A 72,089-nucleotide genomic window follows, 5' to 3' on the forward strand; every position below is an offset into this window, starting at 1 on the left:
GAAAAGAGATGTGCTGATAGCCAATTTGCAAGCAGGAGGAAAAAGAACAGTCTGGCAATGCAGTAATTGAAGGTTTACAAAAGAAAACTTCATCTCAGCACAGTTGGTTGAAACTGAGGTTCTACAAAATGGATCAAATCAGCAATGTGACCTTCACCTTGTTAAATCTTCTGTCAGTATAATGATGATGCTCAGTAACAGCTCAGAAAAAAAAATGAGATTAAGGATTTAGTTAACTCTGGAAAGTTGAGAACTTCAAGTTATACACAATTATGTTGAGAGAGAGAGAGGTATCTAAAAGAATTGTGGATTTAGTTATAGCATATGGAGTTGACAAGAATTAAGAAGATAAGAATACAACAAGTTTTTCAAAGAGTTAAACAAACCACATATTGACAAAAAAATCAATGGTTTGAACTAAAGAAGTTTATGATTATTTGTGACTTGAACCCCAGTCCTCTTGTGCAGGAAACAGATGGAGAAAGCTGCCCAGTCCCAAGGCTGCACCCAAGGGGTCAAGAAAAAAAAAGACCACGCCATTGCCTGAAGAAGCACCCACAGGAAGTGAAACTGGAGCCTTATAAAGGACAATTCCCCTCTTGCCTTGTGTTCAGGTTGTGGGTTCCTCACAACGTCTGTAAGGTAGGATTTCAGAATAGCTGACCGTCTGTGGAATTTGAATGGAAGTGTTTAACAGTGTTTTCTTTTTCCTGATTCACAATTTTAAATAGTATTTATTGAGGGTGGGTAGATTTTCTTTTTAGTTCACTGGGTAGCTTTTCTTTTTAGTTCACTGATTTTTAAATGAAGAGAAACAAAGTTGGATTAAATACAAATTATCGCAAAATTTGGGATTATGAAACCGATGCAGAAATTGGATGGGACTTTTGGGTTTTCATCCTTCTGAGGGAAATAAGTACGTATTTTATTGGAAAAGATAGTGACCTGAATATTTATTACTTGAAGGGTAGGCTGTCTCAGTCATTAGGGCTACTCACAGATGTTGAACGCTCTCAATCTAGACATGCTTCAGTATTGCACTTGAAGTCACACGTCTCCTTGTGGCTTGCTTTAACTAATAAACATACATGAAAGTGCTGTGTGTTACTTCCAGGCTGAGGTATTAAGTACCGTAAGATGATTTGTTACCTTCTCTTGCCCCTAGTTCTCTGACCATGCAAACATGTGTCTAAACGGTGCCTCCGTCAATCTTGCCGATCAAGAGCATTTAGCATTGAATTTTGCCATTTTAAATCACCCAGAGTTTTCTGAATGTTGGTTTTTACAGCTTGTCCTAGTTTGGCTTGATTGATATCCCTATGAATCTTTTTTTAAGATTCATAAAAAGCCTTTGAATATTCAAAAAAATTTAAAAAAAACACTGTTTGCAATGTAATAAGTGTTGGTGAGGATGTATAAAAACTGCATTTTAATTTCACATTTTCAGTTATTTCCTTTCAGATTCACTTTCAGAATTATTTCCAATAATATGATTACTGGTATAAATATTGTTGCCAATATTTTAAAGTAATGTGAAAATTTGCAGCAACGTAGAATCCAACTTTTTTCCAAGTCCCATAGAGTAAAATTCCATATGTATTAATCATATTAAGGAAAATGATTGTAGACTACTATGATAATTTTTCACATTGTCTCTTTTTTCCTTCTTAGGCATAGTCAATCTTTCTTTTACAGTGTAATTGGAGAATCAACCCCATTTTATTTCCTATTTCCAAACATATACCCTATCAGTAGAAACATATCAGTTAGTTCCTTTCTTCTTTTTTTCCACCAGTACTGAAATAACTGTCTCAAAACCATGTGGGCAAATTGCCTTGCCCAAGAGTCCTAGCTTTCAGGGTATTATAACATTAGGTTAATTAGAGCTTTTAAGACATGAAATCCTAGTAGTTTTATTATTCTATTGTTTTCAGTAAAATAATAGAAAATGGTACTTTTCCAACTATGGTTGACAATTGACATTGATTCCTCTCTAAAAAGAAATTGTCATGATTCAAGAACATGCTACCATTAATTATATAATTAATTATATATAATTCATTATTTATAACCCCCCAAAAAACAAAATCAATTCAGCAAAAAAGGGTTGAGTGAAATCCATCAGAAAAATGATTATTTAACAGAAAAAAATCAATGACCAAGGTGAATTCAATCGGGATTTGCCACCATCCAGTATTTTAGAGATTTTGGTACTTCAAAAAAATATATAAAGTTGTCTATCTCAGAATCAGTATTCGTCTTCTCAAACACGTCTAATCACAGAGTTATTTCCTCTCATTAGGCTTATGGGAGACTATTTTCTTTAAGTATCTGTATAGTATCAATATAACCGAATCCCAGAAATAAGTCAGAAATATATATAACATATACATAATAAAATGCAATACATAACACTTTCATTAAATTAATGGAGAATGGGGGCCGCATAATGACCCTAATTTTATGAAATAGGTCAGACTTAAGCAAAGGCTATCTTTATATCTATGTACTATTACTTCAGAAAATATTTTGCAAGAGGATGTTAAGACAGTGATGTCTAAGGCACAGTGAATGAAGAGTGAGCTAAGGTAGCAGCATCTAGAAACTTTTCAGATGACAATACCTTGTTTGATTCTCTCACCCACATTTAAAATTCAGATGGTTATACTTCATGACTAAAATTTTAAGTGACTTTTGAATTAATTTCATAAATCATATACATGATTTATTAATTCTACATTAAGAAATTTCTTTTATAATTTTATGATGCCCTTTTTAAAAAAATCATATCTTCCTCCACAATTCTGTGAGCTGAAGTTTCTTGGCCTCCAGTTTCCCTGGGTTTTATAAGAAGTTTAATCAATCTCGGATATGTCATGGATGTCAAGAGACTTGCTATGCTTCTAATGCCTTTCCTTTTCTGTCTGGTGAATGCCTGTTTATTCTTCAAGACTCTATTTACATTTCAACTCAATAAAATCTTCCATAACCTCCTCAACCAGACTTATTTAATTCTCCTGTGTTCCTATGATATTTTGTTCCCAACACTTTAATAATTCACACGTTATTACACTCAATATAGTTAGAAATATTTAGATAGGAGAACTTTGAGGGTAATTTTGAATTCTTTTCTTCTATGATCCAAGTATCTAAAATACTATCAGTCACATGTTAGGTTTGATGTCATATTTGTTAAATGAATGGATGACTCTCAATAGTGATTTTTGGTGTGACAAAGACTGCTTAATCTTTCCTCTTATGTTAAGCAATAGACATCATTCTCTGAGTTTCAGCTGGGTACATCAACTGTTAGGAATAAATTTCCCAATATGCCTAGATGACTTGTGTGACTAACTGCTTACTAACACAATGGGATGTGAGCAAAACTGAAATGTGCAACTTCTGTTTCACTTTCATAAAAGGAAATTATTTATCTTCTACTTATTCTTGTTACTTCATCCACAAACTTGGAAGTTAGATGTGATACTGGTGCAAGAGCTTTTATATGTAAAGACAGCATCCCAAGGGATGAAGGAGAAATAAGTAAAGAATAATCTTGGTACCTAGAAAACCTCATAAAGCAAATCCACCTGCTTAACTCCTCTTGTTCTGTTATGTGAGAATTTTGAAGGTCCTTACTTTGTCATTTGAGAAATATTACAAACCTATAAGTCTTGCATTAATTTTTATGCATCAGTAATAACTGAAACAAGCCTCAAGTGGCAGCAGTACAGTCTAAAAGTATGTTGTATTGAAATAACTTTGTAAGAAATGCCATCTTTCAATATGTATTTAGAAATATAAAACATATGATGTAAAAAGAGTCCATGTTGTATACACTAACTTTTTTCTTTCAGAGACTTCATGATAATTTTCCCAACTGAATTTTTAATATTGATATGGAGACTAAATTTATAGGGACCTCTCAAATATAATTCCTATTTCTATTATTATTTAGCTTATGCTGCATAATAGTTCTTATGAAATTTTCTTAGGCTCCTGAGACTTTGGTAATAAATTACCATAAACAGAGTAGCTTGAAAAGCAGAAATACATTCTCTCACTATTCTGGGGACTGTAAATCCAAAAGTGAAGTTTCAGCAATGTTGGTGCATTCTGGAGGGCCTAATGGAATATCTATTCCATGTCTCCCTCCTAGCTTTTAGTGTCTATTGACAATCCCTTGGCATTGTTTATCTTTTAGCTGCATAGTTCACATCTCTGTCTCTGTCTTTACATGGTCTCTACCCTCTATGTCTGTTTCTTCTCTTTTTCTGTCTCTCTCTCTCTTTTTTTTTTTGTATGCTGTATGGCAGGGTCACACTTCATTGTATTTCCATGTGAGTATCCTGTTATTGCAGCACCATTTGTTGAACTTTTATTTGTTTGTTTTTGGGGAGCACATGGGCCAGAATTGAGCCAGGGTTTCCCTCATGGCAGGTGAGAATTCTACCACTGAACAACCCTTGCACTGTTCTTTTTCTGTCTCTTATAAGGGCACTGACATTGATTTAGGGTCCTCCTTAATACAGGATTAATCCATCTCGAGATTTTACCTTAACTCTACAAAGACTTTATTGCACATATGGTCATATTCTGAGATTTTGGGTAAGACATAGCTTTTGGGGACCACAATTCAATCCACCACAGAAATTTATAAAGCTAATTTATAATATGAGAAGCTTTTGAATTTTACTAAAAATGAAAGTCTTATGAAGTTATATCAAAAATAAATCTGTATAAACAATATCAAATGCAATTATAGGGCTAGCTGACCTGTGGTTTCAGTCAGATATCTCTCAGGTGTTCCCAGAAATTAGGATTTTCCATCATATTCATGACCTGTTTATGAAAATCGAGGTCAGGGTAGAAATTTAGAAATTTTATTTTATTTTCAATGTTCCATACTGATCAATGAGACTATGTCTAATCTGTAGACTAGTGGTTCTAGTTTGCTAGCTGCTGGAATGCAAGATACCAGAAATGGAATGGCTTTTAAAAAGGGGAATTTAATAAGTTGGTAGTTTACAGTTCTAAGCCCGAAAAAATGTCGCAATTAAAACAAGTCTATAGAAAATGTCCAATCTAAGGCATCCAGGGAAAGATACTTTGCTTCAAGAAGGGTTTCTTTCTCAAGTGATAAGGCACATGGTGAACACAGTCAGTTTCGCGCTCATCTGGAAAGGCTCATGGCGAGTACAGCGTCATCTGTTCTTTCTCTCCTGGCTTTCTGTTTCATGAAACTCCCCGGGAGGCATTTTCCTTCTTCATTTCCAAAGGTCGCTGGCTGGTGGACTCTGCTTTGTGGTGCTGCAGCATTCTCTGCTCTCTCTGAATCTCTCTCTGAAATGTTTCCTCTTTTATAGGACTCCAGCAAACCAATCAAGACCCACCCAAATGGGTGGAGACATGTCGTCACCTAGTCCAGTTTAACAACCACTCTTAACTAAATCACATCATCCAGGGAGATGATCTGATTACAGTTTCAAACATAGAGTAGTGAATAAGGATTATTCTACCTTTATGAAATGGGATTTTGATTAAAACATGGCTTTTTTAGGGGGCATACTTCCTTTTAAACCAGCACACTAGTATTTTGAATATTTTAAAATAATTATTAACGAATACATTGAAATACATGAATCAAGATTTTCTCTTTCTCTTTCTCCCTTTCTCTTTTTCGTTATTTCTCCCTCAAGGTGGATTTGTTTTCCTTCTCTAAGAACTTCACCTTCTCATTCTTTATGGTCCACTAACTCCAGTCCACATGAAAACCCTTACTACAGAACTCCGTATGTGTAGCTCCTCCTTCACCCTGCTTAGGAAAATCCCTAATTGTCTTTTATCAATCCAATATTTCTGTCCTGTGGGCTGGGCTGCAGGTGACAGTTTCCTACTTATTTACTGAGTCAGGCTGATGTGTTAATGGATTCCTGGAATTTCTTCCATCTGGCTTGTTGGTCTTCCAGATAAAAATACCTATAGGACTGAAGGAAACCTAATGTAGGTAATTTTATAATCTATATTTGCAAAGATATTGTTGACTCCTCAAATTATGTATCATGAGTAGAATCCTAATTTAGGGTGAGTTTAAAAAGCGGTATTTGTTGGTATGATTTTATACTTCTTAGGTGTTTATACATGTTTCCCCCAGTTAAACAGTTTATTTTTCATCTCAGTGCAAGGTTGAATATATTGATATTTCATCTTAATGTGTTGATAAACATACTGCTAGTGGGCCATATGGTCAGAGAAATAATTAGATTAACAAAAGTAATGTTGATATTAAATTACTTCCCAGGAGGAGATGATTCCCCAAATAGCTAAAGTTCTAGCCTCATCAACACTACATTTCATCTATTGGCTTTGATAAATTAAGGAGAAATATGAAATTCTGAAACTTTTCCTTTTCTGTCTTCTAAAAACTCCAACTCCAAAATGAGGATTTGGGATAAATATATTTTCTCTAATGAATTATAAACTTGTATGTATTCCATAATAATGCAGTGTGAAATATTACATTATAAAATAAGGTTTTAGAAAATATTTTAGGATAAAAGGTTCCATCCCAGGGCAAAAAAAGAACGTGAGGTAATATTTGACTTTCTTCTCTCATCTTTTTATTGTAAGTGGCATATAATGAGCAGCTCTATCAGTACAAATGAGTTTTTCATATCAGGAAAGATGATACTCAAATAAAGAAATTGGGCACTCCATAAGAGTTAGGTCTGTAGAATATATTGCTGCCTCATGAAGGATAAATGAAATAACATGATTTCTATTGCTATAAATTAATTTGAATATTCACAAAAATTAGAAGATTGCATCTCTGGTCAAAAATTCAAATTTACCCTGATGAGAAGCCACCACCTATCTCTTATGTTGTTTTCTAATCTATCTACATTTGGCTTTATATTTGCATTAAAATTTAACAACTCTTACTTTTACTGGTACCTCAGTCTGGCTCAGAGAACCTAAAATGAGATTATAACATTATAAAGTGTTATAATCCTAATGCAACTCTGGTTTTATCTATTAGTATTTTATTATCAAATAATAATGCTAATTCAAGTGGAACAGTGAACTTTAAAGTATTCCAATATGCTACAGGAATCTAGGACATTGAAAAATTCTAATGAGGTTAATTGCTGAGAGTAGAGAGTATCATTAATGAAAGAGGTGCTTTGAATTCTATCCTTGTAACAATATATAGTAACTGTTTGCAGGATGGATTAATAACCTGCATGAAGTCTAACTAGGGCCACAACACACCTTTGGGGGATGTTGCAGCTGTTTTGCTGACAGATTCAGAGAGTTTAGTAATGCTTTTTGAGCAACAGTTCCATAATACTTCCTGTCATGTGGAATGTAAAAGCAATAGTGACAATCAATAATTCTGATAACCTAACAGAAAATTCTGTTCTTCAAGAATTCTATTAGGAATACATTTTTCTTTACTCTAATGATGAGTCTGATATTAGATAGAATTTTATTTATCTTGACTGGGATAAACAGAAGCAGTTCAATTAGATGTTATCTTCAAACTAAAATTCTAATATAATGTTTTCACTAATTTATTAAGCAAGCTATATTATTAAGTCAAATGGACAATATTAAAGCTGGTATAATATAAGAAAATCTTCCTTTCATACCAAGTATAGGGTATTTGTGAATTGGTTTCATAATCTATATTCAAAACAGGCAAATTAAAATATAAAGTCAAGGATGCAGGTTTTCTAAGTGCTAACCTAGTTATGTGTTAGGTAGCTAAAATAGCTTTTTATTCAGTAGGGTTTTCATTACTCACTCTACTGTGTGACATTGTCTGTTTGAATTTGGTGATGTTTTCTCTTGAGAATTTGGATGAAGACATATGCCACAACCAATCTATTACAAATATGCATTCAGCATGTTTTTAAACAAAAACTATAATCTCTGAATGAAATAATTAGGATAATTTGAAATACAATGCAAATAATGCATATTTTCCTTAGATGACCTCATTTAAATGTCAAACAGTAGACAGTGCCTCTTTGGGCTCACTGAGGTTGTCAGGTAAGATTCTGTATTTCTTGCTTAAGAAGCATTTTCATTTTTTAAATTTAAAATACATCTCTTTTTCTCTCTCTGTCCTGTCAAACAATCAAGACTACTTGGTTGTTTCACTATTATTTCCATAAGGGTAACTCTCTTGAGGTTCCTATGGTTGTTTTATATTCTCCCATTCCTTGGCTGCTGCCCGGCTCTTATAACTGCATTGTAAAAATACATGCAAATGGTGAATTCAATAACACCATAATAAGTTCATAAATAAATAAAAAGACTATAAGATTAGTAGTTCAGCATACATAGGACTTAGTAGCAAATGGTAGTATATATTAAGAAAACATTTTGAATTTATGAGACTGTTCTCAATTGATGGGTATTTAATCTTTGAGAATCAGAATGCATAACAAAGTTTAAATTATTAGAGAGTGCTTTAAAGTGAAATGGGTCTTAGATAAGATTTAGCTCAAAAGATAGATTCTAGGTGAATGAAATGAAATGGTATGGGCAAGAAAGCAGAGAGAGGGATTCTCTGCACATATGGAGAATGGTTTCTTAATCAATGTAGGTGGGATAGAGCTGGGAATCTCAACCATGGCTGCACACTGGATGCATCTGGAGAACTTTTCAGACATCAGTGTCTACTTATAGAGATTCTTGTTTGATGGGGCTAGAATGAATTCCAGTCATATAACCCATAATATGCATTTGCTTTTGAGATTATCCAAATCTATTTGATAAATGTGTAGTTTGTAAAACATAGCCAAAATCTTTTACAATGTTTTAAATATAGGTTAGTGTAGAGTAAAAGATCACTTGTCAGACAGACAATTCATGATATGTGTTAAGCGTAAGTTAGGCAGAAACATCAGATGTGTTAAATATAAGTAGTTAGCAAATAGAATCTTTTGTTCAACAAAGATATAGAAAAATGAAAGTTCTAAGAATTGTCTCGTAGTCATTTGGCACTTAGATACTAAATATGTACAACTCAATATACAAGAAACACTTGATAGTCTCAGGGTCTTAATTTGACCACATTGATGACACACATTCTACCCCATGTGTCCTCTGCCCCCAAAAAACATAAAGGAAATCCATGGCAGTTTGTTAGACTTATTGAAAAGCTGCAGCTGTGGGCAGGAGTAATTGCCCCTTGTGTCTCTGATGGAGCAAGGATGTGATAATAGGACCAAGGTGCCTTCCATGTGTAAGCCCCTTCCCTCAAACTTTAATTCTGGCCCTTTTAATCACACCAACAGTGGGTGAGATTGATGTAGCAGAGAGAGATACAAAATATATAAATACTGCTTACTCCTGTCTTCAGGTAGTGATTCCTTCCATCCTGCTTGCATGCTATCTTAAATCTATTAGCCACCCCCCGCTGTGTCTTTCCCCTTGCTTCTCACTCCATATTTAAAAAATGATTTTGTAGCCATGTGATTTTATTCATTTAGTATGGTCTATGAGCTTTTCTATTCCCTGACCTCCGATACATCCTACCTGGCAGCAAACTTGAAGGTCACCATTGCAACAAGGTGATTTCCCACACAACAGATCAAAATCCTTCATTAACTCAAATTTTAAAAATCTTTAATATAATGCTTAGCAAAATATTAGCAAATATAATTCAGAAATATGCAAAAGAACTATACCATAAACAAGTGTGATTTATCTCAGGAAGGCAGGGTTGATTTAACTCTTGAGACTTTCTCAGTGCTCCAGCTCCACTCTTAGCTTTCAACAGCCCCTGCAACAAGTGATAGGGTCAGCAACTGTCCCAGTTTGCCTGGGAGTGTCCTAGTTTTAGCACTAAAACTCTTTGGCTCCAGGAAACCCTTCCCCAGGATGCAAAAAGTCCTGGTTTTTGGAAGTTCTGAGAAACACAAAAATTCCATACTGCAGTCCAACAAACAGTGGCTGAAAGTAATGTTCTTTTTGGTGTTAAGTGGTTACTAGATTACCCACCTTCTGGAGTTACTGTTATTATGTTTTCTCTTGATTTCTGATATTGGCAACCATGGCTAGCAGTTTACAATAACAGTTATCCTTTACTGCATCACTCTGATTCATGCTATTTAAGTGTGCAATTTAATAATCATTATTATTAGCAGTTCATCTTTGACTTTGCCTATTAATTGTTATGCGTTTTTGTTTAATTTTTCACAATGTGAATATTGCGATTGTGTTTCTAAGAGTTCAGGTTATGAAAATGAGAACAATAACAATACCAATATCAGCATGGCCCAGGTATCATAGAAAAATAAGACCAGATAGCGATGAGAGATGGAAGGACACATACAGCCAAAACAGGGAGAAAATAACCATAACTGAGCATACTGCACAACATGCAGAAAAGAATTTGGGCTTAAGCATAGTGGAAAAGGGAATGTAAAAGCACATATGAAGACTGAAGCTCATGAGTTCAGAATGAGCCAGGCAAGCACTTCTAAATAAATCAAAATATTTTTTCACCCCAAAAAAGATACCAATGCTCAGTTGGAAATAGTGGCCATCAAATTTGCTTGGATATACCACACAAACAAATAATTATCAAGGTTTTCTCTTCATTGCACTATTAAAAAAAGTAAAGCTACAGCACCTGATTCAGAGGTTGTAACTAAACTATCTTCCAAGAGGATAAAAGGAAAAATACTTGATGGCAGATGAATTGGTCCCTTTTAGTGTAGTGCTGGTTCTGTCAGATCTTACCAATGGCCATGCTTTCCAGAGTACACCAACTCATGCATTGAAAAGTGCCAACAACAACAAAAATGTTTCTTCTAATTCTTCAGAGAAATTTCTTTTCTTTGTAAAAGATAGAGTTTCAAATCTTCTTTATTTCTATGAAGATTTAAATGGAACCTAAGAAAATACAAAACAAAAGATTGTTGATATCTCTTCCAAATACAAACTAGACTTTGCTTTTCTATCTGCATATTTGGCATAAAATGCAAATGTAAATTTTGGCAGATCCAATTCAATCTATAACAATTTTACCAAAGAAAATGAAAAGCTCTTATGTACTAAATATATACACAACACTACCAAAAAGAGGGATGATTTGCTCACCTGTGATATCAAGGATTTCACATTGAAATTTTTAATTTAGTTTTTAGTATCCTCAAAGTAGTACTTAATGAAATTTTTTACTTTATTGAAATGAAAGAAGCTAGCCTTCTTAGTCAAAATGCCTACAAAATTGCTATCACTGCTGTTGGCCAAAGAAAAGATGTTAAAATGTTGAACTGCCATAAAGTAATATTTTCAAAGTCTGAGATAAGAATAATTCCTTATAATTTGAAAATACAGGAGAGATTAGAATGGAGAAAAAATATCATAGTAAAACATAAATTTGTATTATATTTTCCCAAAACAGTTTGATGATCTCTGAAGAGGCCACAAGGTGCCAAGAAAAGGGTAAATTTCTTATGTTATATATAGATTGTAATAAAAACTTATAAACATAAAAAGACTAATTTTTTTCATAGGTAAGACTGATTCAAAAGTAAAAAATATATCAGAAAAAGGAAGCCAAGTTAAGGAGGATTTTCTCAATTTCATTATTAAAACTGACTAATTTTGAATCCCACTTTGATTTCACAGGTTCAAACTACCTAAAACAATTTCTCAGACTTTCATTGTTCTGGATGAACCTTGACAGTTTTGAGATGTAATATGGCTAAGTATTTTGTAAAATGCTCTACAATTTGGGTCTCCTAATATTTTTCCTGTGGCTGAACAGAGGTTATGGTTTGGGGAAGGAAGACCACAGAAGTGAAGAGCCATTTCATTACATCATATCAAGGGTAGATACATAATTTCAACATGATATACCACTGATGATGTTGACCTTAATCAACCTGACTGAAGTAGTGTTTGTCAGATTTCTCCTCTATAAAGTTACTTTCTTTTACCCTTTTTCATACTGAACTCTTTGGAAGTAAGTCACTATATATAGGTCACATATAGGGGATGGGAGTTATTCTCTACCACCTTGAAAAAGAAATATTTACATAAATGATTTAATATCCTGCACAGAAGATTTGTCTATTCTCCCTAATGTATTTATTTATTCTATCACTTATATCCATGTGAACTCATTGGAATTTATTTTATACTTTAGGTTATAACTCAATAATACTATGTTTTTTATTGCTCAAATTGTTTTAGCTTTGGCCATTTGGTTAGTTGGCTAGCCAAATTAGTTGGCTCCTGTGTGCCTTAACATAACCCCAATATTGTGAGATTTCTTTTCTTTTACTACATTTTTACTTTTATAGCTTGTCTTGTATATTTCCTTTCCGTATCTTAGAATCAGCCATTTTTCTAAGGATCCCTGGTTCTTTTTATTGGAGAATTGTATTAGAAACCAAGAATGGGTGCTGGGTTTGTTCATTGCTATGGGGTGCTGTGGCTTCTCCATCCTCTTCGCTTTCAGAGAAGGGAAATATACTCATGTATAATAACATATATATACACACACATATATCTATCAGTATTTTTTTTTATTAATTAAAAAAAGAATTAACAAAACAATTAGAAATCATTCCAATCTACCTGTACAATCAGTAATTCTTAATAACATCACATAGTTGCATATTCATCATTTCTTAGTACATTTGCATCGATTTAGAAAAAGAAATAAAAAGACAACAGAATAAGAATTAAAACAATAATAGAAAGAAAAAGAAAAAAAAAACACAAAAAAAAACAAAAAACCTATACCTCACATGCAGCTTCATTCAGTGTTTTAACATAATTGCATTACAATTGGGTAGTATTGTGCTGTCCATTTCTGAGTTTTTATATCCAGTCCCGTTGTACAGTCTGTATCCCTTCAGCTCCAATTATCCCTTCTCTTTTTTTTTTTTAATTACCAACATTTAGAGATCATACCATTCTACATATGCAATCATTAATTCTTAACATCATCACATAGATGCATGATCATCATTTCTTAGTACATATGCATTGGTTTAGAAGAACTAGCAACATAACCGAAAAAGATATAGAATGTTAATATAGAGAAAAAAATAAAAGTAACAATAGTAAAATCAAAACAAAACAAAACAAAACAAAACAAAAACCTATAGCTCAGATGCAGCTTCATTCAGTGTTTTAACATGATTACTTTACAATTAGGTATTATTGTGCTGTCCATTTCTGAGTTTTTGTATCTAGTCCTGTTGCACAGTCTGTATCCCTTCAACTCCAATTGGCCATTATCTTACCCTGTTTCTACCTCCTGCTGGACTCTGTTATCAAGGACATATTCCAAATTTATTCTCGAATGTCTGTTCACATCAGTGGGACCATACAGTATTTGTCCTTTAGTTTTTGGCTAGACTCACTCAGCATAATGTTCTCTAGGTCCATCCATGTTATTACATGCTTCATAAGTTTATCCTGTCTTAAAGCTGCATAGTATTCCATCGTATGTATATACCACAGTTTGTTTAGCCACTCTTCTGTTGATGGAGATTTCGGCTGTTTCCATCTCTTTGCAATTGTAAATAACGCTGCTATAAACATTGGTGTGCAAATGTCCGTTTGTGTCTTTGCCCTTAAGTCCTTTGAGTAGATTCCCAGCAATGGTATTGCTGGGTCATATGGCAATTCTATATTCAGCTTTTTGAGGAACCGCCCAACTGCCTTCCACAGTGGTTGCACCATTTGACATTCCCACCAACAGTGGATAAGTGTGCCTCTTTCTCCGCATCCTCTCCAGCACTTGTCATTTTCTGTTTTGTTGATAATGGCCATTCTGGTGGGTGTGAGATGATATCTCATTGTGGTTTTGATTTGCATTTCTCTAATGGCCAGGGACATTGAGCATCTCTTCATGTGCCTTTTGGCCATTTGTATTTCCTCTTCTGATAGGTGTCTGTTCAAGTCTTTTTCCCATTTTGTAATTGGGTCGGCTGTCTTTTTGTTGTTGAGATGAACAATCTCTTTATAAACTCTGGATACTAGACCTTTATCTGATATATCATTTCCAAATATTGTCTCCCATTGTGAAGGCTGTCTTTCTACTTTCTTGATGAAGTTCTTTGATGCACAAAAGTGTTTAATTTTGAGGAGCTCCCATTTATTTATTTCCTTCTTCAGTGCTCTTGCTATAGGTTTAGGGTCCATAAAACCGCCTCCAGTTGTAAGATCCATAAGATATCTCCCAACATTTTCCTCTAACTGTTTTATGGTCTTAGACCTAATGTTTAGATCTTTGATCCATTTTGAGTTAACTTTTGTATAGGGTGTGAGAGATGGGTCTTCTTTCATTCTTTTGCATGTGGATATCCAGTTCTCTAGGCACCATTTATTGAAGAGACTGCTCTGTCCCAGGTGAGTTGGCTTGACTGCCTTATCAAAGATCAAATGTCCATAGATGAGAGGGTCTATATCTGAGCACTCTATTCGATTCCATTGGTCGATATATCTATCTTTATGCCAATACCATGCTGTTTTGACCACTGTGGCTTCATAATATGCCTTAAAGTCAGGCAGCGCGAGACCTCCAGCTTCGTTTTTTTTCCTCAACATGCTTTTAGCAATTCGGGGCACCCTGCCCTTCCAGATAAATTTGCTTATTGGTTTTTCTATTTCTGAAAAATAAGTTGTTGGGATTTTGATTGGTATTGCATTGAATCTGTAGATCAATTTAGGTAGGATTGACATCTTAACTATATTTAGTCTTCCAATCCATGAACACGGTATGCCCTTCCATCTATTTAGGTCTTCTGTGATTTCTTTTAGCAGTTTTTTGTAGTTTTCTTTATATAGGTTTTTTGTCTCTTTAGTTAAATTTATTCCTAGGTATTTTATTCTTTTAGTTGCAATTGTAAATGGGATTCGTTTCTTGATTTCCCCCTCAGCTTGTTCATTACTAGTGTATAGAAATGCTACAGATTTTTGAATGTTGATCTTGTAACCTGCTACTTTGCTGTACTCATTTATTAGCTCTAGTAGTTTTGTTGTGGATTTTTCCGGGTTTTCGACGTATAGTATCATATCGTCTGCAAACAGTGATAGTTTTACTTCTTCCTTTCCAATTTTGATGCCTTGTATTTCTTTTTCTTGTCTAATTGCTCTGGCTAGAACCTCCAACACAATGTTGAATAATAGTGGTGATAGTGGACATCCTTGTCTTGTTCCTGATCTTAGGGGGAAAGTTTTCAATTTTTCCCCATTGAGGATGATATTAGCTGTGGGTTTTTCATATATTCCCTCTATCATTTTAAGGAAGTTCCCTTGTATTCCTATCTTTTGAAGTGTTTTCAACAGGAAAGGATGTTGAATCTTGTCAAATGCCTTCTCTGCATCAATTGAGATGATCATGTGATTTTTCTGCTTTGATTTGTTGATATGGTGTATTACATTAATTGATTTTCTTATGTTGAACCATCCTTGCATACCTGGGATGAATCCTACTTGGTCATGATGTATAATTCTTTTAATGTGCTGTTGGATACGATTTGCTAGAATTTTATTGAGGATTTTTGCATCTGTATTCATGAGAGAGATTGGTCTGTAGTTTTCTTTTTTTGTAATATCTTTGCCTGGTTTTGGTATGAGGGTGATGTTGGCTTCATAGAATGAATTAGGCAGTTTTCCCTCCACTTCGATTTTTTTGAAGAGTTTGAGGAGAATTGGTACTAATTCTTTCTGGAACGTTTGGTAGAATTCACATGTGAAGCCATCTGGTCCTGGACTTTTCTTTTTGGGAAGCTTTTGAATGACTAATTCAATTTCTTTACTTGTGATTGGTTTGTTGAGGTCATCTATGTCTTCTTGAGTCAAAGTTGGTTGTTCATGTCTTTTCAGGAACCCGTCCATTTCATCTAAATTGTTGTATTTATTAGCATAAAGTTGTTCATAGTATCCTGTTATTAGCTCCTTTATTTCTGTGAGGTCAGTAGTTATGTCTCCTCTTCCATTTCTGATCTCATTTATTTGCATCCTCTCTCTTCTTCTTTTTGTCAATCTTGATAGGGGCCCATCAATCTTATTGATTTTCTCATAGAACCAACTTCTGGTCTTATTGATTTTCTCTACTGTTTTCATATTTTCAATTTCATTTATTTCTGCTCTGATCTTTGTTATTTCTTTCCTTTTGCTTGCTTTGGGGTTAGTTTGCTGTTCTTTCTCCAGTTCTTCCAATTGAACAGTTAATTCCTGCATTTTTGCCTTTTCTTCTTTTCTGATATAGGCATTTAGGGCAATAAATTTCCCTCTTAGCACTGCCTTTGCTGCATCCCATAAGTTTTGATATGTTGTGTTTTCATTTTCATTTGCCTCGAGGTATTTACTAATTTCTCTTGCAATTTCTTCTTTGACCCACTCATTGTTTAAGAGTGTGTTGTTGAGCCTCCAGGTATTTGTGAATTTTCTGGCATTCTGCCTATTATTGATTTCCAACTTCATTCCTTTATGATCCGAGAAAGTGTTGTGTATGATTTCAATCTTTTTAAATTTGTTAAGACTTGCTTTGTGACCCAGCATATGGTCTATCCTTGAGAATGATCCATGAGCACTTGAAAAAAAGGTGTATCCTGCTGTTGTGGGATGTAATGTCCTATAAATGTCTGTTAAGTCTAGCTCCTTTATAGTAATATTCAGATTCTCTATTTCTTTATTGATCCTCTGTCTAGATGTTCTGTCCATTGATGAGAGTGGGGAATTGAAGTCTCCAACTATTATGGTATTTGTGTCTATTTCCCTTTTCAGTGTTTGCAGTGTATTCCTCACGTATTTTGGGGCATTCTGGTTCGGTGCATAAATATTTATGATTGTTATTTCTTCTTGTTTAATTGTTCCTTTTATTAGTATATAGTGTCCTTCTTTGTCTCTTTTAACTGTTTTACATTTGAAGTCTAACTTGTTGGATATTAGTATAGCCACTCCTGCTATTTTCTGGTTGTTATTTGCATGAAATATCTTTTCCCAACCTTTCACTTTCAACCTATGTTTATCTTTGGGTCTAAGATGTGTTTCCTGTAGACAGCATATAGAAGGATCCTGTTTTTTAATCCATTCTGCCAATCTATGTCTTTTGATTGGGGAATTCAGTCCATTAACATTTAGTGTTATTACTGTTTGGATAATATTTTCCTCTGCCATTTTGCCTTTTGTATTATATATATCATATCTGACTTTCCTTCTTTCTACACTCTTCTCCATACCTCTCTCTTCTGTCTTTTCGGTTCTGACTCTAGTGCTCCCTTTAGTATTTCTTGCAGAGCTGGTCTCTTGGTCACAAATTCTCTCAGTGACTTTTTGTCTGAGAATGTTTTAATTTCTCCCTCATTTTTGAAGGACAATTTTGCTGGATATAGGAGTCTTGGTTGGCAGTTTTTCTCTTTTAGTAATTTAAATATATCATCCCACTGTCTTCTAGCCTCCATGGTTTCTGCTGAGAAATCTACACATAGTCTTATTGGGTTTCCCTTGTATGTGATGGATTGTTTTTCTCTTGCTGCTTTCAAGATCCTCTCTTTCTCTTTGACCTCTGACATTCTAACTAGTAAGTGTCTTGGAGAACGCCTATTTGGGTCTAATCTCTTTGGGGTGCGCTGCACTTCTTGGATCTGTAATTTTAGGTCTTTCATAAGAGTTGGGAAATTTTCAGTGAAAATTTCTTCCATTAGTTTTTCTCCTCCTTTTCCCTTCTCTTCTCCTTCTGGGACACCCACAACACGTATATTTGTGCGGTTCATATTGTCCTTGAGTTCCCTGATACCCTGTTCAAATTTTTCCATTCTTTTCCTGATAGTTTCTGTTTGTTTTTGGAATTCAGATGTTCCATCCTCCAAATCACTAATTCTATCTTCTGTCTCTTTGAATCTATCATTGTAGGTATCCATTGTTTTTTCTATCTTTTCTACTTTGTCCTTCACTTCCATAAGTTCTGTGATTTGTTTCTTCAGTTTTTCTATTTCTTCTTTATGTTCAGCCCATGTCTTCTTCATGTCCTCCCTCAATTTATCGATTTCGTTTTTGAAGAGGTTTTCCATTTCTGTTCGTATATTTAGCATTAGTTGTCTCAGCTCCTGTATCTCATTTGAACTATTGGTTTGTTCCTTTGGCTGGGCCATATTTTCAATTATTTGAGCGTGATCCGTTATCTTCTGTTGGCGTCTGCGCATTTAGACAGATTTCCCTGGGTATTGGATCCAAAAGTTTGGAAGATTTTTCTGTGAAATCTCTGGGTTCTGTTTTTCTTATCCTGCCCAGTAGGTGGCGCTCGTGGCACACGTTTGTCTGCGGGTCCCACCAGTAAAAGGTGCTGTGGGACCTTAAACTTTGGAAAACTCTTGCCGTCCGGGGGGTTCGCTAGCCGAAACGGCTTGAGCCGGCCCGGGGTCCGAACGCAGGGAGGGTTGCTGGTTGCCGCAGCCCGGGAAAGAGCCTGTCCGAATTTCCTAGTCGGCCCTGGGCGACAAGCATGGCGGGAGGGCGCCAGCAGCAGCGGCCCGCCCGGGAGAGTGCTCGTTCCCCGGGAGTCACGGGTTTGGAAGGGGCCTCCCCCACCCGTCACCGTTCTCCACGGCCTGGGGATTTCCGATCCAATTCTCTCAGTTGGTCCGGGGGGCTGCGCGTGGTGTGGGCACCAGCCGCCTTGGTTTCAGGGGACCGCCTCTCCAATTCTCCCAGCCGGCCCGGGAAGGGGGAAGGGAGTAACTCCGGCCGCTTGCCACCCCGCCCGGTAAGGCCCGCGCGCCTCGGCGATCTCACCCGAGCTGCTTCTCTCAGCCAGCCAGCCGTTCCAGGATGGGGTACGCTGTCTTTTTTATCTCTGTTGTGGCTTTGGGCGCTTTCTGTATTGTTTCTACTCCCCTAGTAGCTGTCCTGGGGAAGAAACTAAGATCCGCGCGTCTTACTAAGCCGCCATCTTCCAGGAAGTCCTCTATCAGTATTTTAACATGCAACCATCTGTTTCTTATTATATTAGAAATAAATTCATACTGTTGTCTCCAACTCTAATCCACTACTATATAGATCATTCTAGTCTTCTTTCCTTGCTTATCTGTAATCATCCACTCCAACAATGATAAACCTGGCTTCAACAATCCACAATCCATTTACTTAATTATTCAATCCCAGTATACATGTATAGTGGTTTTAGAAGTTTTTAACCCTTATACCAAGGGAATCATTTCATCAACTAGAGTACAGTGATTTTAGTCATATTTGTCTTTAGTCTTGGGTGTTTGCAGCCATTGAGTTTTTTCTCATTCATTATGCAGCAATAGAAAGTGAATACAATGATCATCATCATCATCATCATCATAATTTTAGGAAATTCATGTTCTAGTTATGCCACCGATGCTTATTGGAAAATAATTTAAATGCTTAGAGTCTCAAGTTCATGAACTCTAACATGGAGCCAAGAAAAATTTCTCTGACCTTTGGAAAGGCCCTTTGACAATGTGGAAGGTTTCAATGTAAGCTAATACAGAAAATAAACCATCTTTCTGTGTACACTTTGAAGGACCAATATTGAGAGTGAATTAAAGAAGGCCACACCTTTTTTTCCTTTCATAAGCTTTATGAAGACAAAAGAGTAGGGTGAAAGAAATCCACTAACCTTAGCCAACTAAAAAGAGTTTTACACATATAATTTAATTTTCACAAGCCTTTTGACATTGGAATTATTATCCTTGAATTACCCTTAACGTAGTTACAACTAAGGTCTATTTCCTTATATGTTTGTCAATTGATGACTTTCTATGGCAGAAAAAATTTATGTTTTCTGGAAGTTATTTTCATTTTCTTTCTGTGTATACAGCTATACCGCTAAACGATTACAGTTGGAATTAGGTGGGAACTGGGAATAAGTGACTGAATTCTAAACCATGGACAGTTGTCAGAAGTAATGTAGATCAGTTCAGAACAGATCCATAAAAATCTCGCATACATCATCCTTTACTATCTCTCCCTGTCTGTGGTAACCTCGAAGATTATATATTGAATATGGTGGTCCTAACAGATTATTAGATTGTGATGTGTAATAAATTTTGTCAGGATAAAAGACTGATCTCAGGCATGGTTATTACAAAAGATAGCCTGTCTTTTCTAGTTCACTTTTACTCATTATCTGCCTTTTTGCAATTTCCCTCAATTCTTTACCTGTAATTTTGCTACATCAATACCAAACCTGTAGGTAGTAGGTGGTTTTGGATTTAATTTTCTGTTATGTTTGCATCATAACCAATCTCTCTGTTGGTTGATCGTATGTTCTGCTTGTACCAGCATTCATTCCTGCAGAAAACCTATCTCCAATGAAGACTTGACTCCTCTGACTCCTCAATTTATATGATTTCTTAATGTGATACATCAATTCCATCCTTAAGACTAGCACATACAATTCTCATGCTTGCATCTCATCCCACTTCCAACGTCAAGGTCCCTATTTCCAAGAGTTGGATTCTCTTTGGTCCTGAAATTTTGTTCACCATGACGTTTTGTTCAAGTAATCAATCTAGTTCATGAGCACCTCCACTTTAAGTTTTCATATTTCAGTATATCAGAATCACCTAGGCATTTGTTTAAAATACAGATTCAACTCTAAAATATTCTTAATCAAGAGTTTTTGGGTGGGGCCCAAGAGTCTACATTTTTAAAATTTCCGCATATGAAACATGAAAATATCTGAGTCTGTACTTATTTCTTATCAGCCATTTCCTCATCCTAGGCAACCTGACCTTGAATATGAATTCCCCAAGAGTGGAACCAACCCACATATGGAAAACCTCCTAGATGCCCAGGATTTGCCTGCAGCAATTACAGAGAAACCTGGATTTCTTGACCATATTTTTACAAGCCTCACCATATTATTTTGGATCAAGAATGCTCAAAAGAAGTTCTGTTTGAGACCTTTGAAGTTGATATTTTTTCCCTGTTTTTCTTAAGTCCCACTGACAGTATTGGTAACTCAGGGCATCTCTCTATGAACTGCCTGTTCCTGTCTTGGTTCTTTGTGGACATATCTTGCCAAGAATTACAAGATTTTCCTACCTTAATGGACCAAATAAAACACATTTAATAAAGCTATATGCCCGAACCCCAATTCCTCCAACAGCATATTTTAAATAATTTCATTTCTTGTTATACCATGAAGAGGAGTCAGAAGTGAATAGTTGCTCAAAATCAATTTGAATGACTATGGTATGATGTTAATTGGTTTTGAGATTTTTCTATAATAATCTCATCTGTTGATGAGTTTGCATTTGATTCCTCCAGCACTGTTAAGCTACTAATTACTTTCATTGCTCCTTCTAAATTATTTTGAAGACTCAGTGTTTTGACGTGTATCATCTCTTTTTATTATCATTATTGTAAGTCCTTTCTGGTGTCCATGTATTCTCCTTGAGCAAGTGCATTGCTCTTACACTAAAGTTGTTTGCATTCTCTAGCCCCCAACTCTGTTTTTCTTCTTGAGATATTTTCGTAACATTTCGTTGTATCAGTAGGAATCGAAAGCAGAAGTTTATCTGATGATTAGTAATTTCTTCAGTGACATATCTCACTTGATAAAGAAGACAGGATTGAAAAAGATGCTGTCTTTTTATCTTTTGATTTTTAATTCTAATAATATATTACATTATTTACCACTTAAACTGAAATGCATCAACCCAGTTTTAGATTTTGTATTGTCAAACTGAAAATCAAATTTAATAGCTTTTTCTGTCTTTGAAATGAATTACTTTTGTTTCAACCAGATACTGATAAAACTTAAGAAGTATTTGCAAATGTGAAAAGCTAGAATAATAAATACACAGTTGAGTGCAGCCCTGTGCTGGTTTGAAACTGTTATGGATCCCAGAAAGCCATGTTCTTTTAATTGAGTCTTGTGGAGGCAGACCTGTTGCTAGGTAGGAACTTTGATTAGATTGTTTCCATGGAGATGTTATGGTGGGATCTTTTGATTAGGTTATCTCCATGGAGAATTGACCCCACCTATTCAAGGTGGATCTTAATCTGTTTAGTGGATTCTTTTACAAGAAGGAAATTTTGGAGAGAGCACAGATGGTTGGAGATGTAGAAGGAAATGCCCCAGGAGATGCCACAAGCTAATAGAGCCATTTGAAATCAGAAAGTGGGACAGAAGGACAGCAGACATTGGCATGTACCTTCCCATGGGATAGAGAAAGCCAAGATGCAATCAACCTTTCTTGAGTGAAGGTATCCTCATATTGACATTTTAATTTGGTCATTTTCATGGCCTTAGAATTGTAACGTGTAACTTAGTAAACCCTCTTTATAAAAGCCAATCCATTTCTGGTATACCGCATTCTGGCAGTTTTAGCAAACCAAAAGAAGCCCTTAGAGAAACAGATAAAAAATTAATTGTCTGGATTGCAAGATTTGGGGTTTAGTGTTTAAAAAAAACAAAGATATTTAGTTTTTTTTTGTTTCCTTAAAACTGACTTAGTATAAACTTTCATAAAGATTTTCAAATGATTGTTCATAAACATGAAGAAGGAAATCTTAAGAAGGAATGTAAATATTCCATGTTAGAACTACTACATTAGCTTTTTGTTTGCTTGTTTTGTTTTTTAACTTTTTTTATTAATTAAAAAATTAACAAAACATTAAGATATCATTCTATTCTATGTATATAATCAGTAATTCTTAATATCATCACATAGTTGCATATTCATCATTTCTTAGAACATTTGCATCGATTTAGAAAAAGAAATAAAAAGACAACAGAAAAAGAAATAAAATGATAACAGAGAAAAAAAAGATTATACATACCATACCCCTTACCCCTAGCTTTCATTTACCACTAGCATTTCAAACTAAATTTATTTTAACATTTGTTCCACTTATTATTTTTATTCCCTATGTTCTACTCTTCTGTTGATATAGTAGCTAAAAGGAGCATCAGACACAAGGTTTTCACATTCACAGAGTTTTATTGTGAAAGCTCTATCATTGTTCAATCATCATCAAGAAACATGGCTACTGGAACACAGCTCTACATTTTCAGGCAGTTCCCTCCAGCCTCTCCGCTACATCTTGAACAACAAAGTGATATCTACTTAATGCATAAGAATAACCTCCAGGATAACCTCTCGACTCTGTTTGGAATCTCTCAGCCATTGACACTTAGTCTCATTTCACTCTTGCCCCTTTGGTTGAGAAGGTTCTCTCAATGCCTTGATGTTAATTCTCAGCTCATTCTAGGGTTTTTCTCGGTCCCTTGATGCTGAGTCTCAGCTCATTCCAGGATCTCTGTCCCATGTTGCCAGGAAGGTCCACACCCCTGGGAGTCATGTCCCACACAGAGAGGGGGAGGGTGATGAGACTGCTCGTCATGTTGGCTGGAGAGAGAGGCCACATCTGAGCAAGAAAAGAGGCTCTCTTGGGGGTGACTCTTAGGCCTAAATTTTAAGTAGACTTGACCTATCCTTTGTGGGGTTAAGTTTCATATGAACAAACCCCAAGACTGGGGGCTCAGCCTATAGCTTTGGTTGTCCACACTGCTTGTGAGAATATCAAGAATTCAACTTGGGGAAGTTGAATTTCTCCCCACTCTCACCATTCCCCGAAGGGGGCTTACAAATACTTTTCCAGTCACTGATCAAATTACTCTGGGATTCATCAGGGCATCACTCTGGACAAACCAACAAAATCTCATGTCCTACCTAAGATTCCAAGTGCTTATGACATTCAATCAAACTATCTACATGAGTTATATTAGGAAATGCTCTAGTCAAAATATAAATTTTGTAACAAACATTTTTTGCTTTAGTCTCACACATAAGATGACATTTTAAAGTATTAATTATCATCTATTTTCAGCACCCTGCAATAATGACATTCCTTTTTAAGAAAAGAAAATGGATTGCTTTTCTCTTGCTGCTTTCAAGATCCTCTCTTTTTCTTTGACCTCTGACATTCTGATTATTAAATGTCTTGGAGTATGTCTATTTGGATCTATTCTCTTTGGGGTATGCTGCACTTCTTGGATCTGTAATTTTAAGTCTTACATAAGAGTTGGGAAATTTTCAGTGATAATTTCCTCCATTAGTTTTTCTCCTCCTTTTCCCTTCTCTTCTCCTTCTGGGACACCCACAACATGTATATTCGTGCGCTTCATATTGTCTTTCAATTCCCTGAGTCCTTGCTCATATTTTTCCATTTTTTTTCCTATAGTTTCTGTTTCTTGTCGGATTTCAGATGTTCCGTCCTCCAGTTTTGAAATCCTATGTTGTCTCTTGAAATCTACCATTGTAGGTTTCCATTGTTTTTTCCATCTCTTCTACTGTGTCTTTCATTCCCATAAGTTCTGTGATTTGTTTTTTCAGACTTTCAGTTTCTTCTTTTTGTTCTTTCCTTGCCTTCTTTATATCCTCCCTCAATTCATTGATTTGGTTTTTGATGAGGTTTTCCATGTCTGTTCGTACATTCTGAATTAATTGTTTCAGCTCCTGTATGTCATTTGAATTGTTGGTTTGTTCCTTTGAGCCATATCTTCAATTTTCCTAGTGTGATTTGTTATTATTTGCTGGCATCTAGGCATTTAATTACCTTAATTAGTTTATTCTGGAGATTGCTTTCACTTCTTTTATCTAGGGTTTTCTTGCTGGATGAATTGTTGTCTATCTGTTCTTTGACATTCTGTTCAGCTTTATCTGGACCTTTAGCTTAAGTTTTGTTTAACAGAGGAGAATTTCTCAGTTCTTGTTTTCTTGTTTCTTGCCCTGCTTGTGTGGTGCCTTCCCCACCATGCACACTTAGGAGGGTCTACTTAGATATTATATACCCCAGCCAGATTTTCCCAGAACAAACTGGCCTCCTATCAGGAGGAAAGAGTCACCTGTATTGGTTTTCCCTGAGGGAGAGACCCAGCAGGTTGAAAGACTTTCCTGTGAAGTCTCTGGACTCTGTTTTTCTTATCCTGCCCTGTGTGTGGTGCTTGTCTGACTGCAGGTCCCACCAGCATAGGATGATATGGTGCCTTGAACTTTGGCAGACTCTCCCTGCTGGGGGCATGGTGGAGACAGAGGAGAGGTTGTAGGCTGGTTTTAATGGCTTCAAATTACCAAGCCCTGGGGTCTAAATTCCTTGATCGAGGGATTCCACCTGACTTGGGCTTCACCCCTCCCCTGGGGAAGGCACAAGCTCCAGATAAGCCCCCAAAAGAGCTCACTTCTGCCTATGCCTGGGGCAGTTGCAGCCTGAAAAGTCTTGCCGCTGTACCCAGAGGCAGTCAAGCCTTTGTAGATACAGAGCCACAAAAACCCCTGTTTCCTTTTTTTTTTCCCCCCCTTTTCTGTCAGTCCTGCCCCCTTGGTGCCGGGGCAAAAATGAGCAACCTCCACTTTGATCAGGTTCACCTAAGCTGGGGGCCTATTTTTAGTAGTCAGAATTTGTTAATTAGTTCCACAATTGGCGTTTGATTGTGCCCAGTCTCTGCTGCTGGTAAAGTCCTTTCCTTTCCCCTCTGGGAAGCGGCCTGTGGGGGAGGGGTGATGGCCGCTGCAGCTTTGGGAACTCATGGTTCTGGAGGGTGCTTGCAGCTGGTCCAGCTGGTCCAGACTGGGGTACACTGTGTGTCTGGTCACTGATGTGGCCCCAGGAGCTGTTCTGTACTGTTTCTGGTTATTTAGTAGTTGTTCTGGAGGACGAACTAAAATGCGCACGTTGTTAAGCTGCCATCTTGACCTGGAAGCCTGAAGATCATGTTTTAAATGGCTTGTTCACCTGCTCTGCTGGGGCTCCAGAGATTCAGGCAATCATCCCATCTGTGTCACCAAATTGTTACCAGACAAAGGCTGTGGGTTTTTCTTACATTAGCTTTTTTGAAAGAATTGACTGGTCAGTTCAGGTTGCCCTTGAATAAAAGGTTCACCTTCTATTAATCCCTTTTGTTATAACTTGACTACATCAATTTTGTTAGTTTGACAGAAGGTAGTCACAGCTTAATCACTGAGCCTTTTGTGGCATCATAATGAGGTTCCTTCGGAATATTTAAGATGAATATCTAGAGCAGTATCATACTTTTGATCTATACATTATTTGACAGTATTATTTTGCACATTAATAGGTAAACTGATGTAATAACAATTAGATACATCATACAACTTTTCAATAGTGAAAAGAAATGACAGATTTGCGAGTTCTCTGAAGTTTATTATACATTTCAAATTTCAATATTATATTTGAGAAACAGTTCTTGTTACCATTGCAACCCTATCCACCCAGAGATTCATTAGGAATTATTTTAATAATAAATACCAAAGCAACTTGAAATCTTAGTGAGGAGAAGCATGGGAGAATTACAGAACCAGTTAACAGCAGACATAATATACTGCTTTGAAGGTTCATGAAGCCTGAGTTTTATCTTTATTAATTACATTGGCAAATATATTTGCACCCATCCATGCACTTACACCCACTCCTATTATTTGGTATACCTGTGGATCATTCCCCTTTCCCCACCCCCCACATCATAAATAGCAAGCAGCCTTTTGCACATGCCTATGTATCCCCAGCCTGCCCTCTCCACCTACTCCCCACCCCATCCCCACCCCCAAATAGCTGACAGCTCAGATCATCCTCAGGAGACTTGAAAAAGAGGACCCTGATGACCTTGGACACAGACCAGGGAGTGGGCTTGGATAGGAAATTTTGGAGTATAAGCTGGAGTGTGAGTTCCAGATAGACATGTTTTAGTGGCTCCATGGACTATTTTCTTTGTGGAGAGGGATGCAATTAGATAAGGACCAAAATGATGCCTCTAATGTACAAGGTCCCCAACTGCCTAGGTCTAATATATATATATATATGTATATATATATATATATATATATATATATATATATATATAGCAACACAAAATGGCCACTTTTAGTGAATGAGAGCAGAATTCTTGTTATCTGAATCATTCTGTTGACTGACTACCTCTGAAAAGTGTCATTTCTGTGGATTAATTAACCGAAATCTGAAAAGGCCTGCTAGCTCTTTCCTCCCCTTGTTTGGTGGTCTAGGAATTCTACAACTCAAGTTAATATTTACAGACTTACCACAAAAGATATTAAGGAAAACCTTTGGAACGTTAGAAGATAAGTTCTCTTAAATGATATTCCATTTACCAGAGTTTTGTTGTCCTGGAAGTACATACCTGAACTTTTAAAAATGAGTTCTAGGGTGCGTGGGTGGTTCAGTGGTAGAATGCTCGCCTTTCATGCAGGAGACCTGGGTTTGATTCCTGGACCATGCACCCTCCAAAAAAAATGAGTTCTAACACTTTTGGGGGGGATCAAGCTCTTAGCTGAAGTCTTACACAGAAGAATAGATGTAAATACTATTTGATCCAAGGCATGTTAGTCATTTTTTCAAAATTTAAATTTCTTTGGTCATTTAATGGCATAAGTGATCCTTTAGCTAATTAATACTAGCAAATGCATATACAGTCAAACAGACATACATTCAAATTTTGGTTCAGTTTACCAGGTTTGAAATTTGGGACTGAGACTTACTTCCTTCATCTAAAGACAGGGACTAAAAGCATCTAGTTTTCTTGGTGTTTATAGGATTAAATGAAAAAAATATGAACACATTTTATGCTATATGATAAGTATTCAATAAATGGCATTACCATCAAGGCCATCATGGTTAATACTATTGCTTTTACTTTCAGGATAACAGGAATTACTGTTAGAGCACTATTACTTGTATAATTGCTATGTGTAAAAACTATTTTGTCCAACCATTATTAATAAAATTGCTAAGGACACACTTACTTCACACTATGCCAATTCTGAATGTTCAACACATGATCTCTTCAAGGTCTTGCCCCTTTCCTTAAGGAATAACATAACATCAAAACAGGCTTGACATTCAACTTTAAGTCTCTTGACCAGGTCATCCCAGATCGCCTATCCCTCTTTCTTCTCACCTGACCCTGACTAATTATCTTACAATGACCTTTTTCAGTTAAGCATGGCCAGAGCCAAGGCAGGGGTTAGGCTTCCTGAGAACAAATGCTACTGTTTGGAAAGACAAAGCACATCTGACATGTTTGTTCTGTAGAACTGAGGGGAAGATGCTGAGAGATTGTCTTATGGTAAAACTGAAATTAGATGACAGACTCTTCTACAAAGTTTTCACCTCAGTAGAAGTAGGCAGTGAAGGAGAATTCAGGTGTTAGAGCTATAACTAATGCCAGGAATAGCAAGAGGTGGGACCTGAAGAACTTTCCTGAAGTAATTAGGTGATCAGCTCTCCCCATAGCTTTTACATTCAGTTTTGGTTTTTTTTTTTGGGCTATGCCTAGGAAGTTCAAGATTTTCCTCTTTACTGCCACTTCTGTGAAATCTTTGCAAACTGTTAGGCTTATGTTTACAATGAATTCTTCCTCTGATATACTTTTATTTTCAATTCCACAGTTTTCTCATTTGTCTTAATATTTATATGTCAGTGATTTGATTGTCCCAGAAATGCTTATTGATACAGTGCTAATCAATGGAGACATAGTCCCAGTTCTCATGGGGGAAGAAATCCAATACATAAATAAGGAAATAAGTAATAAATTATCAGATACTCATATATTGCTATGATAGAATGAATGTGATAGCATTTTAATTTGGGTATCAGAGAACACCTTTTAAAGGAATTAATTTGAACTGAGACCATAAAGAGAAGGGTACAGCCAAGCAAAAACATCCAAGAGCAAACATACTAAGGCAGAACTAATGTACTTAATGTACTCCAGAATGAGAAAGAAAGTCAGTAGAGAAGATTTGTACAAGAGGGAGTCAGAGAGGAGGACAGGGGCTAGATAAGGTAGTTTTATAGACCATGATTAGAGCTTGATCGCACTACAGATGTGATCTGAAATTATTAAAAGGTATATATTAAAAGAGTAGCATTTATTTTGAGGGGTAGCATTTGGAACAAGGTACAACAATGAAACTAGAGAGAAGAGTTTGAGACTATTGAAGTAGTCCCAGCAAGAAATGATGTTGCCTAGGTTAGTGTGGGAAAAGAAGAAATGAATAAGAATGGTTGGATACAAACAATTTATTATTTTGGGAGTGGGGAAAAGAATAGTCAAGCATGAGCCTAGGTTTTTAACTTAAGCAACTAGTGGATGATAGTGTCATTTATTGAAGTGGAAACTATAGGATGAAAGAAAATTTGATGGGTGTGTGTGGAAGTAAAAAGAGTCCTCTTTTGGTTGTGCTGAGATTAGGAGACCTATTAGTGCCCTAGGTAGATCATGAATATATCTTCTTTTTCTTGGCTAATGTATTATGGCCAGCTTATTGGTTTATCCCTTAAATTTGTTTGTAATACAGTAGATCACTTGATATTATGATGTGTATGAGGCAATGGAAACATTTTTAATGTGCTCAAGATAGTTTGGGTTTATTGAATTACAATAGAGCAATTAGTCAAATGCATTAAAATAAATAATGGTTGTTGATTACTGGTATTATTTCATTGCATGTTCCCAGAAATAGTGCAGTCTTTGCAAGAAATGATATAACCACATGTAATTAAGCTACAATCAGATGGAGCATGCTTATGGGAACAAATACATTGTTTTGGAAGCTTAGAGCAATATATAATGCATTGCTGAAAGATAACTTATGGAAGGTACTATTATGAGATTAAAAAGGGTGTGAGGGTCCCAAAACTGTCTCTAAACTACAAGGTGGTGTAAAGATCTGTGGGCAGCCATGGATGGCACAAAATGCCTACATATTGCAAGAACAGTTCATGATTATAGATAAAGTAAATATGAATCAAACAGTAATCCATGTCAAGATCCAGAAATGAAGATTCAGATCCTAAGATAAATCTTTTGGAAGCTAAGATGAATGTTGGGGCATTTTAAGAATTGAAATATGAAATGGACTGCTGCTCAGTAAAAGTGAATTCATAGCTCATCTCTAAGACAATTAATCAAATAAGACTTAAAGAGTAAGTAATAGCACCATTTTATATGTGAAACCATCACTAGGGAAACTTTGTGTTTCTTTGGTATATAGATGAGATAATGAGGAGTGAGATCCAATGTGTTATAACTATATAAAAATTTTTGTATACTTCCTCAGCATCCATCTTACTTTGGTTACCTCAATATTGGCTTAATTAATAAGCAGCTTTCCAGCCCTGAGGCACAAACTCCAACAGCGCCCAAACACATATCCGTGGCTACCACCTACACCACACATACTCTCACCCAAAACCCACAAGTGGTCCCAAATGATAGGCTAACCATCCTCAGTGCCCTTAGACCCTCATTCCCTTTCCTTTTCATGTGTATTTACTTTACTTTAAACTAAGCCATCTTTGACTCTTGTGGGAAATCTACTAACCCCTCACACCTGAACCAAAATGAAGGCAAAAAACCCACCAAGCCTGTTGTTCTGCCTGTGTGCACCCCACCTGCTAGTTGAGCCACCTGAGTCTATGGTTCTTCCCACCATAGACTCTCATGCCACCTCATGGCATAGCTCTGTCTGTAGCTCCTGTAAGTAATACACTATCTTTTCTCATGAATTATGGCCTCAGTTTTGTCACATCTGAACTCTACCCAGACCCAAATTTAAAATCCAAGCCCATCAATTTGGAACAAGTGGTGCAGTGAGCAGGAGTGTCATTCACAGCCATGGCGAATGAGGCACCATGCCTTTTGTCTGCTGTTGGTTTGCTAACTGACGTTCCCAGATGGCTAATACTACCTGGGAAAGGTCCATGGCTTGCTGACAACCTTCTTTGCTGCTTTGCACTGCTGCCTGTCACCTCTACTAGGTATTGCCCAAGCATCCCACCCCAAATTGGCAGTACTGTGGATCTGAGTCTCTCCAGGATCTCTAAATGGCTATCCTTAGTACAGCAAAAGGGGAAACTCTGTGGTTTCTAGCCCTCCACCAAATGGAATGACTGCCACCAGGTGACACTGACACTGAGTAACAGTGACTACAGAACAAAGGATGGCAACGTAACAAAGGTCTTGTTGTGGTTCTGACAGTAGAAGCCTGCAAGTCATGAGATGGGCATCCTTATCCTGGAAACTAAGGCTAAAGGTGCGTGACCCTAAAGGGAGAGTGTTAGACTTCTAGGTGCCTGGACCACAGTACCTGGGAGATTGCTGTAGAGATTCCAACTACTGCCTCTGGACCTTACATCAGTGTCTTAAGCCCACCACTAGTTGAGGGCACCCCCTCCATGGGAAGTACAATGACAATGCACAAGCAGTGATGCTGCTAGGATCTGTGATCCTTATACTGCTGCTATCTCTGCTGCTATTGCTCATTGTCCCTGATCTCATGAGACATAAAATATATCTAACATTACCCCCTGGTGTGGGGTGGCTAAGGAAATTTTGAAAAGGGGGGAGGAGACTTAGTACACTGTGTCAGCACCCCTCTAACATACCAGAGGAAGTTTCTAAGTTGCTCAAGAAATGTTAACACTCCCTTGCAGTAGGTCTCCCAGGCCCTACTAGGTGCTATTGCTTATCAGCCTCCTAAGCTCTGAATTTGCACTTCCAGGGTCTGAGAGTTATGCTTGCTGATTCTGCCACATTTGCAATAGTGAGAATATATCCCAACCTCCATGAGTTCAATTGCAACACCTTGGAGAGAGATAGTTGCCTATGAGTTTGGTCTGAGGGAACCACAAATCTTCCCCTGAGGGAGCCACAGATCCTCCCTATCACCATGCATGAGCTCAAGCAGGGCCCCAAAAGGGAGCCCAAATTGAAAACTAAAACTCAAAATTGTACATCATTGGAGATTGAAGCCATACTTAAAGATTTTTTCAAGGTAAAAGGGGCAGACTAGATGCTGAAGGTCTTTAATATGGGGCCTGAATTGCCACTCTCATCTCCCAAAAATGAGGCAATTACATGATCTCACTAAAGACTAACAGCCCCTCCTATTAAAAAAAAAAGAGGGAGACATGCCCATCAATAACAGAAATTACCACCAAGGCAGATGCCCACTGGCAACAATTAATGAGATCTGATTGTTACCTGAAAAGATTAAAATGATGTGATGGGCATAGCATTTCTTTGACCATTTAGACAAAAGAGACCTAGAGGTTTTCTCTGGCCTTGGGAAGGCCCCTTTGACATGAATCATGGAGCCCCCTCTCATCTCAATTTACGAGGCAGCCTTCTGCAACTTTATCAGCAAGTCTCATACTCTCAGTGAGGCTGTGAGTGAAGTGGAGCTATTGGTAGGATGTGAGGGCAACTCTTATCAGTCACAGATCCTTGTTTATCAGGACAAGGCAGCCACTCTACAGGGGGCCACATGGCCCCTCACCTGGAGGGCCCCCACCTTCTCTTCCTGCATATCAAGGGCCCAATCCCAGCTCCCCCAAGAGCTGTGACTATTGGAATAATTCTTATTAAATAGCTACCCCAGTGCACTTTTTTTCCCTATTATAGGTATTGAAGCTTTAATATGTTGCCTGGAATAAGATCAAATCTTTGGTTCTCTTGGTGTGGCATGCCAAATGGGACCCCCACATAAATGCCCATGTCCATCAAGATGATAAAGGCAACAGCATTGCCCAAAATAAAATGCTTGGGGCTCTGGCCTACAATCCAAGATCTCCTCAAAGGAGTCATTCATTGTACCTGCCATGTTCTCATATAGTAACTCCATTCAGCCAGTACTTAAGACTTCACCATTGCCAATGAAAGGCAATTAGCCAATTAAACCAACTTTAAATCACAAAGTCCTACCCATCAAAGCTCCAATCCTAACATCATCTAATTAATAAAAGATATACATAGGAGCATGGGCAATTGCTTTTTGCTGTAACTGAGTTAGACACATGTTTTACTCAGTGCCAATACCTAAAATTAATATAATAATAAAAATAATAATAGAAATTTCTAACCCTGGCTGCCAAGACCTTGACAAATGGTTTTTAAAAAGCTGGCATTATATAGCTGACATCCAATTAAAAGACGACTCAAGAGGCCTCCCAAAGGACCTAGCCACACTCACACATCATTTACAGAAATGAAGCTGGTCAATCGCACCCTATAAAATGAAATGGCCACCAAATATGTCAAATTCCAAGACATCTGATGGTCTTCTAAGAGTATCCAGATTCCCACCATCATCAAACATAAGCCCACCTCAGGCACTAAGATATGTACCATCCTAACAAGATTAGTCATGTTCTGGAGGTACATGTCCCACATCTCTCACTCTCATTACAGCCCATGTCCAAAATCATACCTACACCTCCGGCTTTCTACAGGGGAGAGCTCCAACAATATGCCTTAGAAATTGGCACAGTAGGTCATTTCCCAAGTGATACCCCTTTCTTTTCCCATGAGGAACAAATCTTAAATTAGATGCCTTTGACCCCTTTGAATTTCCCTCTTGGCCTTGAACTAACCCTGGTAAATCGTGGCTACTTGTTGGGCTCTTCTAAAAACAGAGGTGCTTACAAACCGCAACTGGTCAGCCTGCACACACAGATTGCCATAATGCCATGGATGAGAGGTAATTCACAGCACAACCTCAGCATAGCCATGGAAGCCTCACTGGCATAATGGAAATGGTACCTACAGGCAAAGGCTAAACCTGACAAACAAGGGCCTTTTCAAATTACAGGAGATTGCGGTTTCCTGGATTCTCAGCCCCTTGTCCATGGATCTTGAGATACAAGTGATGGTGCCCCCATTGCCCCCACTTCTAGTAAACTGAAGTTGGCCCCTTGAGACCAACTGTCTGACATGAAAAGGGAGAGAGTATATGTCACCGATAGCAATGCTATCATTGTATACAATGCAGCTTTCTGGAGGGCGGCAGTATACCATTTGGTCTCAAATAATGCACTTACTCAAGATGGCTATTTTGGATCTACACAGTTGATAGAGCTGAAAATAGCCCAATTAGCCCTCCAGGGTCTTCTGAGTCCCCAATTGCCCAATATATCCAGATCTTCTCTGATTCTTGGGTTGTGGCAAAAGATGGGTGGGGGTGGGGGTTAGACCAGCAGGGTGGGGTAGGGCAGGAAACTTTCTCATACAAGAAAGGCCTTTGTGGGGGGCTCCAATTTTGAAACATTTTGAGGTATCACTCATTTCCACAGATGCTATTACTTACCTCCCCAGAGTATACTACTGATAAACTACCTAAAATTCATTCCCTAACAGCATATCTGGTTACTTTTAGAAATGCCCATCCAGGTCCTCCAAGCTTTTCCTACTAACTGGTGGCCTAGGCCCATAGCACCTCAGTCCTCAGAGGCTTCTCTACCCTGGTGAGAAGGCACATAAAAAAAGATTGTCTCCAGGCCCATCACTGGCCCAAATAATTACTAAAGTCTATGCCTTATGCTCCAAAACCAAACTTTGACATCCAAAAGATGGTGTTGCATTCCACAGGGGAAGGGGGAGATAAAATCTTCTGTTACATTTAATTACATAGGAACACTTTCCATTACTGCTAGAGCCACCAAGAAGCAGAAATGATCACTCCCAAGCCAAGTAGTGGAATAGTCTGGGGTCACCTTTAGAGGTGAAGAAAAGCTACATCACATCCAAAAATGACCTCCCTTTACACTGCCATGAGTGCCATTTCTCACACGAGGCACAACATCAGCACTGGCAAACACTGCATAAAGCAAGCCCTGAGAGAAAGCGTTATGTAATCTCTCAGCAAGGAAGAAACATGACCAAGTCTGGCTCTCATGATGCAAATAACCACCCCAGAAGCCAGTCTTCACTGACTGGCACAATGTAAATGTTCAACCCTGCTCTGGGTTTTAGTATTTTTGCTTATTATATGGATCATAAGCTTACTTACCAATCCACAAGGCTTCATATGCCACATAGGAATGCTCAAATAAATATTCAGGTAATCCTAAAATTGTATATAGGGATGAGAGAGATTACTGTTTGTTGCTCCTTAACCTGTGCCCAGCATGCCACTGAGCATGGTGGAAGACCCAAAGCTCTCCAACCTATGTATCAAATGGGTCCACTGACACCAGAGCATAAATGTGTCTTGACTCAGGGGTAATCTAAATAAGGGTCTCCTACTGCACCAATGACTTCATAGGTATAATTAAATCAAATCCACAGGTCTAATTATCTTCTACCTTCACCTGCCAGATAAAAACTTAGACAAGATAAGAATTTAGATTGCAGAGTCTACAAAGAATTAACACCCAACAGGCAAATAAATGTGGATAAAATATACTCTCCCTGGTTGTGTGGAAACACATAGCCAAAGCCCTTGCTAAGTATGTCCTAGATGAACCTTTTAAAGTCAGGAAAGTGTGATGAAAACCATTTCACAAAAACCTACTGAGATACCATGACTAGAGCTGCCCCTGACAAAATTTAAAAGTCCATGACAAAATTTCCCATTCTTTATGCATTGCTACTTGAGAGGGATACCCACCCCAGGTTGGGCCCTGGTGATCACCACCTCGGACAACATAACCCTAGTCCACAAGGTCACCAATGGAGAGGATACCGCCCAAGACCACCACTAAGGGTCATCCACTGCTCCTCCTGTCCTCTGACGAACCAGAGCCACCCCTGTGCTCCAGCCAGCTGATAAGCCCAGATTGGCCTTGAGAAATGGAGGGAAAACTGTGAGACTACTACTCGACTAAAATGGCAGATGGTCTATCAGAGGGCCCTTTTTCCTTCTGTGATGTTGTCCTGGTGAGCCACATCCCCCCACAATTGTAAAGTCTCCCTGCATACTGCCACCCTCCTCCTGGCATACTAAAAGTTGTATCTTTAATATCACATAGCAAGAACCATCTTCCAACATCTCAAGACCCTCGTGTTTGCCCTCAATTCCTTTGCCTCAGATCCTGATCCTCTATATGTTGATAACGGCAAATACAAAAACAATTAAATTCCCTAGCCCAGGCAGTCTTAGATAACTGCATAGCCTTAGGCTACCTCTTGGGCAAAAAAAGGGGTGTATGTGCCATAAGAAACAGCACCTGATGCATGCATGTTAATAGTTCGGGCAGTTCGAAATCAACTTCCAGGGGTGCAAGGATAGTTCAGTGGTAGAATTCTCACCTGTCCTGTGGGAGACCCGGGTTCTATTCACAGCTCATGCACTTCCCCCTCACAAAACAAACAAAAAATTCAAAACATGGTGCTGGAATAATGGATACTCACATGGAAAATGTATGGTGGTGTGACCCCACCATACAGCAAACAAAAAAAAACCCAACTTACAAAAGATGGCTCAGGAGAAAAGGCTTTCATAATATAACTAAGGTTTTTCAATAAATACCTCAGGTCCTAAAAAAACTCCAACATTTCCTCCTTGCTGTCCCTTGAAGGGTTAGGGGAATGGCTAAGGAAAGGCTTCTAGCTCTTGGTTTTACCTTTTATTGACATTTTTCATATTAACCAATATCCTCAAGTGCCTTATGCACTGGCTCAATAGTGTTATGCCCCTGGCAGTAAATATATCAGCCACTCAAACTGCCACAATCTTCCAAATGAATGATGCTGAGGCATCAAGGGATAGATTGTTATAACTATCAAAATTGTTTTTACCTGCTGCCACAGCATCCGTCTTACTTTGGCTAAGCCATTTGCCTCAACACTGACCTTTGGCCTGGTTAATAAACAACTTTCCAGCCCTGAGGCCTAAATTCCCTCAGAGTCCAAACGCACATGTGTGGCCACCACCCACACCACACACACACACACACACACACACACACACACACACACACACACACACACACACACACACACACACACACACACACACACCTCACCCAAAACCCATAGCTGGTCCCAAATTATAGTTTACCATCCCCACCGCCCATGTGTATTAGTCAAGGTTTTCTAGGAAAAGAGAACCAACTGGAGATATCTGTAAACATGAGACTTTATAAAAGTATCTCCCACCACTGTGGGGATGCAGAACTTCAAATTCCATAGGGCCGGCCATGAGCTGGCAGCTACAATGAGTCTTGAATGAATTTCCTAGGAGACGCCAGCTGGCTAAAGTATTAGTGTTGTCCCTGACCTCCACTGGAACTAAAAAATCCAACTCGACTAATTCGAAACACAAGATTACTGTGATATTCCTATAACATGTAGCCTAGGTTAGAAACAAGTGCTTTTTCCCATAGTTCCAAATTGCCTTTGGCAAATTACTACCCTTCCTCTGTAGAATTAATAGCGTTTATTTTCCAGAATTCTTGTGAGTTTTAAATGACATTCCAAATCAGTCGCTTAGCCCAGTGCCTGGTATACAGTAAGCTTAACAAATCACATGAGTTTCTGTTAGGAATTAATGGCACCTTTCTTCTGATTGTGGTAAGGGTAACAATCAGGGCATGTATGTACTCTGCACAGTGCTTGTGAGAAATTGGAGCAAATCCATAGGAGTTCTGTTTGCCTGAGGATTCCAAGATATGCGGGGAAGAATATTACTAAGGGAATCAGGACTGACAGATATGCAGGTCCTCAATTTCAATATCAAAATTTCAAAACAAAATGTGAACAAATTTTCCAAGAATATTGCACCAGCAGGAGCAGGAAACCCACTAAAATACACTTCAGTTCAGAACACCTTGAACAGCAAGGAATCACAATGAGTGTAACTGTATAGTTTAACAAGTAAGACTGAATTTCAGGAGCTGGGCCCTTGATTCTTTAATAACTCTAATTCCAAAACACTAAAGGTTAGTGAAAGGTATTGCATTTTCTAGTTCTGGAGAAATAAATCATAATCGGTGACAACTGTAGTGTGTCGGGTTAGGGCAGAACATGTGGCAGTGATAATAATTGCAACAGCAGAAAGTAAATTGAACAAGGGAAGCACCTAGAGCTACAGTGGTAGAAAAAAGCAAAAGCACAGACAACAGTAGGACAAAGTCCATCTAACATCTTTGAAAAACTTTGGGATCTAGAACCTCAAATATCAATAGTTAATAAAGAAGGTGCTTGGAGCAGATGATATCCAGCTAATACTTGTCCATAAAGCTGAAGTTCAGTTTTGATATAAAATTTACCTATTTTTTTTCTCTTCATGGAGGATGAATTTAAATAGTAAGACTTATTGAGATATATGATTTCAATAATTATAAAATCAATAATGATTTGCATAGTGACTTATGCAAAGAAGAATCCAAAACCTAAAACCCAAATAGCTGAAGTATTAGAAAATGTCTGACCCCATATTTCAGTGTGAAATTTTATACTATTTCCTCCATTCATTCAGTATTTAATGTGATGTAGCCAATTTTTTTATGTCTTCACATATCCAGTTGAGATAAATGTATATTAATGAACTATAAAACTCACATCACTGGAAAACTAGAGTCCAGTAATGCAAGGTCATCATTAAATAATAATTTTGGAGGAGTGAAGCATGACATACTACAATATTGAGTTTGGCAGATTATGGTAAGTTAAGAACAGAGTTCATTAACATCAAGATTGTGAGAATTATTCATGTTGCTTGCAGTTTGCTGAGAAAGACTCTTTCTCATTGCTTTATAATATTCCGTTGTATAAATTAATCACGAATCACTTACCTTTTCTGTATTGATGGCCATGTCGGTTGTTTATAGTTTGAGACTTTGATATCGAATTTCCCCATATTCATTCTAATGCCTAATTTTTAGCTCATATGAACACACATTTTTGTGTATCTAGGTATGGGATTGCTGAGATGGGATTTGGGAACTTACTATAGAAGTAGATGATGCATTTTCATGAGGTAATTTATCTTCCTTCCAACAATCCATGAGGATTCCTAACACACATTAGTTATGGCAGCACTTAGAATTGATAGACTTTTACATTTTAGCCATTCTGGCAAATGTGTAATGTTATTTCACTTTGGTTTTACTTTACATTTCCATGGTGTCTAATGGGGCCAAGCACTTTTCCATACATTTATTTTCTTTATGTTTATAAATATTTTTAGAGGTGCACACACACGCATAAACATTTTATTGTAATATAAAATATAGATGTAGAAAACCACACACAACAAATGAATAGCAATGAATTATTATAAGACAAACAATTTTATAATGACTCCTGAGATGAAGAAAAATAACCTTGCTACCTCACAAATTTCTCCATAGCTAGTTTCACAATATATATTTTTAAAAATAATTGCAAATATTTATTAGCCTATTGATTAATTAGAAAGTTCATTTACCTTCCTTACCAATACAAGGGTATTTAAAATCCATCAGAATATACCTGATTTAGTTGTTTGGGGGGCTTTAATCAAGATATCCTAAGAAGCCTCTGCTTAAGAAATTATTCCTCTACTTGTCAGAGAATTTTACCTTAAGGGCATCATATTTTGTGTAATATATTCCCAAGAGAGTATTTTTTTAAGCTCCTGGTAGACAAAAGTCCTGATTTTTATTTTCAGTTTTTATAAAAATTACATTCACTCTTATATTAGATAATTTGTAATATCTAGCAAAAACACCTGGGACATATTAGGCACTCCATAAATAGTAGATGGATGGATTAATAGAGGACCAAAAATAAAAAATTCTAGAAAATGCTGGTAAATTACTGCTTTAGCCTGACAGGGAGAAAAAAAATTAAAAGAAAAAACTTATTATTCTATGTTGATTTGTTGGCATGAAATGTTCATATTTCATTTACCAAAAATAATTATTAAGGTAGACAAATATGAGATGCCACCTACACATTTTCTGTCAAGAAAAAATTCCTGTCAAGAGTCCCGTGAAACACTACAATTAGAGAGCACATGCCTCTGTGTAAGTACAGTGGAAGTAGTGATTGCAGCCATGGGAACATAAAATGTGTATTTCATGATTGCATTATCACAGGGAAATTAAAATATAATTAGTAACAACTGCTCATTAGTTATAATGTGTCATTTAGGTTTCCAAGGTTTAACTACATTCTAATCTCATTCCCAGTACGAAATCTTTTACTTATTACCCTGCTTTGGATTTGTGGTTATTCATAGCCTCTTTCTGCCCCCACTTAAAAGAAATAGAAAAACAGAAAGAGGGAAGGGATGGGTAAGAAAGAAAGAGAGGGGGGAGGGAGGGATAGAGGGGGGCAGAGGAAAAGAGAGAGGAAGGAAAGTCAGTTCAGACTCCTTAAAAAGTTAGTAAACTTCATTTTTCATCTACAGAGTGGGGCTTTTCTCTGGCAGTCACAACATGGTAATATAATTATTTTAATGACCTGCTGGAAGCAGCTGATTAGAGTTGCTATTCTAATTATTTGTTTCCATGTCACCCTTTTTAGCTCAATCATGGAAATTGAATTCTTTTAACAGCCACTTATTATTCATTTAAATCTACCAATTTCTACCTAATCTGTTCTTTTTCAGCTTCCAGGGTCTTCAGTCCAAATCTATTAATGACAGAGACTTCTGAAAGAGCTTAGGCTGAAGGCAGTGGCATGATTCACCAATGGAAATCTCCAGGTAGTTTACTTTCAGGTTCCATTTTCTCAGATGTCTGAAAGTGGTTTTGAAGAGAAAAGATCCTATTCTGGAAGGCGTGTATTCAAAAGGCTTTTAGAAATGACAAATGCTCCTACTTCTAGTGTCCTTAGCAGTGCATTTGTAACATGAGGGAAAGATAATCTTCCATCAAATAGCTTAAAAAAGCACTTGAGAAGGTATTCTTTTGGAAAAGTTGACTTAATTACAGTTGCATTCTCAACAAAGAAAAAAATAAAACTAGGGAAAGAGTTTAAACTTCAGAATTAAAAAAAAATAAAATGATCAGAAAATATGAAAAGACAATAAAAAATAAATAAAACCTAAGAAAACTATGGCCTCATGGAGATGCAGCTGGTGCCATGAGAATAATGACGATGCTTTGCATTTCAATGCGTACCCCTGATTCAGCCATCAGCCTCATGGAATAATTACCGAGCACACGCTGTGCTCTAGGATGATGCTTACAGTGGAAAGGCCATTGTTCAGACATGGTGCCTAAAAGGAGACAACTGTTAAGGGAGGAGTGGATTAAATGGAGTTAAAGGGACCCAGCAGTATGCCTATTTAATTATATTTGGATTTGATGGACCTTGGCCTCCTAAATTAACAAGGTCTGAAGTGGGCTCAGAGGAAAAGAGAATGGTGGCAGATTTGGAATTGAATGAGGAGCCAGAAGTCCTGGGCCACTTCCTAACCTGGGTGACTGATGTTCAGTGACTAAATAAGGTCTGTAATTACATTAATCAATTCTTAATATTGGAACGTATTTTATGTGCCCTCCTGCAGCTTTTGGAGATATCTAGGCATAAATTTGGTCCTAGGTATTAAGTATAAAGGTTCTGAGACATTGTAAACATTTATCTGGAGATGTCCTGCATTCAATCCAACATTTATTAAGGAATATTTTTGGCAATATAATGCAAAGTTATTTGAAAAAAAAATCAATACCTAAATTGCAACAATTTAATAAGTACCAAATGAATTCAATTTTCATTCAACAAACAGACAGACCTCTTCTGTGCATCCAGGAACTGTGGCAGGGTGCTAGGAACGCAACAATATGAAGCCACGATACCTGCACCATTGTCATGCTAAGGAGAATGATGAATCCAAGAGCAATGAAATTCAATGTGAACAGTATTGCAGTAATGGAACAATGTCATGCTGTGGAAGCACAGAAAATAGATTGGTAAGTCTTTTTTCACTCTATATTCATTAGATACAGGTTTGGGTAGTTTATAGTTTCATACCAATTTTGTTTTATTGGTTCAAGAACTATATATTGAACATCTGGAAATTCAGGAGAAACCCTTACAAGCAGGCATGATATTTGTCCTAATGGAGCTGCCATTCTGGCGGTGAGAAACTAGCAATAAACACATATGCAAATGGGCAACATACTGTAGAGTCTTTTAACATGGGAAGGCACCGGGAATCGAACCCAGGTCCTCGGGCATGGCAGGCAAGCACTCTTACCTGCTGAGCCACCGTGACCCGCCCTATACAGTCTTTTAAATGCTAAAACGAAAAAGAAAAAAAAAACAGAGCAGTGGATCCGAGAATGGTAGAGGATGAAAGATGACCTAGAGGGGATAGGGAAGGCTTTGTGGAGGAAGTTTGCATTGGGATAAGAGCAAAAAGAGGAGAGGGAGCCTGTTGTGTGAATCAATTGAGCGAGAGTAAGGCAGTCGGAGGAAGGAGCAAGAGCAAAGCTCTTGTACCTGCAATGATCTTGGCTTGTGTTTTAGCGAGGCCTTAGTGCCTGCTCCAGATGGAACCATTATTAGAAAAATGCTCATTACAACATGATTAAAAACTAGCTGGGATTTTCAGGGATATTCCCTTCCCCAAGCTACCTCCGTTCAGAAACATTGGTAAGTTTGACATTTCTTTGGTGGAAAGATGGCAGAAACAACTGTTCAATGGAAATCCCTGCTATCCCATGATTCTGGATTTCTTTAGTCTTTTCTTACATTTTTCTGGTAAATAAACTACACATTCTATATATTTTTGTAATTCTATTAATGTTCTACAGCAGCTTGAGAGAAAGCAACATGGCCAGTGGGCTGAAATGTCTTTGTCAGGCTTCCAGAGAATGGACAAGGCCATGCATCCAGATCAAGAAGGGAAAATGCAACTTCAGGAGAAAGTTAAGAAGCATCAACATGGCAAGAGTATGAGGCTGGACTCTCTAATTGTGAGTCCTGAACCTTAGTCAACATGTGGATGAAGATGGTGACAGGGTTTCAAACCCACCCACAAGAAGTCTGGTAAGCAGATCCATTTTATGACCTAGCTGGCAAGAATTTCTTGACGACTGCAATATCTGTGGCTGAATTCCTCCATGACCATTAGATGGGTCTCCCAAAGTGGGTATTAAGCTTTTGTGGAAGGAGGAGGTGGGGGAGAAGATAGGAATCACGCAGCATAATGGAGCCAGTGACTCAGAGTCTGAGGAGGCACAGGTGAAGAATTCAACTTTTCCTATCAGATTGGAATTTATTCAGTAATAGATAGTGGGTATTAGTCCAATAACTGGGATATAATAATATATCAGGGAACATTATATAATTATATAATAGTATATAATATTATAGGGACAATTGGCTGTCTTAAGGCCATGGAACTTAGTTTCCACCTTCCCAAATGGGAATCTAATTTATTTAAGCAGACATGCACCAATGTGGTGCCAGAAAAAAAAGAGGAAGGGGTATTATATGCTCTATTCGAAATACACTGGCTTCAAGCACAACACAATGCAACACAGCCCTATATAACACAATTAATTGCACTCATCTAAACTGCTCACACTTCAAAGGAAGGCAACCAAAATTTTAATGATTCACCAAAAGAATGGACAGGAAATTTTATTATTATAATATAGTAACCTAATATAATGTGTCGCTTAATGTTCTTTGGTTATCTGCCATTCACTGATTGACAGAGACATCAGTACCAGCAATTTTTAATTTTGATATAATTAATATTTTGCTTACTGCTTCTTAAATATTTCCTGTACAAAAAAAAAATAAATGCGAGATATCATTTGTATGCCTTTACTCAGAAAAGTAGTTTAAATATGTTTTTCTAATTCATTTTTTGTCAGGGATAATTTATTAACCAATGATTTGAGTTATATTAAGAAAAATTAAAAAAACTTGTACAAGTAGATTGTGAAAAACTTTTTTAAAATATTAAGAAACGTGAAGTTTGGAATAATTCTTGAAATAGGAACTCTAAGTTAATTATTCATTTTTGGACTATGAATCCCAGGGCAAAAAATGTATTTTGGATTCCATGTAAGATTACCCAGGAGTTTTTGAAATGTAAGATTCAAATTGAAAATGAAAACATGAGTGACCATGATATTCAAGATGTGGGTATTAAACATGGTTCATGCATCTGAGTGTAACATTAAGGAAGAATGCAAACTATTTTGAGAAGCAAATAGAAGTAAGCATCAAATCTATGAACAATAGAGATAGACAGCATTGTAGAAGACATATTACAAAACCTGAGGTGTCCAGTAGAAAAAATAAAGTCCCTTGAAATGAGAAAACCCAGGAAATTTTCACAGGAAAGAGCAGGTCTTATTCCTTTCACTGAGAACACTTCCTGGCACACCATAAACACTCACTAAATGCCTACATATAAATGGGAAGAAGGCAGCAATAGCAATACTTTCAAAATTCATGACAGATAGCACAGGAGGTTTAAAGGTTACTCAATTTTTTTAATGGTAATTCAATTTTTTAAAATAAGTTTTAACTTTCTTTTCTAAATTTGTTGAGCATGTCATTAAATTCCCCAATATCAAATTGTGGAAAATAATTTCTTCTAAGAAATGATGCAATATTTTTGTTTACATAATTTATTTGTTGCATAATTTATTAGGTCTGTAGCCGCATAGTGTGAAAGTGTAAAGTGCATTGCAAAATATATATTAAAAATTTATTAACTAAATCTGCTACTCTCAGGCACTCCTACTTCACAAAATGCCTTTGAAGAATTGATGTTTCCAAAGTGGAAACATAAAGTTTCAAATGTTTAATCCAACTAGTTACAGGCATCGCAAATACATCACCATCCCAAATTCACGCTAATTGATGACATCATTTACTACAATGCTGTGCAATTAATCAAGTCCTTTAATCAACTTAACTGTGCTACATTTGTTGTTGAAACGTTGTTCATCCTGGCTGATAAAGCGAAAAAAAAAACCTACTCGACATAGTTTAAATACTTTTCAGTTTTCGTCTACAGATATCATTAAGTAATTTTTTTTTCATTTAAGAGAGAGTTGAATATTGGTCAGGAAAAACAAATGTGCACAGAATTCATCACTACCTATCCTTGATTTTGGTCCAGTATTTCAAACAAAAGTGTTATAAACTTCATAATAGCTTCAAAATCAACATCATTGAAATTTGGAGACCATGATTACTAAAAAATATGTTATCAGAAATCAATTAACATTCTACACTTTTTACTGAATGTCGTCACCCTCATTAAAATGCAGCATATTTAGGAGTTTCACTAAATAGTAGTTTTATTCATTTTCAGCTGATTTTATTTTTAATTCGATAACCTAAAACAACATACAGAAAACCTACTGCAGGGATGCTGTCACACTGCTGGGGGAGAAGACTTGCTGCATTTCTATACCTGACTGGAAAGTCTAGGAATTAAAATGGAGGCCACAGTGTCACCATAAGTAAAATGTGAAAGGAAATAATAGAAAAAGTGTACTTTTATTATCACGTGAATATCAGCATGGCATCAATAAGTTATACATTTACAACATGAATAAAATATATCCATAGGTCATGCTTCTAATGAAAGAGTTTGATTTTCTTCTCACCAGCAGAACTTTTGAAAAAAATATTCTGCCAAAATTGGCACTAAAAATAATCTTAGTTACAAGTATTCTATAATCAAATATAGTTTTATTTTTAAGGGAAATAAATTAGCTTTTACTTCCTGATTGCCTATCAAAATTATACTTTAAAGAGTGTGCAATTAAAGAATTTGAGTATTAAAATTTGGAACAAATTAAATAACTTTTTTCTTTTTGGTAAATGAAATCATAAGTAAAGAAAAGTATAACCTTTGGGAATAGTGCTTCTAGTGTTTCTTATTCAGGTGCATCTGCCAACCCGTTAACACTTTACAAACAACAATGGAAACTTCCAAATAAATGACCGGAACCATCTTCTTGAGGCACATTTCCTTTATGAACTCCAAGGAGCTTGGAATTCACCTTAGACATTCTTGATGGGCCACGTTAATCTTCAAAATTGCCCTGTGTTTTCTGACATGTCTGAAACAATTGTTTTCCAAAAAAAATTTACAATGTTAAATTGATCACAATGGATGCAATATAGCAGAAGATCTTTATTATGCTTATGTTATTAGGTAATGTACAAATAAGTTATCCTGCAATACATAAAATATGCACCTATAACCTAAGGTGATTCTTCATTGAAAGTGATAGTGCTCTGTCTCCTGACTTGCTGGACAGTTCACTTGGTCAGGAAAAAAATTCTTCTTTTTATATTCCTTTGAACTTAAAAAAACATTAAGTTTAAACTATGAGTGAGGATATTCCCAACCCCTTAACAAATATTTATTGAAAATTGACTGTGTTCAACATGTGTTTGGTGGTTTGGACAGTGACTCAAAGTAATAAAACAAATATTATGACAGCTCTGTTTATGGAAATTTATTCTCCAGTAACTGCATTGAGAATATAGTTGAGAACTTTATAAAGTGTAGTCACTGAGAATCTGAGCATATGCATCATTAGACATTAATTATAACACAATTTATTATATGAATCCTCAGTCCATTACGGATTGGAAACAACATATTGGATGATGACAATGCATAGGAAAGGATTGTTGCTATAGATATTCATTCAACATATATTTCTTTTATTTAAAATTTATGTATAGATAAGGAAACTTTCTGGGGTGATGGAAGTATTCTAAATCTGGATTGCGCTGTAGACTTACAGTGTGAATTTCATGTTATGAAAATTATGCCTCAGTGTAGCTGTTAAAAATAAATAAATGGAGAGTTGAGTGTATAGAGGCATGATCAGATGGTATGTGTGTGTGTGTGTGTGTGTGTGTGTGTGTGTGTGTATGAAACAATAGTAAAATGTTGATGGTAGAATCTAGTGGTAGGTTTACAGGTGTCTCCTGTAGAAATTTTTCCATTTTTATAAAAATAATTTGTGATAAAAATAGAGCACAGTTAGTAACTTTTATTGGCGCATATAACATCATTTCCTGGTATGCAGCAACAAATTGAAATTCCACAATAAATCAGTTACATAAAAAAAAATTGATTTGCCCACACTTATTGAGCTCTTGAAATACCACTTCCCATTAAGCATCATGAAATATCAGGGCATTTTGGAGAATTGGCTGACTGATCCAAGTTTGGACTTTACTATCAATGCAGGTTTTGAGTGAGAAGGATTTAGTTTTATAATTCAATCATTCATGTATTTATTCATTTCTCAATCTCTGATACCTGGAATTAGATTAATTGAAATTCTTGGTTTGTGATATATTCACATAGGTCCATCTATGCCTCTCTGGATTTTTTTTTTTATTCATTTATTTACATGTTTAAAGATCATTTATTACCTTTGTGTTAAAAAAAAAGACTTTAGGGGCAAAGACAAAGAGACCAACGAGCTGGGGTGTGCCAATAGTTGCATGGAAACTAGGAAGGAAGGTAGCAGGGAAGGTTGTAAGGAATTGTTGGAGACAGAATATATTCTAAAGAAGAACTAACTGAATTTGCTGATGTTTTTGAATGTGGAAACATATGATAAAGGGAAGAATTTGAGATGACTCCAAGGTGTTGGATTACCGAATAGTTTTATTCCTATTTTGAGGGAGGGAAGACCGAGGAAGAATTAGATTTAGATGAGGAACACAAAGTTCTCTTTTTTTGTATATGTTAAGTTTAAACTATCTCCTCAATGTCAAGGTAGAGGTATTGAATAAGCTGTGTCTGGGATTCAAAGACAGGTCAAAGATATCACGTTTTTAGTGATCAGTGTGTAAAATGGCATTTCTAGCTACAAAACTGGATCAGCTTCAGAGAGAGCAAGAATGAGTTTGTGGATACTCCAAATTCAGAGGTCAAAAAGATAAGGCAAATTCAGCACAGGAGATTGAGAAAGAATAGGCAGTGAATTAGGAGGAGTGGTATCTTTAGCAAATTTTAATGGAAAAGGAGAGAAATGTTAGGCAGAGGTAGGAATCAATTTTACTACAGGTTTTATTCAGACTGTATTTTGAAACTATTCCATAGCCTTTTTCTCTTTTTCATGAGAACTGATTTTAAAAGAAGAACCTAATCCTATTCATATTATACCCAAATTTTAATTCTAATTTCATTCACTGAATATAGTTTACTTTTCTGACATAGGCAGTTTGTTTCTGGTAGTGAAGTAACAATCACATTTCACATCCCTTGTGTTTGTTCAGGGATTCTGTGTCTCCTTGTTACTTTTCTCTGGTTAGGATAATGCTTATATTTTTTAAGATCTAATAAATATGGCCTGGGCAAGTATTTTTCCAGCAATAACTAATAGGATAAAGCCTCAGGGAAGCTGTGAATACATCTGTTCATTAAACCATAGTACACACTCTCCCAGCCCCTACAATGTACAAGAGGGTCAGGCTATCTCTTCCACTTGGTGAATTCTAATGGTCTGATAGCTAGCTTTTAAATTCTGTCTGGGCACTGACCTTATCTGTCTACTCTTAACTTGAGCAAGCCTATTCAAAGCCCAAGGACTGCTCAGAATTTTTATATTTTCCAGCCTCAGAAAGAAGCAATGTCAGAACCGGTGGTAGAGGGTGGAGTGCAAGGATAGTTCAGTGGTAGATTTCTCGCCTGTCATGTGGAAGACCTGGGTTTGGATTCAGGCACATGCGCTTTCCAAACCAAGCAAAGAAAGAAAGAAAAAACAAGCAAATTCAACAAATGGTGCTGCAATGATGGGATACTCACATGGAGAAAGAATGAAATGTGATCCCCACCACACAGCATACAAAGAAAAAAATCTGTGGAGGGGGCATTGTGACAATAGGGGATACAACATTGTGTGAAATCTTGTCATCATTCTATCTTTTGGTGTCTTACTATTTCTATCTAATAATTAAAAAAATCAAAGTGTAGTTTGGCTTAAAGCATGGGTTTGCAAATTTATTCTGTAAAGGACCAGATAGTAAATATTTTCAATTTTGCAGACCATATGATTTCTATTGCAACTAATTAACTTATGTTGCTGCCCAAAAGTAGCATAAACAATATATAAATGACAAGGCATGACTATGTTTGTTTGTTTTTTTAACTTTATTAACAAAGATAGCAGCAGTTTAGAATTGGCATGGAACTGTATTTTGTTCGCCTGTGGCTTACAGAAGATGATTACTCCTGACTTGGGATCTATTGTGGTTTGGAGCTATATGTATGCCAGAAAACTATCATTAAACTTAATCTGTTCCTGTGGGTGTAAACCCATTGTAAATAGGAATTTGTGAAGATATTACTTCAGTTGAGGTGTGGTCCACCCCAATCAGATGGGTCTAATTCTAAAACTAAGGCCCTTTATAAGTAGAATGAAATCAGACAGAGAGAAAAAGCCAAGCAGGGAATAGCCATAACTGCACACCAACAGAACAAAGAGGAGAAGGGAGAGACCAGGAGATGCTACCACGTGCCTTGCCACAAGACAAACTGAGGACCAGTGATTCCAACAGCCATTCCTAGAATGCCACGGTCTTTTGGGAGAATGCATCACTTTAATGATGCCTTGATTTGAATTTTGTCCTAAATCAGTACTCTGAACCATTAAATTCCCGTTGTTTAAGTCAGCCCATTGCATGGTACTTCGTTGAGCAGCCAAAGAAGCTAAAACAGGGGCCATTTCAAACAGAACATGTTTGCAGTAAAGATAAAACACAGCTTGTTGCTTTTTGTAATCAATGGTTTTATATAATCAAAGAATGACCAAATATTGTCTTGCCAGTCACCATTCCTTCTGGTGGGGCTTCCCATTCAAAGGATGCACAGAAGTAAATTTAGTCAATGGGGTAATGAGAAACATTTATTTTAAGCTAGGTCAAACCAGCTCTTCATATGTATACACAGCCTTCTCTAGTAATCTGTGCTGGAGTAGGTGATTTAAGTAAGAGTCCCATTATAGCTTATGTATTCTCCATGATCCAAATTCACATTGTATGCATACCAAACCCTAGCTAGTCACACTGTGGAAGGGAGTTAGAGAGAAGAAGGGTTTCTTTATGAACTCTAATGAGAGCAGTACAATATATGTTGAACCTTACAGGTATTGCTGTTTTCTTCTTTTTTTTTTTGTATAACTTCTATTCTCTACCTCTCTCTGCTGACTGTTCTCTCACTATTGCCACACCTTGAGTTTTCTCTGTGAAAAGAGATATTAAATATGTTAAAGGTCACGAACATCTTTCTCCTCGATTAATTAGAAACATAAAGAAATAGCATAAAAAATGCTAGAGCTTTGTTGATGAAGTGAAGAGCTATTCAAATCATTTTATGTCAGAAACAATGACTGGAATGGGAGTCTATTTCTTGAGTTAGGCAGGTGGGATTAATCAGTTTTGGTAGCTGCTCGTCTATGATAAAACACCAGCTGAATAGACTGGCATTCTTTCATTCTTATTTTACCCATTCTTATTTTTCATAGAGTCCTCCTTCTTTTGTAAATGATCATGTGCAAAAGCAAATGACCAGGATTTGGCAGCAGCCGTTGCATATAAAAGTATCACACTTATATGAATACCCCAAGTGCTTTGTTTTATTTTGTTTTCTCAGAGTCCTAACTCTATTGCCCAGCAGAAAGTCCATCTTTTCACAGGATCCTTTCCTCAATATTCCCATGAGCCTTTGGGGTTGCTTACCTGTGCTACCAGAGTATTTCCAGGCTCCTCAGAAGTTAATGGGTCTTCGTTCATTTTATTTAAGAGGTCTAGGAGGGGAGAGGTTTCCCTGAAAGGTATGAGACGCTGTCAGCATTCTGCAGTCCTCCACTGGCTATAATCAACCTCTCACTCAGAGGTTATTGGCTATTCCTTTGACATTCATGCCACTCTGTTTTTACACTGCTTCCTGCCTCCTCTATTCCACTGACAGTTTGTGCTTTTCATCCTGTCCAGCTGGCTAAATCAAATTAACCCAACATTTAGAAATCATTCCATTCTACATATGCAATCAGTAATTCTTAACATCATCACATAGATGCATGATCATCATTTCTTAGTATATTTGCATCGATTTAGAAGAACTAGCAAAACAACAGAAAAAGATATAGAATGTTAATATAGAAAAAAAATAAAAATAATAATAATAGTAAAGAAAAAAAAGAAAAGGAAAAAAAAAAAGACAAACAAACAAACAGACAGACCAAAAAAAAACAAAAACCTATAGCTCAGATGCAGCTTCATTCAGTGTTTTAACGTGATTACTTTACAATTAGGTATTATTATGCTGTCCATTTTTGAGTTTTTGTATCTAGTCCTGTTGCACAGTCTGTATCCCTTCAGCTCCAATTACCCATTATCTTACCCTGTTTCTAACTCCTGCTGGACTCTGTTACCAATGACATATTCCAAGTTTATTCTCAAATGTCCGTTCACATCAGTGGGACCATACAGTATTTGTCCTTTAGTTTTTGGCTAGACTCACTCAGCATAATGTTCTCTAGGTCCATCCATGTTATTACATGCTTCATAAGTTTATTCTGTCTTAAAGCTGTATAATATTCCACCGTATGTATATACCACAGTTTGTTTAGCCACTCTTCTGTTGATGGACATTTTGGCTGTTTCCATCTCTTTGCAATTGTAAATAACGCTGCTATAAACATTGGTGTGCAAATGTCCGTTTGTGTCTTTGCCCTTAAGTCCTTTGAGTAGATACCCAGCAATGGTATTGCTGGGTCATATGGCAATTCTATATTCAGCTTTTTGAGGAACTGCCAAACTGCCTTCCACAGTGGTTGCACCATTTGACATTCCCACCAACAGTGGATAAGTGTGCCTCTTTCTCCGCATCCTCTCCAGCACTTGTCATTTTCTGTTTTGTTGATAATGGCCACTCTGGTGGGCGTGAGATGATATCTCATTGTGGTTTTGATTTTCATTTCTCTAATGGCCAGGGACATTGAGCATCTCTTCATGTGCCTTTTGGCCATTTGTATTTCCTCTTCTGATAGGTGTCTGTTCAAGTCTTTTTCCCATTTTGTAATTGGGTTGGCTGTCTTTTTGTTGTTGAGTTGGACAATCTCTTTATAAATTCTGGATACTAGACCTTTATCTGATATGTCATTTCCAAATATTGTCTCCCATTGTGTAGGCTGTCTTTCTACTTTCTTGATGAAGTTCTTTGATGCACAAAAGTGTTTAATTTTGAGGAGCTCCCATTTATTTATTTCCTTCTTCAGTGCTCTTGCTTTAGGTTTAAGGTCCATAAAACTGCCTCCAATTGTAAGTTTCATAAGATATCTCCCTACATTTTCCTCTAACTGTTTTATGGTCTTAGACCTAATGTTTAGATCTTTGATCCATCTTGAGTTAACTTTTGCATAGGGTGTGAGATATGGGTCTTCTTTCATTCTTTTGCATATGGATATCCAGTTCTCTAGGCACCAAGAACTCTTTCTTATAGTGTTCTCATACCTTGGGGTACCTTCCTGACAAAGTCCTTTCCTTTCTACCCTAGCCACACTCTTTCAAGAACATTCAGATAAAGGCTGGAAGAGTGGGTAGGAGATTTGGGTTTGGAAGTAGACAACTGTGGCCTCATTCTTACCTGATAGTTCTGTTCAAAATCTAGGCTTGACTTCTCAGTTCCGTCCACTCAGACAAACTAGCCTTTCTTTCTGATGATTTTCTTTAACAGTGTGCTCATTTTTACCATTGCTTCTAATTTCCTATTTTCAGGCTGTTACATGCCTGGTTTTAAATTGCAGCCAAGGTTTTTGTTATATCTCATTGTATTCACCTTTTTTCTTCCAAGAGCAATATTCACATTTGCTTTTCTTAGAGCTCAGTTACTGGAATCCCCTGTGAGTCAGCTTTTTCACCACAACAGAAGCAAAAAAAAAAAAAAAAGAATATTACTTTAGGCAGTAGAAGATCCGGCTTCTGGTCCTGGCTTTACCCTGAACTGACTCTCTAATTGGCTACGTTCCATAATCACCTTATCCTGAACCTCTCCTCTGCTAATTGAGAGGTTTGGACAAACAGATAACTAAGGTCCCTAAATAAATGGAGCTTTAGATTATATCTCAGAGTCCTTTAATCCTATATCTTAATTTTTTAAAATCTTTCTGAGACTACTGTCTGTTGTTATACTCTCTTTTAAGTTGGCTAGGCTGCTTGGCCTTCATTGGCCATTTACATTAGAGTTCTCAACTATGTGGTCTTCTTCATTGTTGCATTTTAAGTTGGAATAGTTAGAGCAGTTCCGACACTTAGTGATTTTTAACCACAAATTTAAAAATATAGAAGGAAAGACCAATGGGGTAGTCAATTTTTATTTTATTTACGAGCAAAATACAACTAACATTAAATATGAACACAATCTGATCAATAGTAGGAAAGACAGTGTTCTCCAAGAGAAAAATTTGTAACCACCTTGTCTCTGTTCTCTCTTTTCAGTATGGACTGGGGACTAGTATCGTATGTCCTACATCTTTCACACTATATTTGACGAATTCTTCCTCTGAACTACTTGTCTAAGTCGAAGTCTTGCATAGAGAATGAAATCATGTCTCAATACTTTAGAGGCATATGCAAAGGGCAGTGGTAGTATGAAGGAAAAAAGTGGCAGTCACAGCTCTGCCAATTCCTCATTGCCACGAGTAAGTATATCTTTCTTTGTAGGCTCTCTTCTAGATTCTTTTAAGTGCCAAGTGCAGTGGGCAGACTGGAGAGCACCCTCAATAGGAAAGGCTGGCATGTCCTTTGTCTTAAATGTAGAAGTATTTTAAAAGTTACAGTGGGGAGCTCCTCAAGATATGTTCTTCCCAGAGAAATACAGACAAGGTCAATGAAGGTATTTGGCACCCTGTATACAACCAAATCCCAGAGGTTTAGTTGATGTTCATACCAGATGTCATGCCTCATCCATTACTTATTTGAAGAATTTCTCTACCATCTTTACTTTAAAAGTTACAGTATATGTCACTGAATATTGCCCGGAATTATTTAATCTTTAAGGTAAATCTGTTTAATTGTTTCATTTTATTTTACTTTGAAGTTTTCCTAATATTAGAAATCATTGTTTTGTTTTGCTTTTAAACAACTTGAATAGTTTATTCAATTTTTGCCCCTTTTAAGAATGAGCATATGACTTTCACCTCCATCTCTACGGTATTCTGTGGTAATTGTCTCTGTAATTCCTGAACTGTGGCTAGCCAGTTCTGATACTTTCTCCAGACGGTCCTTCTGATTACTGAAGAGAATTTCTTTTCACTTGTGATAAACTTTCATGATTTCTGTCATAAATAAAAAGGCAGAACAAATTGCTTCTTAACTTGAAATTCATAGATTTTATTATCTTCTGTTCAATCAAATTCAGTTTTCCTTAAAATGCTTTTCACACCCAGGGTCACACAATGAGGTTGGATGGTTCTGTGTCGATTTTCACTTGTCTATTTTCTCTCTTACCTATGGCAGAAACTATTTCTCAGGGAAATACTTCTGTCTTAGGAAGCACAATGCAAAACTGGTAGCAGACTAATAGACACAGTCATACATGCAAATGCTGACTACACAATCATTGTAATGCCAAACCTGGGTTTTTCAGTGTCCTGAAAAGTATTGTGGCTTCCATGTAGGTTGAAAGAGCTCATTTTAATCCCCAAAGTTCTATGCTCTAATGTGAATACTTCAGAGAACCTGCATTGGAAAGCTAATTGCTGGAAGGGATTCTGAGAAGGAGTCATGGCAATGCAGGTCAGAAAGTCTTAGATGTTAAACACTTCTAGTTTAGGCTGTTTTGTTAAACTTCTCTAGGACTAAATTTTCTCATACCAAGAAGGAATCACTGACTTACTCTGAGGACAACAAGGTGGCAAATTAAAAGGCTTGGAAATGTAAAAGTAAGTGTCTTTATAGAAAGAAATCCTGCCAACACTCAAAATTCAAAGCATCCTTCATCATAATTCAAAAGCCAAAGATTCTATATATTTCTTATTGGTACTACAAACCCAAGATTTTAGTTGATTAAACTTTTGACTGAGTTCCCCATGAACAATTTGTTGTGTTCAAACAGACAAAAAATAAGAATAATTTCAGCATCTTTGCTTCCTGGCTTACATTGGTCCTTCTTCTTGGCCAAATGGTCAAAGCTAGAAAGAACAATCAGGGAAAAAGAAAACTACTTAGAAAAGAGGACCATCTATCTAACCTCCATACTTAACTACTTTTATAGGCCACACATTTCTCAATATTTTTCTAATGATAGCCTCCAAAAGATGCCTTTAAATTGTTTATAAATGATTAATTTGTGTGTCAGAATGAACATGTGATCAAATTGAGTAGATTTTAGCCATCATATATACTCAGTCATAAGAATTATATTTCAATCAGAGGCAAAGATTAAATATACTTTTTTTTTGCATATACCATGTTTAGATGAAGTCTTAGTTTTATCCATTGAGAAGATTGCTGGTATCCTCTTGGGGTATCATCTCACAGGAGGTAATGATTCTTGGTAACTTCAAATAAGTCTAATCATACAAAAATAGCCAAAATAGCCAACAGGCATTTATTGAAGGTTTATTATCTCATCAGGTTTTTGGCAGTACATACAGTAGTATTTATGTATGGAAACTGAGGTTTATTAAAAAAATTTTTAAAAAAATTGTTAATGGTTTTCTAAAAGTGCTTCTTCTTCTGAACTATGTAATATTTTATAACGGGAAAATGTTAAAAATATTTTTAATTCAATAAAATATTCCTCTTGATGTTGGAGATTGCTTCTTCATTCATTAAGTAGCTTATTTTTATTATTATTACTAATATTATTTTTATGTACCTTTTATGTATATATTAGGAACCATCAAAGACATGAGAGATACAAAAAAATTAGGCACGTTCCATGTCTTGAAGTCAGACATATGCACAAATATCTATGAATAAAAGAGCTAAAAAATTGACAATCTTAGCTAGACTGACAAAAGAAAAAGAAAAAAAGTGCAAATAAATAAAATTAAAAAATGAAAAGGGGGGTCATTACCATGGACCCTGAAGAAATAGAAAATATCATAAGAGGATACTATAAACAACAGCATGTCAACAAACTAGACAACTTACATGAAATGGACAATTTCTTAGAAACACACCTACACTGGCTTGAGAAGAAATAGAAGACTTCAACAAAGCAATCACATGTAAAGAGATGAAATCAGTCATCAAAAACCTCCCAACAAAGAAAAGCCCAGGACAGGTTGGTTTCACAGGGGAATTTTACCAAGCATTCTAAGAGGAATTGAAACCATTCTTGCTCAAACTCTTCCAAAAAATTCAAGAAGAGGGAACACCACCTAATTCATTCTATTTGACCAACATCACCCTAATGCCAAAGCCTGATAAAGACACTACAATAAAAGAAACAGCAGACCAATCTCTCTAATGAATATATATGCAAAAATCCTGTACAAAATACTTGCAAATTGAATCCAAGGGCACATTAAAAGAATTATACACCATGACCAAGTGGGTTTTATCCCAGGTATGCAAGGTTGGTTCAACACAAGAAAGTCAATTAATGTATTACACCACATCACAAAAACAAAAGACATATGATAATCTTGAATGACACAGAAAAAGCATTTTGACAAAATTCAGCATCCTTTCTTGAAAAAAAAAACACTCCAAAAGGTAGGAATCACAGGAAACTTCCTCAACATGATAAAGGGCATGTATGAAAACCCATAGCTAACCCCCATACTCAATGATGAGAGACTGAAAGCTTTTCATCAAGATTGGGAACAAGATAAGGATGCTCACTGTCACCACTGTCATTCAACACTGTGCTAATAGTTCTAACTAGAGCCATTAGGCAAGAAAAAGAAATGAAATACATCTAAATTGGAAAGGAAGAAGTAAATTTCTCACTATTTGCAGATGACATGACCCTATATTTAGAAAATCTTTAAAAAAAAAGTACTACAAAGTTATTTGAGCTAATAAATGAATTCGGCCATATGGCAGGATACAAGATTAACATGAAAAAATCCCTGGGGTTTTATACACTATTAATGAGCTATCTGATGAGGCAGTCAAGAAAAAATTCCATTCATAGTAGCAACTAAAATAGTCAAATATCTAGGAATGAACTTAACCTAGGAAGTAAAGGACTAGTACACAGAAAACTAAAAAAAATTGCTAACAGAAATCAAAGAAGACCTAAATAAATGGAAAGACATTCCTTGTTTATGGATTGGAAGTCTAAATGTCCTTAAGATGTCAATTCTCTGCAAATTGATCAATAGATCCAATGCAATACCAATCAGAATTCCAACAACTTACTTTGCAGAAATGGAAAAGCTAGGTATTAAATTTATTTAAAGGTAAAAGGTCTTGAATAGCAAAAATATATTGAAAAGGAATAATGAAGTGTGAGGATGCATGCTTCTTGTCTTTAAAGCATGTTATAAAACCACAGTGGCCAAAACAGCTTTGTATTGGCATAAAGATAGAGATATTGATCAATGGAATCAAATTGAGAGTTCAGAAACAGACCCACAGATCTATGGCCAATTTAATCTTGATAAGGGTCCCAAATCCACCCAACTGGAACTCTTCAATAAATGGTATTGGAAGAACTAGATATCCATATCCAAAAGAATGAAAGAAGAACCCCACCTCACACCTTATTAAAAAAAAAAAAAAACTCAAAATGGGTCAAAGACCTAAATATCAGAGCTGGTGTCATAAAACTCCTAGAAGGAAATATAAGGAGACATCTTCAATACCTAATGGTAGGAAGTAACTTCTTAGACCTTACACCAAAAGCACGAGCAATAAAAGAAAAAAAAATAGATAAAGCAGACCTCCTCAAAATTGAATACTTCTGTGTATCAAAGGTCTCTCAAAAGGGTGAAAGGCAGCTGATGCAATGGGAAAAAATGTAAATCACGTATCTGATAAGGGCCCGATATCCAGAAAATATAAAGAAATCCTACAACTTAGCCATAAAAAGACAAACAACCCAATTTAAAAATGCGCAAAAGACATGAATAGACACTTTTCCAAAGAGAAATTTGAATGGCTAAAAAGCACTTCATGAAAAGATATTTATCTTCACTAGCTTTTAGGAAAATGCAAATCCAAACCACAATGAGATATCATTTCATACCCACTAGAATGGGCAATATTAAACAGGAAACTACAAGTGTTAAATAGGAACACTTACTCACTGCTGGTGGAATTGTAAAATGGTACAACTGTTGTGGAAGTTGGTCAGGCAGTTGCTCGGAAAATTAAATATAGAGTTGCCTTAAGATCTGGAAATTCTGCTTCTCAGTATATACTCAGAGGATCTGAAAGCAGAGATGCAAACAGACACTTGCATACAGCTGATGTTCATAATAGCATTATTCCTAATTGCCAAAGGATGGAAACAACCCAAATATATACCAACAGATGAACGGATAAGCAAAGTATGGTATATACACATGATAGAATATTATTTAGCAGTAAGAGGGAATGAAGTCCTGAAGCACAGATGAACCTAGAGGACATTATGCCGAGCGATATAATTCAGACCCAAAAGTACAAATATGGTATGAATTCACTAACATGAACTAATTACAATATGTTAACACATAGTCATAAAATTTAGAAGTTTACCAAGAGATAGAATGAGGCTAGAGATTGGGGAGCAGTGTTTAATATGGGCAGAATTTTTAACTAGGTTGAACTTAAATGTTTGGAAATGGATAGAGGTGACAGTAGCATATTATTGCGAATATAATTAATGGTGCTGAATTATATGTGAGTATGGTTGAAAGGGCTTGTTCAAGTCATATGTCATCAGAAGGAAAGATAACACAATGAACTTGTAGTGGATGATGACTGTAGTGATGACTACAAATACAAATAAGATTTTTCATGAACCAGAACAAATGCATGACACTTTAACAAAGAGTTAATAATAGAGTGCTACATCAGAAAAAAATGTACCTATGGACTATAGTTAATAGTAATATCTTAATATTCATTTATCTGTAGTAACAAATATACCAATACTATGGGTAAACTATGGGGTAGGGGGTAATGGGTAAGGGCTGCTTTAGGTTTTCTTTTACATTTTTATTTTTGGAATAATGAAAACATTCTAAAATTGATTGTGGGTGATGACTGCACAATTATGTGATGACACTGTGAGCCACTGATTGTATACTTTGTATGAATTGTATAGTATGTGAATATATCTCAATAAAATTGCACTGAAAAAACAAACACACAAAAAAAGAGATACAACATTTAACAGGTAAAAAGGTAGAACTGCATGGATATAGTTCAGTGGTTTATTAATCCTGTTTATTAGTTAGGGAAGTCAGACAAGGCTCGCTGTTAATGATTCATAAGATCCTCAAGGTAGAACTTGTGACAAAGGACAACACTAACCCTCAGCACTAAGCCTCAGAGTGTAGACTTTCAACCTGAAAAAGGACTTGACCCAATCTACTATCCAGTCTGGGGCGGAAAAACTAGACTGATCATGTTGATATGGTCAACAGTCCTGCATCTCATATACTACTGGAGAATCTGAAAGCATAAAATTCAGAGATATAGGTATTTCCCATTTAGTACATATCTAAGGGAAATAAAATTGCAAAACAACAAGGTACAACTAATATTGACAACATTTGCCATCGAGATTGTAATTCAAACCTAATTGTCCATTACATACCTTTTTGATTATTAGAATCAAGAAGTTGATTCGGATGTTAAAAAAAATGAAAATTGGTAGAAACATTCAGTTAGTTTACTTAGAGTATCCTTCCTTTTAGTTACCCTGGCACATGTTACATTTTGTGGAAAATGTATTAGTCTATATACTTCAATCTCTTACAATGTACTTTAAATATTGTCTTCATCAACAATTTTTAAAGAAGATTTTATCCCTTCGAAATACATGCTGCTTAATATTTGTTGAAAAACTCTTATTTCTCCATCCATTGGTTTATTTCAGTGTTTGATGAATCCCGAGACTGCTTTATCTCTGGATGAGTTATTGGGTTCTGTTTCTGTCCCTATGTTCATCAGAAACCATTGCAACGAGAGAGTCTGCATTCTAGTCTTTTAAACAGAAAAGATTTCTTCTTATTTGGGATCTAAGATGAATATGCATTTCTCTAATGAATAAAAACATGAAATAATCCTAATATGTCAGCATCAGTAGGATATAAGCTCTGGACATGAGAGGCCACATCTCTTTTGCTCACCACTGTATCTCCAATGTCAAGAATAGTGACTAACACATAGCAGGTGCCCAATTAATATTTGTTGACTATTTAACAAGGGAAGATAAAATATCTCTGTGATTTAATAAGTCTGATGGTGATATTGTTTAACTCTTCCACACCCAGAATCAGGTAAATTGCAGCCAAAGTGACTTTGGTATTCACATATAATATTCGGTGCTCATGAACAAATATTTATAGGGATAGATTAGGGGAGTACAACGATGCATGAGATAAAATAATCCTAGTTTTGTGCAGTTTAAATTTCAGTACAGGAGACATACTATGAAGATAAAGATAAAAAAAGAGCAGGTTAAAAAAAACTGATGAGGGGTAAAGAGGGCTTAAAAAAGATTCTATGAGGTGTTGTACATGGACAGAGACTTGTTTTAAGTGAAGGTGCATTATGTGAAAATCTTGGAAAATCACATTAGGCAGAGGAAACAGTTTATGAAAAGCCTCCTGAGGCAGGACTAAACTTGGCAAATCCAAGGAACAAAAACTGTAATGGTTAGAATGGAGTCAAAGGGAGGAAGTGAGAACATAACTTCAGAAAACCAGTCAGGGGTGAGATCAGGTAGAATTTTTGGCTATGGAAAGGAATTTGCATTTTATTTTGGCACTACTAACTTCTGAATGTGGGAGTGATGTAATATGAGCTATATGGAGAAAAATATCTGGTAGGAGATGGAAGTCAGCAAGATATGTGAGGTCCAAGTATAGGCAATAAGGCAAACTCTCTGTCTGAATTCAAGGACGAGAAAGAGAGACTGAGAACTCAGTCATAAAATGGAGTATTGTTTGAAACTTGGCAGATGTTTCAATCCAAAAACCTTAGGCATATAGGTCTATTGGTACTGACAGGCACAACCTTCTGTAGCTCTGTGTTGTTAATCCTTTGCACTTGCATTATTTCTTAGGTATTGCAATAATTGCTCTACTATATCCAATGGCTACTCAAAAGATTGTTATATTGAATCGTCTGGGACTCCAGTAGCTGAAAAGAAAAGGGAAAATGTCTTCAATGTTAAGAATGAATACTACTGTCAGGCTATAGGCATGTGAATTGTTCACCTGATAACTGCGTTACTGTTCTGAACTCTCAATTAAGTTTTGTACCAGTCTATGATTGGAATCACCACTGTAACAGGAGCTGCCTAGGTAAAGATTAATGAGCTGCTGGGAGAATTGATCCTCAGGGATCTCCTTAATCTTATTTTTCTGACTCAATCTATATAGACCTCTCCTACAATGCAATTAAAATCATTAAATAACACATACCAGGAAAAATAAAGGGGCACATACTGCACATGCAGATTTTTAACAAAAAGCAGCATGGGTATCAAATGCTTTGGCTTCTTTCCCAGCTCAGTAATCATTACTGAAGCTATGTGTAGAAAATATTTGCAGTGTGCAAAATTTCTGAAGCTGTTGCTAAATCAAAAATCAATGCAAACAATGCGTGGTTTGCAAAGCTTTAATTAGTTCAACCAGAAGGATGACTAATAGCATTTATATGAAAGGACCTCTGGATTACTACTTTTAAATTGTGATAGACCAGTCCCATAAAATCATTAAATAAATTACTTCAATCTGTAAAATTTAGAAAAATGTAGCCTTAAAGTTAGAATTACTGCATTCAATCATTCAAGTCAGGAATAATTGGATAACTTTTGTGAATTAACCCTCTCCTAGTTAATACATGGGCTATTTATACATTGATTTTGGATAAGGATGTATTGATTTTGGATTGTGATGTATTTCTTATTAATACATTACAACTGATCTTAGGGACAACATAAATTTTAGTCAATTCTGCTAACATTCAAAGTTAAGCTCACACAATATATTTTATTTTACACTATCTCTCTATGTTACCCCCATTCTTATCAGCCCCTGCCACTAGAAAACAGACCTAAGACCTCTTTATAAAGATGATCTATAAAACAAGAAACATATGAAAGACTCATACAACTAAAAGAGAAGAAGACTTGGATGATGATGCATATCATAAACACAAAATTTTATGACTGTAATTTTTCATAAATTAATTTGAGATTTAATATAATTATAAACAAAATTCTAATGGAATTTTTGCAAAACTTGATGAGATATTTAAATTGTTCATAAAGAAGAATAAATGACCAAGAAGAGCCTCCCAAAATGTTGAGAAATGAGAATGAATTAGTAAGGCTTTGCTTTTCCAAAGATTCCATAAAGCTATTATGATTTAAGACTGGCTGAAAAATTATCACAACAGAATAGATAGAAGTGAAAATTCCCCATGTAAAGTAAGAACTTAGAATAGGATAAATTAGCATCACAAATCAATGAGGAAATTACTCGACTAAACATGATTACTTTTTGCAACAATATCATCAAATCTAACTCAACAAAGTAAGTTTCAGGATATTAAGGTTTAAACAGATAAAAATGAACCTCTAAAATATTAAAAATACATGTGAATATATGTCTGCATTCAGGATGGCAAAGATATTGTCATGGAGTAAATTCCCTGCTAATTAGTCACTAAATTAAATGCAAACTAATTCAATCAATTGCCCATAGCTAAGACCCTGATGATAAGTGACTGTTTTTCACTGCACATTCAATCAAATCAGCTATTGTCAAACTAAGATTCATGCATCCACAAAAGGAGAATTTCCTCACCACCCATTCAGAACATTCTGCTTCATATTTATAGATAATGTGAATTTGCCATAGTTAACACTGAAAATAAAGTATCCTTCAGAAAGCCATTTAGGATAAACTTCCATTCCTCTAAAATAACCCACGAGGTTTGAATTTTAACTCTGTCAATTGTTAGTTATCTGACCTTGTTCAGAAGTTTAAACTCTATCTACTTATTTCTTTATTTGTGAAATGGGGCTATAATATAATTCCTGTATATAGCAGGCATAATGCACCCCCCAAAGACATCTAACACATGAAAATTGAAAATATGTTATGTTACTTAACAAAGGGGAATTAAGGTTGCAGATGGAAGTAGGATTGCTTATTTTAAAGTCAGTTGATAAACAGTTTAACAGTCTATCAACTGACTTCAAAATGGAGAGATTTTCTTGAAAGCAGAAGAGGGAGGCAGAAGAGTTAAAGTCAGTGGAGATGTGGAGCAAGTTTGAAGTGATGGAATGTGATGACTTAACCAATCACTGATGGCTTTGCAGATGGAAGTGGACCATGAGCCAAAAAATGTAGGCAGCCCTTGAAGCTGGAAAAAGGCAGGGAAATGCATTATCCTCTAGAGCCTCCAGAAAGGAAAGGGGTCCTGGCAACATCTTGATTTTAGCCCTAGTAAAACTGCATCAAATTTCTGACCTCCAGAACCAGAAGATAATAAATCTGTGCTGTTTTAAACAATAAAGATTAGAGTAAATTGTTATGGCAACTGTTTAAAGTAATACACCATCTGACCACAGAATTTTTATGAGGGCTAAATAGGTTATGTATTGGAAAGTACCTTGGAAATACTTTAATGTTAAGGATGTAATGATTATATTAGAGGGTAAAACAATACGATGAAAATGTTTTCATATGACATTTAAGGAGATTGGAGGGATACAATCTGTCCATCCTTTCCATCTGTCTAGGGAATTTCCTAAATTTGACAATATGGATCTTTTAATCTGAAGTATTGCTGTACTTGACAGTGGGCATAGACTTCACCCTTCACTTTCAAAAGTCATCCCATCCTGAAAGAGTGGTCCATTTTAAAGGTAGTGAGAATTTGGTCAAGCATAAGAACTGAGGAAGAGTTAATGATGAAAGACTTTAAAGTACAATTTCCTGTAGTAAAAGAGCAAAAGGGAGTCTTATAAAAACTCAATATAGTTCCTATTTAGGCATAACCTGCTTCAACCAGTTTGTCAAAAATCTGAGGATGAAGTTATCACTGTTGTTGGCAGAGTAGAGAGATGAGAAGAACTTGAGACTCTGATATTATTGATAGGCAAAAAAATCAACTGACCCTGAAGTCATTGAACTACCAGCAATGGGATGTAGTATATGTTGTTACTGTTTGTGCCAGTTTAGCTGAAAGCATATCACTGATATCACTACCAAGGTCAGCTGTCTTGTGTCTGTTCACATAGCCAGTTTACACAGGTTTCCTTTGACTAAAAGTCTAATCTCCATGGACCAAATCTGGCATCACACTCAGCCAATGTTTACTGGTTTTACTCTGTATGTGGGCAGGAGGAAATTGTAGCCTATGATTTGATAAACCACTTGAGATGGCCCTTAATGTCTGTTGGAAGCACAATTGTATTCGTTAGATACTTTTGCCAATAGATTGGTGAATTTTAAAATGCTCCAACAATTGAGAAGCACATCAAAAAAAAATTAGAAGAGATATGCTATGGGCATAGCAATAGCACATTGATAGAGGTCTTTCAAAGAGCATTCTAGATTGGGTGGAGAATATATCCTTTTTAAATATGTTAATTTGCAATGCCATGCGTCTTTAGACCCATTTATAGCACTATGCTTTTTATGTCCAATGCAAATCCAGTGCTGTTCTTTCCTGTTCAGATACAAACCCATAAAACCAACAACCATAACAATGCTAGCTATCAGTTCAGCTGAGCAGTCATACCCAAATGAAAAACAACGAAGCAAATGTATAAATCAGTGAGCAGGAAAGAAGATGTATGACAAAATAAAAAAAAAAAAAAGAATCTGAATTTCATACAAAGATAAAATTCCTTTTGAAAGTAATCAAATATATCCTTTGACCTTAAATAAAAACACAAATCCATAGTCAGTAAACTAGGAGTGAGGTAGAAGTTTTGAGTTATGTGACCTTAGACAGTTCATAACTTTTTATCACTGAGTTATGTGACCTTAGATAATTCAGTCACCATTTCTGGGTCTTGATTTGCTTTTCTAAGTGAAACGAGTGCTGATTACATCTAGTACACTTTATTTTACTATGAAATTTGCAAATCCATTTAGTCTGCCTTTCTTTGTGGCCAAACACCAAGCAGACTAGCTTCACCCATTGGGCAGAGCAGTGAACTGGCATACGTGTGGACTGATTGCTCCAGTTCAGGTACCCACCAGAAAGTGTGACAGTCAGAGCCATGTTCAGGGCTGTGCTGGGCATGAACATCAGTTTGAACAGAGAGTTCTGATTTGGAGACTTGAGTTCTTGAATTCTATGACTGCGATTCATAGTATTCCACTGGATACAGAGGGATTTGTCACTCCATAGACCCTCTAGAATAGGTCAAATTCCATGAATTAATTAAGAAAGACTCTGAAAATATGTTTCTGTTTCTTATTTCTTTAAAGGTGTAAGGTCAACCAGCACTCAGAGAGATTGGATAGATTTCCCTTTTCGTTAATAAAAAGTTACATTCAAGGTACAGCTTTCTCACAATAACATATGACCTTTAAAAGGAGATTCAGGAGTAAGAAACAATAGGCCTAATTAGCTAATCAACCTCACACTACTTCCTATATATCAGCACAAGACTTGACATTGATTGTCACCATGAGGCTTACCACAAGGCTACCTGCCTGGTGTAAACAGAAGAGAGAGAAGACAGACTGTCTCAAGTCTTGCTTTCTCAGTTGCTTTCAGGTGGTCTCGTGCATTATAGGTACAACTAAATGCTTTTCAAGAATGTGAGATTTCTATTCTTGTTTTTTTTTTGTCAGTTTATAGCAAGGACATATGGCAGAATTTATTGGCCACAGAGTACTTGAGAATGGACACTGGTTCCTCCATTTATAAGATGAGCAAACTTTGGGCAACATCTCTGAGTGTTCCTGTATGTAAAACTGAGATAATAATAATATCTATTTTGTAGGATTCCTGTGAGGATAAAGCAAAATAATTCACACAGCATGCTGGGCTTAAGGCCTGGCATGTATAATTAGTCCTCAATAATGTTAATATCTAGAATTACTTAGTTTAGGAGGCACATGAGTGATAACGTTTTAATATAAGGATCACTGCTCTTATGTATTCATTTGAGAAGCATGAGACAAATATGTCACATATTGCAATAGGTGAAGGAAGCAGAATCATGGAATATCAGCAGCACAAAATCTAAATTTACAATTGTGGGTGTGTTAGGTAGGAAAGACCAAAGTGGCATTTTATGCCAGCTTTTGTATAATTTTAAGGAAACAAAAAATGTAAAACCCAAGAATTCAACTTGAAGTCTAGCTGTTTGAACGGCTTTAAAAATAATACGCCTTAAAAGACAATAATAGATATAAAATTACAACCTTCAGGGCAGTCTTCCCAACTCAGCCAGGCTAGATGTACACCTCCAAAGGAAGCAGTGCTACACTTTCTTAGAAATTGTTTTGCTTTCCTCTAATTTCTTCATTCTTCATCTTTATCTTCACCCTTACATATGGTTTCCTAAAGCTAACAGCTACAGAGGTCTTAACCAACCTACACCGCCACAGCACATCTGATACTATTTTTCCCTAAGCTCTACTCTATTTGTGAAATAAACGATATTTGATACCACAAATCAGCAGCATATGTTGACTAAATTTTTGCCATCAGGCACCAGCACTATAAAGCTGCTATGAGTTCTGGAACATGGCCCCTATGGGTCTGTGCAAGGTGTTAGATACCCCAAGAAGAGCATCAGGGTCTGAAGAGATGGCATCAATAGAACATAGAAAGTGCTGGATAGACTGCAGTATAAATGCCATGGGGACTCAGGAAGGAATGATGCCCTCTTTCTCTCTTTTTAGGAGGTAAAGGAGGACATGGTGGGGATGTTACAGCAGCAGGACAACATCTGCCCAGAGATAAGGATACCTATCAAGGGTCACAAAAATAGAAATTTTAAAAAACAACTGGGAAAAAAGAGAGTATATTTCCATCATATTCACCTCCTGCATTCCTTTCAGTGGCCTTGGTTTGAGACTCTGAGTCAGGCAGAGGGGTTAGCTGCCCAAGGGGGTCTGCTCCAGGGATGTTAGGAAGGCCTTTCCCAATCCAAACTGCTCCTATTCAGTTCATGAATTCTTAGGAATGAATTCCCATAGGCTTTTCCTAAGAGATTTCTTTCAACTAAATCTCTTAAAATGCAAGTACCTTATGCAAGGGCATTTTGCTGCACAGGCCAGTGCTTACATTTGTTGGCCTTGGAGTCACACTGGCTGGCTCCGCCACTGACAGGGCGAGGGAACTTGAACAAGTTACTTAACTTCTTTGCCTCAGTTCTTCATCTGTAAAAATGAAGATAAAACTGTGTGTAATACTTGGGGTTGGGTGAAGATTATAATGCTAATATACTTAAAGGAAGAGTGTGGTTAGAACACAGTAAGTGCTCAATAGTCTTTTTTATCATCATTTGCACAATTTCACGTCATTGAATTTATTCTTTGAGTAGAGGGAAAAAGGAACAATAAGCCTGGTTCACAATGTTGTCTAAGGCCAGCCCCAGGAAGAGTGCTTTTACCAAAGAAAGATGATGATAATGAAGACAACAATTATGACAATTATTTAAAATCCTTATTGCTCTGTTATAAATTTAACCAAAATAAACAATATCTTGCCACATAATAATTCATCATGAGTTTGATGATAAGTGATTCAGAGCTCCCTATCAAATGAACTCTAAATAGTGATAAATCATTTAATCCAAGAGACAAGGGTCTTTATATAACAATTCCTGAATTTCCCAATGTGTTTATCTTTGTTTTCTCTCAACACATTTGCACCACCAATCGACCACTTCATGGCAGAATGATGTCATTTGTGATCTAGACCTGTGTGGACCAGAGAGGACACAGAGGAGGGTGATCCAGCTCTGGAGCTCCCAGCCACAGTACTGCCTATGCCATATGGAACTAGAACAAGTCTCTGGACCTTTCATGAAGAGCGTTACAATATTTCAATCTTAAGGCAGACCTTTTTTCCAACTTTAACCAGTCCTAGACATGTGGCCTTAACTGGCCAAATGTCATCTCTTTTGTAAAGGTCAGACTGTGACTGCAAAAGTCTCTACAGCTATTGCATCCTGGAGTAGCATAGCATTTATGGTTCAGTGCAGTTAAATAAAAGTCTCAGCTGCTAAGTTCAGAACCTCAGTAATTGACTTGACCAATCCTGGCTTGAAGCAAAAGTGAACAAAAATTTACACTAAAAAGGCTAATGGGACTACTGAGGGTTTAGTGTATCTGAGTTGATTCCCAACAATTGAACAGTTCTGTAAAACAATTTAAGGAAAGACATACTTAGCATAATAAAGATAATATTTATTCATTATTGTTTTGGTGATTATAGAAATATATGACAATATATTTATATTATTAAAATGAAACTGACTTAAACTTAAAAGAAATCATCTGTCTAGGTCAATGCTTCTTTTGTGATCCTACACTCATTCTGTTGCTTGATACAGCTTCAGAATTTTCTATTTTGGAAATGCGTTTTATACTCATTGTTTAGCCATGTTAATAAAAATTTTATAGTTATACCTAGACCAAAAATTAAATTTTTATTACTCAACTGTATTCTTTTGTTCATCCATTCATTTATTCTCTCACTCAACAAAACTTGGTGCAGTCTTCTACAAGCCAGACCTTAAATTTCACACTGGAATTAAAGAAATCAAGATGGAGGGATGGAAGCATGGTCTAAGATTAGTGAAAGGATCTTTTTCTAAAACAAATCACATTGAAAGAACAATATGCTACAAATGAAAATATTCAGAAAAATTTGCCTTTACAACTAATACAACTAAAGCAACTTCCATATGTGTGATCATAGTGAGCAGTCCTACTTAGGAATGCCTAAATGTTATAACCTTCCAGGGTGACAATTTTGAACTTAGGTGAATAAAGTCTGGAATTTTTACCGTAAACAAGTGTTATTTCTTTATAGCTGTACTTCACTTTTTTTTTTTTTTTTTTGCATGGTCAGGCAACTGGGAATTGAACCTGGGTCTCCGGTGTACTTCACTTGCATACATGCATTATTTCTCCTGAAAAAACATATAGGTTTAAAGCCCAATTGATATTTAGACAGCCTTCTAGGCATAGAGCTATACAGTCTCATCTTCTCCATTTGTGTGATAGTGCTTAAGAGACTTACCTCAAAGAATAAGAGTCAATGGAGTAACCAAAAATACAGCCTAAATAGCTGCCTGCAAAATGTGCCTCGTTCCTACAACAGAGACTCCAGGTATGCATGCATAAAATTTTACATGGATTCTTTGAGGATTTAAAAACCACAGGTTAATAGTTATTTCTGAAATAAAGTATTTTAAAATACCTTTAATAAAGGAATCTGGTATGAGGTCATAGATAGGTAACTCTTGACCAGCTTTATTGTTTCAAGAAATTGGAAAGGAAGACTACTTTTACTGAAAATTAATGTTGCTTAAGACATGTAGTAAGACCAACAGCTGTTCCTAAAGCAATTGCTAAACTTTAGGAATAAGTTCAAATGAGACATGCCAAATAAAATATTCTATCATTCTGAGCATCCCACCTAACCAGAACTTCTCATCTTTAAATGTGAACATGAATTGCGAAGCATGGGGGTGGGGGTGGGAGTGGATCTCATTAAAATTCAGATTCATATGCAGTGGGTTGTCAGTTGTTGAGCTATTGATTCTGAACTCCTAAGTTATCCTTCTGTATTATTTTTTTGATGCTAAAGCTAGGGTTCAGCGACTTAGATTTCTGTTCTACCAGCTTGCTCCATATTAGGCTCTGCCAAACATTTGCTGAAACAGCCTCGCTCTGCCCTCCACTCCTCTCCACTCCTCTTCACCATAGGAAAGCAGAACTAGTGGGTATGTGTTCCCTACTCAGATATCTGCATTTACAGATTCAGGAGGCCTCTTCTTTAAGCTGAGACATCAGCTCCAGTTCTCAATTGCTTTTCCTCAGGTAAATGAGCCCCAGCCCAATGAGGATCCTCCAAGTCAGCATCAACTGAGCAGCAACCTTTCCTCACTGATCTGCATTTCAGCTTCAGGGAGCCTCTCCACACTCCTAAGATTTCCTAACCTCAACCACTTTTTATTTCAACAGTCCTAAGGGTGGGAGCTGATTCTTATATTCAGTTGTTACATCCATAATACCTTCGTAAATTTTTTTTTGCTTTTATTTTCAGTTACCTATGTGGCAACTTTAATTCTCGTTAATTATTTTATATTAAATTCTAATCTGTTAAAATACTAGTGTGACTTCTGACTCCTTGTATTAGTTAGGGTTCTCTAGAGAAACAGAATCAACAGGGAACACTTGCAAATATAAAATTTATAAAAGTGTCTCACGTGACCGCAGGAACACAGAGTCCAAAATCCACAGGGCAGGCTGCAAAGCCGACGACTCCGATGGATGGCCTGGATGAACTCCGCAGGAGAGGCTCACCAGCCGAAGCAGGAATGGGGCCTGTCTCCTCTGAGTCCTCCTTAAAAGGGTTCCCGTGATTAGATTTAGCATCACTAATTGTAGAACACACGCCCCTTTGGCTGATTACAAATGGAATCAGCTGTGGATGCAGCTGACATGATCATGACCTAATCCTATGAAATGTCCTCATTGCAACAGACAGGCCAGCACTTGCCCAATCAGATAAACAGCTACCACAACTTGGCCAAGTTGACACATGTCCCTAACCATGGCACTCTTGATGGGATCCTGACTGATAAAGGGGGCCTGCAGGCCCTGATCTTCCACATGCCTAATAAGTCCAGGGTGGTAACTGATATTGGTGGTCCCTATATCACACTTTGTGTAGGCACTAAACCATTCTCCTGACCACACTGTGCGACTAAAAAAGTTGTGAAAATTCTTGGTATTGGTTATTTCCATATAGACAAAATGATAAATATGAACACAAGATTTACAAATGCAAAGGTCAGGACCTTCATAAGTACTATTGAGTGCCCTGAATGAAGTAGCTACTCCTCACACTGACACCCTGAGATGAGAACAATATGGGCTCACTGAGGAGCATTTTCAGATCTTGAGAGAAGAGGAATCAAGATCAACTCAGAACAGAAGTTATTCTCTGCCATGATATTTCTTCAATACGGCATGCATGTGTAGGCAGGAGTGGGCCTATGAATGGATGAGTGTTTTAGAAAGGGAATTAATTTAAAAGCTGGGAAAATGAAAGCATTGACTGCTTATGGCTAGAGATGCTAACCATGGTGCAATGGTTCAAAATACCATCAGCAGCATTTGCATTTGTATGCCAGTAATGAACCTGGTAGAATGTTTCAGAGTCAAATGCATTTCTATGCATTAAATAGGATTTCAAATTGCATACAACATGACAGAAGGGGAAATCACTACTCAGTAGCATTGAGGATAGAACTTCAGGCATGTGTGAAATCTGGCCAAAAGACAAGATGCACTGAGAACCTTATCTAGTAGATTTATTGTTTGTACTTTGCTTCATGGGCCGGCAGGATTGCACAAAGAAAGAATTTCCAAGTTCTTCTCAGAACACCTGAGAATGGCCACGGGGATATAAAGAGGCCCCCTCCTCCATGAGAAAATGCATATAGGTAAAATGGACTTACTTTGTGGAAATTAGGTGTTTATATGCAGCTTAGATTCTTAACCTACAGATAGCATCTTACATGTATTCCAGGTCCTCAACAGAAACATTCAAAATAGGGAAATGTGAGACTTGGATAGAATCTACACTCTGAAGTTTCAGAAGTGAAAATTTTAACAAGAAGCTTTGGTAGAAGAACTTCTGAGAAGGTTTTTACTAGTTAGTCAAAGTCTTAGAGTTGGAAGGTAAGAATCTTTTTGAATTGTCTAGATGAATGGCAGTCCTAAAGAAGTAGCATAAACATTCCTCAAAGGCACTGACCATAAACTTTATATGTTCACATAAACATTTTATTAAGATTATAAAATAATATAAACTTTCTTGGATTATTCAAAACAATAATAAAAGTGACCCATCCATCAGTCTTGCTTATTTTAATTCACTTCATATTTCAAACATCATATGAAAGTCTAATATTAGTCTTTTATTTAGCCACAGTCAGGTCCTTCTTTTTTGAAGTGCATAC

This window comes from Tamandua tetradactyla, chromosome 5 (assembly GCF_023851605.1).
Source record: "Tamandua tetradactyla isolate mTamTet1 chromosome 5, mTamTet1.pri, whole genome shotgun sequence".
In the NCBI taxonomy this organism is placed as follows: domain Eukaryota; kingdom Metazoa; phylum Chordata; class Mammalia; order Pilosa; family Myrmecophagidae; genus Tamandua; species Tamandua tetradactyla.